Here is a 61808-nt window from a genome sequence, read left to right on the forward strand (position 1 = left end):
AAATATACAGTCTTAAAATAGTGGGGCAAATACTACACAGTAGGAGAGTTACATACATAGAAGGAATATATGTAATCAGGTGTCCCTGACTGCAGCACAATTCAGGCACATCTGAATAATCATTTCATCCAGTAGTGTAAGACAGGAAATAGAGAAGCAAGTCTTATTTCAGGAAGTACTGGAGTTGTGCATATAGCCCATTGTGGGTCGCTGCTGTGAATCCGGTCGACTTCATGATAAGCTGAGCAGCTTGCTGAGGGTGAGGGTTTACTGCCGGTGTCTGGACGCCTCCTGGACAAGCACACACGCAGGAAGTGAGCCCATCACTCACGCTCCCTCGGCCACGGTCACGGCGTGAGCCGTTTACAGCAGCTGCGCTCCACAGCTCGCCGACTGATCGATACAGACCCATCTCTGTGTTCAGCTGCATGTGTACACACTCTTTACTGTGCAAATAGTCTCGGTGGAAAGTCAATAAGAGGTGAACGCTGGCTGCACCAACCCTGTTGTTTGATGGAGCCATTTTGTTGAGAGCATTATGCATTGATCCGGAGGCTAACTAGATCTGATGGGAAAAAATAAGAATAATAATTTCAGACCATGTGTTCAGGAAAGCTGTTTTTAGAAGTGAGGCGGTCTGCTCTGCGAAAGGCAAGTGCCCGTTTCAGTAGCAGGGTAAGGCAGCCAAAACTGCATCACTGCACAAGCCAACAACCCTCTCTAAAACCCCAGGAGAGGACGAGGGATAGCGAGAGAGCTCAAAGACAACTGGCGGACGTTCGTGAACACCGCCGCGCTGTGATTGGTCACGGCATCAGTGATGTCACTTCCTGTGATGCCCTGGCACCTCGCGGCACGTGAGGCCATAGGACGATGTGTGTGGAGCGACCGCTCACTGAGCACAAAGAGAGATGACAGGATGTGTGCCAGAAGGCGCGAGTGGGCGGACCGTTGAATCGACAGCGACAGAGCGTGTCGGTCACGCCATCGCGAGGATGCATGCGTAGAAATGCATAAACCTGAGTAGTAGAGGAGGACATGCTTACGTAGATGGAACCAGTCAGAACCAGTTCCTCACAGCGGGCCGGAGATCTCGACTCGACTGCTGCCCAGTAGGGATGAGACAGTTACCGTAAAACCGTGAACCGCCGTATAAAATGTCCACGGTATTAGAACCGTGACATTCCCTGTGTTTACGGTATTACGTTTACGGTATTACACAATAATGCGCTGCTGAAACTTCACATTTCAAGTTGCTTGCAACAGTTAATTTTGTAATTGAATATAAGCTTGCTATTAATAAACTGAGCTTCATTACAATAGTGTGTATTTTCCATCATGTGTTGCACTGTAGTTCCTTCAAAGTAAAATACTTTTTTTATGTGTGTTGGGGAGGTGAAATGCCGTATATCCCGTGAAATACCCTAAACTGTACCGTGTAACTAGATACCGTATCGTACCGTAATGCAAAAATCCATACCATCTCATCCCTACCCAGTGCCGGGGTTACCCAGAGGTCAGCTGAGGCGAGGAACTCCCAGTGGACTGGAGGCAGAACAGACCATAATCGAGGCTAAGGAGCACTGTTTCTACGGTAGCCGGACGTGTTTGCCCTTCTTTGTCCCACAATGCAATTCTCTCCTCCTAAGTCCGCTGGGCTCTCTGTACCGAGCTGTGCATCCTGTCGTGTGGTAAACCCAATCATTCCCCAACTACTGGTAGAAGTATATCTTCAAATTCAAATTTGCATGACGCGTAGAACATTGTCAGATAGTATCGTGAGGTAGAATAGAGAGGCTTAGCTAGTATTCGACCAATCGGTGGACGATGTGACAGGAATGCGGCGAGGAGAGCGAACATCGCTGCACCTCATCAGAGCTCGATCGATATGAAGCTGAGTCAGAGAAGCCAATCAGAGGAGCGTTTAGAGCAGCGATGCGATGAGCATCTCTGAGACACACACATCCTTATTACACAGGAAGCTGCAGAGGGTACGAACGAACGAATACAGCTAGAGATTAACATGCAGTTGTTCCAAGACCTTCATTACCTCTCGTCTGTACAGTACCTCCCCCTCAAGCGAGGGAAATGTAGTCTCTCTTTCTCTCACCCTCCACAAGCTTGCCTCGGTTTAGATCAACTCTCCCATTAGCACTGAGAAGCCATCCCTGCTGCTGGTGATGTTAAGAGTGAGACTGGTACCTACCCCCCCCCCCCCCCCCCCCCAGCAGGGCAGCTTTCAGGACACAGGATGTTGGAGGCAGGAGGGTGGCGCTGGCGACTCATTACGCTGGGTCATGGGGCAGTCGAAACAACGTCACAGTCTCAAACAAGGTGACTCAGCAGTATTGAGCGCTATGAATACTGTACCCCCAGAACTTATTCCCCTCTCTCTTCCTCTCTTGCTCTTTTCCTCTCTTCCTCTTTGTGCACGTACACTTTTACACGTGCACACACACACACACACACACCCCACACTTGTTAATACTCCTTATTGCACGTTTGCACTGCAGCCTGTTTGGAAAATGGATAGAAAATAACAGCCGGATTCAGAATGGCTCTCTCTGCTCAGTGCTTTTGCTTCTGTTCTGAGTGTGTGAGTATTGGTCCTAAATTAGCAACACTTTAGATTAGAATGTGGGCTTTAGATTAGAGTGGCCTTCCCTGCAGTCTCAGTTGCAGTACTGAGTGACTAGGGGGGCTATCTGTCTTCTGAAGTACGTACAGAGGCAAAGAGGTGACGGCACAACTGGCTTTGAGTCACAGAGGCAGAAAAAAAGCAGTTTGGAAAGAGCAACGCTAGCTCAGGCTAGATGCTAAACGCACCGGAAAAACAGCTGAGGTGTGTGAGTGTTTGCTTTTGGGAATCATCACGTTTCTGTGTGTGTTCTGGGGGGGGTGGGTGGGCTTGTAGTCCTTATGCTCAGAAAGTTATACAACAACATCCAATAACCCAATCAGGTTGTCGGTGCTACAGTTTCAATCCAATATCCACTTCAAATTTAATCTACTGAGTGGGGTTCATTTGTTTAGCCGTGACTAAATAAACATTTCAAATCTGGCCACGGCACACTGTCATGCACTGTTCGTCCCTCGACAATTGCTGTGTTTTTCATTCCAAGTGAAGTGGTCATCATCAACAATAACCAAGCCAGGTAACAGCGCGTCCTGTCCCAGAGGACAGTGTTCAGGTGCAGTTCGTTTTACTGCTACAGTGGTCCGACTGAACCCAGTTAAACAAGAGTGGTTTGCAGATGAAGCAGATAGGGAGCGGGACAGAGACACGCACACGCTGTTAAACCTTTAGACACGATTCATGACCTGCCTCCGAGGACAGACGGCTCCCGGAGAGAAGAGGGCTCGTCACGACAGAGAAATGAGCCATGAATAAAGTCTGAATGTGGATCGACTCAAGCACCTCACCACCTTGTCAATAGTCAGGCTTGGGGACTTGGGAAATTAACATGAATCAGACAATTAGGTTTGGAGAAGCTTTTTCTGTGCTTGACTGCACTGACGGAAGCCTCGTTCAACAAGGCGTCTCCCCCGGTTACTGTAATGTTTGTGTTGGCAGACATTCTCCTGTGACTGGACAACAACAACAACAACAAAGGCTTTACACTTCCCCTCTCATTGGCTGCCTCACGGAGGCCACCGCTTGTGGAATTTGCACGAGATTTAACATAATTACTCTACGGCCGAGATGTCTACAATTTCTGGGGTCAGAGAGATGTCATTTACAAAAAAAACGAACGAGGGTTCTTGACAAAACACTCTTCAAGATTGTCACAGAACCTAACATGAATCCACCGATCACCGCTCTACTGACCGAGTTTTAACTTAAACGCCGTCTTGAAAAAGATCCCTTTAAATAGCTCCTCGCTGCATCACCTGTGGCCTCTGACGTCCAGGGGTGAGAGGTGACTAGTCAGCGACCCCCTGCCTACATGAAAGTGGGGCACGACGACGTCAGACCAGGGGCGCTCCCACCTGACACACCCCTGCGCTTGGAAGGGCTTCTAAATGAAATGAAAGAGCACACAGAAATACTCCTGGGGCGGAACAAAGCAGCCGAGTAGTTTGGCGTCATCCACAGGATACACACTCACTCATAGAGTGTGGAGCGAGGTACCCAGCCAATGGCTTCCATCTGGGCACAGAGGGTAGGGGGGTGGGGGGGTGGGGGGCAGGGAATGGGGTCCTTAAGAGACCCAGCCTGGAGAAGGAGGGGGGTTGTTCCACAATCTGTTCCCCACCTGTTCAGGATGGGAGGGGGGGGCATCCCTCTCTCTCTCTCTCTCTCTCTCTCTCACACACACACACACACACACACACACACACACACACACACTATCGACTAGCGGGGGCATGGTTGCTGCTGAGGAGGCGTTTTTTCTGGCCAAGGCCGCATCCTCGCCCGGCTGTACTCAAGGCTGATTGTGCCGTAACGTGACTGGAGTGATGACTGCACACGCTGGTCCTGTTCGACGAACTGAACACCTGCTTCCTGTCAGACTGCACGTGCTCAGTAGACCCCCAAGAACAGCTCTGTGTGTTGTTTACCCTGCTGGCTGTTTAGACTCGCCCATCGATAATTGGGACCAACCTAGCAGCCCAAACAGCTTGAGACCAGACTGTATGTAAATCAAGATATTTATTCATAAGACTAAGGGGGTATTTAAATGATTTCCACTCAGCAATGATGTCTAAATCTCGTGGAATGAATCACGCTGACGGAGACCCCCGGCGTGAGGTCTAATCACACACACACACACACACACACACACACACACACACACACACACATAAACAAGACCCACAAAACCTGTCATCAATTCAGAGTGACCCAGATGATTGACAGGGATACAGCCAATTAAAAGGAAGGAAGTAGGACTGGGTGGTATCCCCGATAAATCAGGCTCCACCCCCTGGGCCATCAGAGAGGATCTCTGTGATTGGACAGTTTGATAGTTTAAAGCGCGGTAAGGGTCCTAGGTCAGGTAAGGGTCATAGGTCAGGTAAGGGTCCTAGGTCAGGTAAGGGTCCCAGGTCAGGTAAGGGTCCTAGGTCAGGTAAGGGTCCTAGGTCAGGTAAGGGTCCCAGGTCAGGTAAGGGTCCTAGGTCAGGTAAGGGTCCCAGGTCAGGTAAGGGTCCTAGGTCAGGTAAGGGTCCTAGGTCAGGTAAGGGTCCTAGGTCAGGTAAGGGTCCTAGGTCAGGTAAGGGTCCTAGGTCAGGGTCGGTAAGGTAAGGGTCATAGGTCAGTTAAGGGTCCTAGGTCAGTTAAGGGTCCTAGGCCACGTAAGGGTCCTAGGTCAGGTAAGGGTCCTAGGTCAGGTAAGGGTCCTAGGTCAGGTAAGGGTCCCAGGTCAGGGTCGGGAAGGGTCGTAGGTCAGAGATGAACAGACTCTATCCCAGGTTCTGGTGAAGGGAACAGGATCGGTTTCATGTAACGTTATAAAAGCCACAGTCTGATGTTTCCAGGCACGAACACTGAATAACCAGAGGAAATACTGCATTTCAGCACTTTGAGATTGTTTCACAATGAAAAGTGCTATATAAATAAAATGTATTATATTATAATTAGTAGTAGTAGTAGTATAGCTAGCTGGTAGTTCGGATTATCTCACATAAATTGCAATGTTTTCACGTGCACATACTGTACAGGTACACACACAGTCACACACACACACACACACACACACACACAGTCACACACACACACAAACAGCATCACTGAAGACAATCATTGTCTGCTCATTGCTCATCAGTAATGTGCCCTCCTGTGAAATCGCTTAGCTTCAGTAGTGTCTCCAGACCATGTGACCGGGCTCAGGTGCAACGTGGGTTCTCCCTCGGCCACAGATTATGTCTGTCAGATTAGCCAATCTGGATATGCCCTAATACCATCACATACACAGCAGCCTCACTTGGAGATGTATCGGTATGAACATTTCACATCACGATCATAGTGGCTAAAATTATCATGATTATTAGTATTATCGCGGTATTGTTAAAATGTGCTGAAAATATTCTACTACTGATACACAAAATGAAATCATTTCACTAAATTTTATATTGAAACCCACAAATACAATTACAGTAGCAACATTATGCACTTTTTGTTTGCATGAACATTCAAATAATGGATCTTGGAGACTGTTGCTAACTTTGGTTGATGCTGGCCAGTATTTACAGTGGGTTTTCGAACACGGTTTTAATGATAATTGTATCGCGATAAATTTAAGCGACTTTTATCACGGTTTATCGTTATACCGGTTATCGTTACACCCCTAGCCTCACTGTTAGAACCATCCCTGGTGTTGAAGGAGGATATGATAAACACTGTAGAAGCATCAGCATGTATAGGGACATGTCTTTGCGTTACGGGAGCTGTCCAGTGGCTGGTGCTGAAAACATGAATTTGACTTGCGGTGGAGCACACTACAGACTGTGTCTGACCCTTACCAGAGCGATCCAGTGGGCTAGAGAGCTCCAAATACAGCCAGGGATCATTTTGCATTACTCATACATGTAACTGTATGTGCCATTTCACTTGTTATTCTCTGCCTGCTCAAATGTCAGGCAATCTCAGAGATCCACTGGGCTCTCCTGCATCCCTAACAGACCACCGACACCGTTTAACCAAGCCAGAATCAACATGCTGTGTTGGGAGAGATCGTCTTTCAATCTCAGCCGAGACTCTACTGAAATATTCATGCCCCTGTTGCTTAGAAATGACAATAACAACATTCTGCTCCTTTTCGAGGTGAAACTCAGTTCACTCGCTTTCTTACACATTCAACCATGAGAGGAGATAGGGGATGTCACTATCATTCAACTCCTTTAACAGTAAAACCTTTTTCTTTATGGTTGAGTCCCAGATCAGATTGATCAAACCCAGCATAAGTGTTTAAAAATGAAGCTATAGTGAGATCTTTAGTACATGAAAGGGGGTTCTCTAACCCAGTGGTTCTCAACCTTTTTTGAGCTCTGGATCCCTGGCATATTTTTCAAAATCCTAAAGGACCCCTCACCCCCCTAGCCTGGGTCCAGACTTGGAATCAATGTGCAGCAATGCTCCTATGATGCAGACACCTCCATCGTCCGGGCAGCTCTAGATGAGGCCAGAGAGTCCTCTGTTGAGGTGAGGGCCGAGGACACAGACGTCCTGGTTATGCTGATTCATCATGCAGCAGACAATCCCATCTTCCTTACAACAGCCAAACAAACATCTTACGATGTCGGAAAGATCCGGGAGGCCCTCCCAGAGAGGTACCAGAAGTATCTCATCTTCTTGCAGTTTCTCTGGCTGCGATACAGTGTCTGCAACTTCTGGGTTTAGCAAACAAACTTTGCTAAGCAGGCTCTGCAAGACTGATGAAGCAGAGAGGGCCATGGACGTGTTTATGGACCTCCGAGCTGAGAAGGATGATATCATCAAAGCTGGCTGTGAACTATTCAGGCTCATGTTCCATGGGAAATCCCCCAAAGACTCGGAAGACTTGAGATTTGACATCTTCAGCAAGCGAGCTGCTACTGGGAGCATCACACCTGAGAAACTCCCCCCCGACAACAGGAGCTGCAGCACAACACTCTCTCCGGGAGAGACCTCCAGACTAGAGACCGGCTGATGCTGCCAAGTCCATCGTTGGATGCCCTGGACTATGGATGGCAACTCACTGAACAAGGATATGCACCAGTCCCTTCAACAGACCCTATTGCACCAGACTACCTCCTGACGTTGGCCAGCTGTAACTGTGTGGGGGACTGTAGCACACTCAGGTGCTGCTGTTAAAAGCAAGGAGTCAAGTGTATTTCTGCTTGCAGCAACTGTCATGGCGCGGCTGTAGCTCAGTTGGTAGAGCGGGTCGTTCAATGATCAGTGATGGTCAGCGGTTCGAATCCCAGCTCCGACTGTCCACATGTCGAAGTGTCCTTGAGCAAGACACCTAACCCCAAATTGCTCCCAATGAGCAGGTTAGCACCTTGCATGGCAGCTACCGCCATTGGTGTGTGAATGTGTGTGTGAATGGGTGAATGAGAGGCCATTGTAAAGCGCTTTGAGTGCCGCTAAAGTGGAAAAGCGCTATTAAGTGCAGTCCATTGACCATTTACCATGGCAACTCTTGCCAGAACATTAACCAGCCAGATGACAAGAGGAGTGAGGAAGATACTGGGGATTTTGATAAATAAGGTTGACTAAAACACTGACAAAACATTTCCATTGAGCACAGTTCTGTTTAAAATGTTAATAAAACACCTTTTATATTACCAGGGAGTGTTTTTTCTCTCAAAACTAATGGTTGGAATCAATTCAGCATCCCCCAAAAACCATAGTTAGACATCCCACAAGCTAATATTGGCAAATGTTTATTTTCCCATTTTTTCGCCCAGGCCCTCTGAGCACCCCAACTTTGATTGGCTCCCAAGAATTTTCCACAAGGATTTGGGTTTGCACTAATTAATAGGTGTTAGAAGACACCTAGATTAACACATTGGTGAAGAAAGCTATTGGTAAGCAATTATTTTGCAGATGGTCAATACAATTAGCTAAAATTCCCTAACTACACAGCCCATTGATTCATTTTAAAACAGAATTAATTTTTTGTTTCTGTAAATATGGTGGACTTATACAATATTATTTAAACATACTTTTTTTTGTATTTTCATACATTTAACAAAAATCTCGTTCCCATGGATCCCCTGTAATTATTCCAGGGACCAGAGGGGGTCCATGGACCCCTGGTTGAGAAACACGGCTCTAATCAAGTATGTATACTTAATGATAGCATGCAGTTACAGTGTACTGTATATGGTCTACAGGTACATTTCAACCCCCTAAAAGGGCTCCCTGCATTTCCATTAGCCTAAGACACATTAAAGACATTTAATATAACTTCATGGCGTAACCAACAATGGTAAATGGTAAATGGACTGCACTTATATAGCGCTTTTCCACCTTAGCGGCACTCAAAGCGCTTTACAATGGCCTCTCATTCACCCATTCACACACACATTCACACACCAATGGCAGTAGCTGCCATGCAAGGTGCTAACCTGCTCATTGGGAGCAATTTGGGGTTAGGTGTCTTGCTCAAGGACACATCGACATGTGGACAGTCGGAGCTGGGATTCGAACCACTGACCCTTCGACCATTGAACGACCCGCTCTACCAACTGAGCTACAGCCGACCAGCAATACTGTTCTCCTTTGGGGATTGTGAGCTAGAAGAACAGCAGCTACTTGTGGTTTTCTGTGTAGAACACAACCTACTGTTGAGCTACTAACAAACAAAGCATTAACCTTTCTGCTCAGATGAAATACGAGGCAGGTGAAGAGGCCATTCACTGAAAAGACACAAATCAATGATTGCCCTGGCATTTCTAAGGCCCATTTCCTTAACAGCATTAAATCTCAGAAATGTCAGTGTGACTTACAGCATGCTGCAGCTGGCACCTAGCCAACAAGTGGGGTACAATTCTCCAGTGGCCCCTGGAGCCCAATGGGGGACGGCAACACGCCATTCAGAGAGATTCAACAGGTCCAGATCCACGATCCACAACACGCCAGAATCACACAGGAAGGGCTACAGAGACTCCCGGGGAGAGTGGGAGTGTTTTCTGGGTAAATCTTGTTTGGGTTTAGTGATCATCTTTAGCAGTGTGGCTTATTTGAGCTGCTGTAGCCTATATGAATGGGCAAAAACACTCCTATTGCATAGAGTCAATGGAAAATGTGCATGAACAGCACATTTTCACATACAGCATGTTTGGGGTTTCGAAACGTTCACTCTGGGGAGACAACCACACTGATAGGCTATTTAAACATGAATATTAATAAATGCGACTGACGGATACGGTTTTTAACCTATGGCTACATGAATCAGTGATAAGCCTATCACATCGCATCGGAACTAGCCCCTCTGACAATATCGTGTTGTTTGTCCGGATATTCTCCACGTAGCCTACCTCAAGAGTCTCTCACTGAGGATTGGAAAACAATTGGCCAACCAAACATTCTCCCAATGATAACCTCGCATGAAAAACATATCAAAAGCACAAAATTGACCAATTTATAGTCTAGGTAAACAGTGGCGACTCACAGCTACAATAAACAAGTTATTTGAATATAGCAAAAATGTAGCCTAACTAAAATGTTGATTGCTTATGTTGATTGCAGTCACAAACACACATTTCGGTTCATGCAGATGTAGCCTACATCTTTGAACGTCAAGGCAACGTGGATTCTCTGGAATATGAGGATGGATTCTCTGGAATATGAGGATGGATTCTCTGGAATATGAGGATGGATGTTCGCGTTCCCGTGTGCTTCTTCCTCACTGCAGCACCATCAAAACACTCAATCCGCCCACTTTTAAAAAGCTCTGCAACTTGATCAAAATCAGCCGCATGCTGTTCGCGCAATAAAATCACCAAACCTCACTGGTTTTATTCTGATAATAATAAGGGTACCTTTAGAGAGAAATGTCCATTGAGTAGGCCTGTGGCTTTCCTTCCGGAGGATCCTTATCGCTGGCGACCGACGCGGACAGGGATGCTGCGTGTTTTTGCATCAGCACCGAGAAGCGGAACTCCCACCTGCTCGGGGGGCGTCTGTAAACTGAACACCTGCTCTGAGATAAGGGAGCGTCGCACAGTAGAGAGCTCTTATGCGATGCTGAGGCTGACTTGCAGTTGAAAAGACTTGAAAAGACAATGAATAAATTCGTTTATCTCATAATTAAATTATCATTGACACCTGGACCCTTATTGGATGTGCGGAGGATAAAATAATTGTCTTGAGACAAACATTATCTGGATATTCTCGCAGGGTGAATTTGATAGGCAACCTTTCTATTCTGCTGTGTTCCGCTTTGAGGTAGACCCATCATTTAAGAATCGTCTCGTTTCACTAAGACAGGCGGGGGTTGAATATTGAAAGAACATTGCCACCTGCTGGAGAATAATATTCACTGCAACTGACTAGATACAGTATAAGGCATTGGGCAGGTGACATTTGGCTACTGTCTAATTATAGACAATACAAATCTCATGTAGGCCTACGAACGTTATCAATTGAAGGAGAAGAGTCGTAGGGTGAGGGATTGCGGGAACCACAGCTGAATCACTCTGACGTCCCCGGGTTCTTATGTATTTACAAAAATGACAACTGCACACATCGAGCAAGATCCTCGCATCCACACCAACAGGCGGTGCTCTAGACAATCCCCGGTAAACCGGCCGGAAAGCGGCACCACGCTCCATTGTGCTCTCGCTGTTTGTGAATGAGTCTTTCCCACAGACAGCTGGCCAGACTCGTCCATGGTGCTGAAAGAGCAGCTCTTCCACGGCAGGTAGGCTAGTGGGCTGCAGTAGCTGTTTTAACCGTTCACTTGTGCAAGGAATGCTTGGAATGAATAACAGTCTACATTCAGTTGTATTTGTCTAATTGTCGTTCTTGCAGTTCAGTGGGATAATTCACAGAACATACTATGACTATGCCTCGTATTCCGGAGGATTCAATTAAATATGCTTATGTCACACACACAATTTAGGCCAACCTACTTTGTGATTTTACGTCAGAATAATCAGTGAAGAACTGCGATCGTTCACATCTGGAGAACCCCGGTCCAGCAGGCCATGCATTTTCATAGAATCACGCTATCGGCAGACAGACAGCCACCATCTGACAAATCGGTGAGATGTTTAGGGACTAGGCGGTGAGATGTTTAGGGACTAGGCGGTGAGATGTTGAGGGACTAGGCGGTGAGATGTTGAGGGACTAGGCGGTGAGATGTTGAGGGACAAGGCGGTGAGATGTTGAGGGACTAGGCGGTGAGATGTTGAGGGACTAGGCGGTGAGATGTTGAGGGACAAGGCGGTGAGATGTTGAGGGACTAGGCGGTGAGATGTTTAGGGACTAGGCGGTGAGATGTTTAGGGACTAGGCGGTGAGATGTTGAGGGACTAGGCGGTGAGATGTTGAGGGACAAGGCGGTGAGATGTTGAGGGACTAGGCGGTGAGATGTTGAGGGACTAGGCGGTGAGATGTTTAGGGACTAGGCGGTGAGATGTTTAGGGACTAGGCGGTGAGATGTTTAGGGACTAGGCGGTGAGATGTTTAGGGACTAGGCGGTGAGATGTTGAGGGACTAGGCGGTAGTCTATCTGGGCAGTTTGCCTAATTAGGGCCCGAGCACTGGCGGTGCGAGGCCCTATTGAAATTGTAAGGATTATTATTATCCTACCTTCTACCTTCTTCTCTCCTCAAACAAAATGCCTTGTTGGCGGCCTAAACTTCGATGAAAACGCATGAAACTTTGGAGATACGTCAGTCCCGGTGAAAAATTTGATATTTCATGGGTGACGGAAATGGGCGTGGCAAAACGGCTCAAGAGCGCCCCCTGGAAAATTTAAAATGGCGAGCCCCACCTTTCAGTTTGATGTAGGCGAACGAAATTCGGTGGGAATATGTAGTTCATCGAGATACACTAAAATGTCTCTTGGAGCTATACCCAACATCCAACAGGAAGTCAGCCATTTTGCTCTTAATTTGCCATTTTTTCCTTGTTTTTACCATTTCCATGCCTTGTACTTTAACGAACTCCTCCTAGATTTAATCCGATCAACTTCATATTCGGTCAGCTTCATTTTAAGACCTTTGTGATCAAAAATTTAGTTTTAACCAAACACACTTGACGTGGCGCCTCGCCAAATTCTGACATTTCGCCATAAAACAGGACGTCCTAATAACTCCTACATAAAGAGTTTCTTGTCTTTGAAATTGAGAGTTTAACATGTTTTTTGAATGATTTGTCAAGGTGCCCACCCACATCCATTGTATGACCTAAACGGTGGTAGAGCAATTATCAGACTTTCTCAAAGGTGCTAGTTTTGTCAACGTTTTGATCTGAACCATTGTATGTGATCATAAGTAACCTTAAAACAGGGCTAAACATGCATTTTCCCTTTACTACTCCTTTAATATGTAGGCCTAACAGTTAATAGTCAGTCAATAGTCCTGTCAGTAAATAGGCCAGTCCGTGTCTGTTCTCTTCATACTACTGTGGGATCATGCATTTATTTACCGTAGGCAGACTCTTATTGATGCATATCTCTATTTTCTTTTTTACAGACATTTGTACCAGGATGTTGAAACTGCGGCTCCTCAACGCTGTGGCACCAGCGTATTTCTTCACAGCCACAACAGTGACCTTTATTCTACACTTCTGCTTGTTTATACCCACCATTTTCCAAAGTCCAGGACTCTCCCTGGGGGCGTCCCCTGTGCTTCACACCGCTGTTTTCTTATTCCTAATGCTGAACGCCTTGGGGAACTACATCATGACTATAAAACACCCAGCCGAGAGCGCCAACGACAACGTGGTTCCCGTGTGTTCGCCGGACTGTCCCGACAGAGTGGACGCCCACTACCTCCTCAATGGTCGCCACTTTTGCAAACTCTGCAAGAAAGTCATACTCAAGCGAGACCATCACTGTTTTTTCACGGGGAATTGTATCGGCAACAAGAACATGCGTTACTTCATCATGTTCTGCATCTACACGTCATGCACCTGTTTGTACTCCTTGGTTCTAGGGGTGGCCTTCCTAACAGTGGAGTACTCCATCTCTTTTGAGAACCCATTGACTTTTGTGACACTTCTACCCCTCTCGACCGGCTACTTCTTCCTGGGTGAGGTTCAAACACTCAAACAAACATGCAAATGATGTACTAATCTAAATAATTCATTTCCCAACCCTCGGCCGATGTCCTTGTCTAATCCGACGCGCGTCTCTCTCATCCAGGGGTGATCTCGGGGGTGCAGCTCTTCCTGGTGCTGATGCTGTATGTCTGGCTGGGCGTGGGCCTGGTGTGTGCCGGGTTCTGCTGTCAGCAGGTGCTGCTGGTGGCCCGGGGGCAGACCTGGTGCCAGAGGGGGCGCGGCCGGCCCGCGGAGGGTCCCCGCTCCTGGAGGGACAACCTGGGCGACGTCTTCGGCTCCCGCTGGGTCCTGGGGCTCCTTCTGCCGGTGCAGACTGTGGAGACCTGCCCAGGAGACGCAGACGCCCATAAACATGACTGAGGTTTTCCAACACACACACACAGACGCACACACACACACTCACTATTTCCTCGTGGGGGCTAATTGATAGACGGTCTGATTTGGAAAATAAGGGTAGCATTAAAAAAAGCGAAGAACAAATATTTATTTGTAATCATCATGGATCGCAAGGCATCATGGGTACCTGTCCAAATATAGCCTTGTCATGTTTTTAGCAAAATATGCTGAGCTCCCCCTACAGGAGAAAACAAGCAACACTCACACTCTTTCATTAGACGTCTTGAAATACCAAACATTCCTAGGACACGAGCCATGACATTTTAAAACCTAGTGTGTTTAATGTACAGCATTCTGCTAGTAATTCAAATAGAGGTTAAATCATATTGTTTGGTGATTTGACAAGCAAATAGTGTCAAATACTATAGTAATTCAAATAGAAGTTAAATCATATTGTTTGGTTATTTGACAAGCAAATAGTGTCAAATACTACAATACTGTTCATAGAGCAAGAGCAGAAAATTATGTTTAGTATCTCAATCGCAATTTTATGGTGATGCTTTGCTAAATAGTGGTTGTAACACCAAGTGCAGTGATAGATATTAAAACACTATAGAATCTTCCGGTTCACACATACAGTATGATACACCACAAAATGAGCTAGTTGGCCCCTGCTGCATAGTGACTGTATTGGGGTCCAACCAACTTCAGTCTGTAGAAAATGTGATATCGGTGAATATTAACATTCTGATAGTGTATTCTGGTGTTGATTCAGATGTTTTGTTCAAGCTGTACGTTTTCTTATGACAAGAAGTACACTAAAACACCAAGCGCTGCTAAGAGTATAACTCAACTGAAATGTCCTAAGACAAATAGCACAGACTGCCAAGATGATCACTAGATCAACAGGTACACTTTTAGCACAACTCAGTAGTTTGAGCTGGGCTGTGTAATTGCACATTTTGTAAATATATGTAAGTCATAGATATTTATTATGAAAAACGATAAGGTTGGACACCTGCATAGTGACATTAGGAAGAGCATTCATATTTTACAGGGGTTTCTTACCTGAAATCTGTAGAATCTCTTGCAGAAATGGTTCCTAACATTCTGAGCATTGACCTCAATGATGGAGCGGTTTACTGTAGACACCCGCCATAATGTGATCCCACACAGTAAGACTTCACACCTTCTTCCACATATACTGTATGACACATACACTGTACTTTGTCTTTACTGATAGTTTCATGTCAGTTACATTTCTGGTATTCACTTCAGAGAATTTCTCAACGTTAAAGTAAAAAAAAAAAGCTTTGTAGATCTATTTTGTCTATTCTGTTGTGTCAATAAAAGTATTCAAGAAAAGATGGTGGTATTTTGTGAATTCATGCAACCCGAATTGAACAGATAAACATTTATTAAACATTGTTATCAATGAATATCTTTATAATATATTAAAAACTTACAAAAAGGTCACTTCAGTAAATGACTGGGTCAGTAAAATACGACCTGTCTTTGTACTGTACATCTTCTAAGAGCAATCTTTAAACAAAAACATCTGTTTTGTCATCAATGGGTATCAACCAATAAGGTATCATGTCATCAATGGGTATCAACCCATAAGGTATCATGTCATCAATGGGCATCAGCCAATCATGTGGGATTTAGGGTTACACTAAGTATCATTAACCTCCTGAAGACCGAGGGCCTGGCCGCTTGTAGCTCATCACCAGCCCAATTTCATAACTTATCAAAACATATCAAAGCTGTGTCATAGTGTGTGTGATTAATACTGTACATAAAAAACTATTCAATACATTTGAGTAAGATGTTAAAGTTGCACTGAAACGGACGTTTGAGATCATCTAACTTCCCTAGTTTGACGTATTTCCGACGCAAACAAGCTATGAGGGTGGGACATATGTTTAGAGGAATTTGATTGGAACATTGACAAGTGGACGGGTTTTAAGAACTTTAGACAGATTCAATAGAAGGATAGCGTTGATTGACGGGTGGATGTCGTGAGATTATTGGCCTAAAATCTAAGGTACCTGTTGTCGTCATTGCACGTGACCTACCGTTTTCCAGGAAGTAAGAAATTATATACTTTGATATAAGATTACAACACAAGTAGAATTTTGTACATTTTTTGGCATACATCGTTGAATAGGTGAACACTATGACCAATTATGTGAACCAAAATGGGACAGAATGCTTTTTTCATTTCAGTGCGACTTTAACTATATGTAAACTAACAAACTAACTGCACATCTAAACATTTGTTTTCAGTTGTTTTGAGCCTCCATATTACTTTGACTATCCATCAATTTGATAGTGCAGGCACAAATTAAAGATATTAAAGATGGTATTACGCACATAAACGTGGATTCTAGCAAACATGAACTCCAGTTAATTTTACTTGATCTAGTAAGTAGTAATTCTTAACAACCTGTTGATTATCCAACCAGTGGATGCTGTAAGTCAAACCACAGCCCACTGCATCAAGCACAATCTAAGGGTCCTACTTTTTCCAGACCCTAAATTTGTTCCAGGAACAAATATGTCAGATTTCTGTCACACAATTCAGTTGCAAAGTCATACTACTGTATAGTGTTCAGAAATATTAGACAACCCTGTGGATATGCAGTTCTTCAAGTGGGACAGTATTGTACTTCTCAAGCACTGCTACAAAATATTTGCAAGGCACCGTCAACCTGTCAAACAGTAAAGCACATTTGAGGCTGATCATGACAATAAGCACACTGTGGCTAGAGTTGCCAAGATTGCTCAGACTTGTGATAGCCACCTCGTTCCAAGCACCCCGTTTCTGAGTGCAAGTTAAATCACAAACGTGTCAGTAAGTCTTTTACCTCATTAAAATAAAGACATAATGTCATACACATTAAAATGATTATGCTACCAACTTTCTTATCAACATATAGAATACTGTATATAAAGTAAACATATCATTCTTCACAATCCACAAGGATCTAATTTTTGCATGATAACATTTAAGCTAACACACACCGTCTGTGTAATTGATCACAGTTCAGAACACTGATTATTGGCAAAGGTGCGTCAGGTGACCGCACCTTACAATTTCTATTGGTCAAGAGCAGGCGCGCCTGTGTTCCATCTCCTCGCTGTATCTCAGGCTAGGATGCCCTGTGGCTCCGCCCCCTGGGCCGGCTCCTCCCTCTCTGTCTCCGCTGTGCCGTCCTCCTGCAGGGTGAGCTGGAGCCTGGTCCAGACCCGGGGGTCCCCGCTCTCCAGGGCCTCCGTCAGCAGGGCCGTGTGCTCCCGCAGGCGCCGCAGCTGGGCCTGGGTGCGCCGGTTCCTCCTCATCAGCTCCTTGGTGCGCAGCGTGGCGCCCAGCAGGCCCGACCTGTTCAGGATGTTGTAGGTGTTGCAGAAGCGCTGCACTCTGGCATCGTCCATGGAGAGGATGTCCCCGCTGCCGTCGCCACCCCGCTCGCCGTTTTCCTCCGGCGCCGACGCTTCCGATTGGTTGTGGTGGTAGAACGGAGCGCCGACCTCGGAGGCCGGTGTTGGGGGCCTGTCTGGAGGCTGAGGCGGACCCCGCTCGGGGCCGTTCACAGACGGTGCTTCAGTATTTGGAGGCTCTGAGTTAGAGGCCGATCTGAGGGGGGTCTGTGTTCCAGGTAGGGGACTAGAGGCGCTGGTCACCCTCTGGCCATGATGGCGTCTGGAATGGCGTCTCTCACGCCCAGGGGTGGAGCTGCCCCTCTTCACAGACACCTGCATCCCGGAGGAGCTGTGCCCGGGGTAAGGGGCGATTTTGGGGTAGGATTTGAGGATGGGCAGGTAGCTCCTTGGTTGTCTGTTATTGTCAGATGCACTCTTTGGAGAGCTGCTGTTGTTGTTGTTGTTGATCATGGGCTGGAGCAGGACTACCTGGGACTGCGGGACCATCTCCAGGGATGACGAGAAGCCCCAAGGCTTTAGTTCTGGAGCCACTGAGCTGGGCTGAAGGACACATCAACATGAATAGCACATGAACATGAACAAACACATTTGATAAAGTGGAGCCCGTACGATACAACCATCATTCAAAAGACGTAATTAAGCCTGGATAGAGCTAAGAGACGGTGCTATACCTGCTTCAGGACAACACTGTCCACGAGGATCATCGGAGAGAGTCCAGGGTAAGACCCTCCCATCAGCGCCACATGGGGGCTGCTCTGAGGGTCCAGGAACCCCTGTGTCCTCGTCCTCGTCCCCCCTGTGTCCTCGGAGTCCGTCAGGTCCACTGCACTAAGATACCCAGAGCTGGCATCTGAGGAGAAGGGTTAAAGGTTATGTTGGCCTAAACTATAGGGAGCAGAGAGATGCAGAATGGATGACTGTTTCAAAGTATTGATTGAGATTTTTTTTTTTTTTCTCCTCTCAAAAATAACTTGACAAACAAACATTTGCAAGGGTAGAAGCAGAGATTAGATCTTGAGGTGAAACACTGCAAGTGAAGCCCCTAAAGATCCAGGCTTCCTAGGGATGTCTGCACACTACCCTCATTCCAAATCAGCAAATCAGATTTTAGCTGGAACTATAGAATGATTTTGTCCGTGTGAGACACAGAGAAAAAGGAAGAAAGAAAGAAAGAAAGAAAGAAAGAAAGAAAGAAAGAAAGAAAGAAAGAAAGAAAGAAAGAAAGAAAGAAAGAAAGAAAGTAAGTCACAGAGAGGCAGAGAGACAAACCTGAGAAACCAGAGTCTCTCTCTGATTCAGGCTTGGATGCTCTCAAGTAATCCATCACGGTGCGCGTATGGAAGCTGCTCATCTTTGCTTGTTCTGAAAGAGGACGGAGTTTGATTGGAAAACATGTGAAGGCATCATTTTACAACATTTAAAGAAACAAAACAAGGCTATAGGCTTTTTCCCCTCTATGAATCTGCCCCTTGCTCCCGTCTGCCCCTGGAGGACGGCTTGGATGTGTTAAATGTAAAGAACAATTCGTGTGTCGTGTGCTACTGTGTCGCAGCTCACTCACGTGTGTGTAGGGTGTCACAGTGTGGCATGGATAATCCAGAATGTTTTAAATATAAAGCATTATATGACAGTAAACATCGACAACAACACATTTCACCCTTGCCCTGGTCCAGGGCGGTATATTATTCGGGGCTATACCTACAGCAGCCTATAACGAGGTAGCCTCGAATAGTACACCGACCCGGACCAGGGCTAATTTCACCCAGTGCATCACCGGCCCTTAAGTGACAGTGATAATGGAAGCATTTGTGAATATTTTGGATTGATTTGCTGCTTTCTAGTAGAACTTCTACACTAACCACTTATTGTGATCAGATGGGCGGGTAGGCTATGTGCATTTGGAAATTGCATCCCTGAGTAAAAGTATTTTTTGGTGCAAAAAGCAAAATGTATTGGCAAAGGGACAATTAACTCATTTCAGAGCAGTCATTAGCACTTTTCAAACAAATTATTGCCCTTAAGACACCTGCAGATATATTCAATAAACTACAACGGATAAGAAATCTACATGCAGTCAATACGCGGAATAGACTGAAGGACAAATTCACCCAACCAAGGATACAGACGGAAATGGGCAGACGGACTTTTATATATAGGATGGTGATCATGTGGAATTCATTGCACTGACCATAGTGCTGTATTTTCCTTCTTTGAACTTCTTTTGAGAACAATTTTACAATCTTTTGTTACAATAATTTTAGATGTGTGATTTCGTGTTTTTGAACTATTGTATTTTACTGTTATTATTGTATTCACTATCATGTTTCTTTCTTTTCTTATTTATTCTTGAATTCTATTTATGAATTGTAGTATTTTCTACTAATTGTAGTATTTTCTGCATTATTGTATACATTGTATGTATTGTACTGTATGTTTTAGTTGAGGACTCTTGGAAGACTAGCCGATGGCTAAAAGAGATCCTAATAAACAAACAAACAAACAAACTCTGGTCATCTCGTGTGAACGAACAGAGGGACTCGCGTCTAGCTAGTGGACCCTTGCTCATGCAATTCGACCAGATGCAAAGACACGGTGCGGTGCACGAGACCTGCGCGCGCACTCACGAGATATAAATACATGTGTGCTGGTTACTTACTTGAATAGGTGTCTCCGGAGGATGAACCAAACGTATGCAACTACCAGACTACTGCACGTTTACATTACTCACGAGAAACGACTAAACAGTGCATTAATTCAACGCTTCTCACGTGCATATGTTGCTCTTTTTTTTCATTTACGGCGTGACCAGCAGCAGAGGTTGCTAGGAAACGGTGGTGACGTCATTACCTCGGAGCGTTCCCATTGGTTTATTTATTTTTTGACATCTCTGGAAACATGTAATCTCGTGAGAATCATTCTGATCTCGCGAGCTTGTATTCAATTTCCAGGTGGCGCGTCAGGTTAGGAAACATGTACCGATGGTCTCAACGCCAAACTCATGAGGGTTCTTTCGTTTCGTTCTATTAATACATCCATGGGTTCTTCGCTCCCTGCAAATCACGAGAGCAGTGGGGGAGGGGGGGGATTTCACCTCCAGAATCTTGATCTGGGTATCGCTAGAGAAAATGATGGCACCATGCATTATGGGTTGCATGTTGACTATATCAATTTGGATTCTCTTGCAGAATACACTACAAAGTAGGCCATATCCTCAAGGGTTTAAGATCCCTTCCCTTTTTGTTGAATACAATATAATAAGTCAAATTACATCGATTAAATCCTAATTCTAGATTTTCAGAGGTGCCCAAACACTGCCACCAAGTCACTATAGGCACAGCTGACAGAGACACACTCAACAAAGATCTCTTAGCCACCACTGCCTCCCCCTGCTCAGATCTGAAAACTACATTAGAATAGTCATGAACTGAAGTTCAACCCAAGACTGGATTCCAGACCTATAAGACCGCACCCTCTTTCCATTTTGGGAGCCCTTCTTGTATATGTACTCCTGCCTGGTGAAGTATAAATGCTAAATGTTGGTCGACATTTTTTTTTTGTCAACAGATATTTGTCGTACGACACTTGTCGACTGAGTATAAATTATCCGACACAACATATTTGTTCTGCCAGCCAACTGTTTGTGACTGAGAGAATATATGGACTGCTGCAACGTTTCAGAATCTTCATATATTTATATATATAGATGAACTGGTACCATTTCGTACTCTTCATATATTTATACATAGATGGACCAGTACCATTTCAGAAACTTCAGGTATTTATTTTATAGTGTGTGTATGGTGTTGTTGTTGTTGTTGTTGTTGTTGTGTGTTGTCTCCTGGAGCCCCAGTACACTGAACTTGCACACACAATCCACAGTATAACTGAGATGCAGGCAAGCATACGGAACTGGATCTGTCAAATCTGTGAAAACAGACAACAATAAGATGTTCAGTGGATTAGCCTCACTGAAAGTGTAATTCAGACCAGAACGTTCTATCAGATTCTAAAGAGACTTTACCAGCTCTTTTTGGGCTGAAGGGGCAGGACCCAGCTGAATAATGAACCCTGAGCTCACTAAGGCAGGGTTCAGCTGAATGTTCATGTCCTTCATATCTGAAATCACAAAATGAACATTGTTTAACCTGCACAGCTACTACCGGAAGAGCATCAAAAAACAAAATGGCTGCCCAGGCTGTTTTGACCTCACCCCATTCCTGTTCATGAACAGGTCGTCCCGAGCCTTTCAGTGCCCGTTTGGAGGAGCAGGACAGCCCTGTCTGTCTCTCCTTCATCAGAGGCTTGTCCTCTGTCTTCAGTGTCAGGCCCATAGTTGGAGTTGACACAGGGGCAATACAAGGCAAAAAACCCATCTTCTCACCCTCCGTGAGGCAAAGGGGGCTCATCTTGGTCTCGAGCTGCAGTGCTCGGTCGTTGACTTCATCCTTGCTTCTTGGGGAGGCCATGACAGGTGGAGCGGGTTTAATGGCAGCCACGGTGTCGGCCGTTGTGCTGGCAGGGGCACTGACAGGAGTAAGGTTACCTCCAACCTGCTTTCTGACTAGAGGGGGGCTCAACACGAGCTTGGCCTCCATCTGCAGTGCCAGGTCGTTGACCTCCTCCTCAATTGTTGGGGAGGCCATCAGAGGCGGAGCGGGTTTATAGGCACTAACAGGAACACGGGTGTAGAAGGAGGAGGGCCCCGTCTGTCTTCCCTGCCTCAGAGGCTTGTCCTCTGCCTTCAGTGCCTGGCCGATTGTTGGAGTGGATGTAGGAGCCACCCAAGACCAAAAACCTGTCTTCCCACTCTCTCTGAGGCGAGGGGGGCTCAGCTTGGTCTCTAGCTGCAGTGCCAGGTCGTTCACCTCATCCTCCATTGTTGGAGAGGCCATCAGAGGGGGAGCGGGCTTAAAGTGGCACTGAAATTAAAAAAGCATTCTGTCCCATTTTGGTTCACATAATTGGTCGTAGTGTTCACCTATTCAACAATGTATGCCAAAAAAAAATCAAAATTCTACTTTTGTTGTAATCTTATATCAAAGTATATAATTTCTTACTTCCTGGAAAACGGTAGGTCACGTGCAATGACGACAACAGGTACCTTCGATTTTAGGCCAATAATCTCACAACATCCACCCGTCAATCAATGCTATCCTTCTATCGAATCTGTCTAAAGTTCTTAAAACCCGTCCACTTGTCAATGTTCCAAACAAATTCCTCTAAACGCATGTCCCACCCTCATAGCTTGTTTGCGTCGGAAATACGTCAAACTACGGAAGTTAGATGATCTCAAACGTCCGTTTCAATGCGACTTTAAGGACACTCACAGGAGCACGGATGTAGGAGCAGGAGTGCCCTGTCTCTCTGTCCTTCCTCAGAGGCCTGCCCTCTGCCTCCAGTGCCAGGTCAGTAGATGGAGTTGGCGCAGGGGCCACACAAGGCCAAAATCCCGTCTTCCCACTCTCCCTGAGGCGAGGGGGGCTCAGCTTGGCCTCCAGCTGCAGCGCCAGGTCGTTGACCTCATCCTCCATTGATGGGGAGGCCATCAGAGGTGGAGTTTTCTGTTTTAATGAAAAAGGACGTCGTTGAAGCTAATCCAATATTGCATATTGAATATGTTCAGTGCTTATGGTATGTAAAAAAAATCCTGAGCTTGACCCTTGAGGTTCTCCCTCTTAAACTCAGCTATTGTCTGAAATTGAGTATGGATATTGAGAAATGACAAGATCCTGAGAACCTTTACAGTGGCATGGCAATAAAAGAGCTATCTGGTCTTAATAGAGGGTGGGTCTAGGTCCAAGACAAAACCAGATAAACCTGACTGACCATACTTAGATGGTATATGAAATATAAACTTTTAGGGGGGCTACTTACCTTTTGGTAACCAGAAATGGTCCCATGTTGGCTGGACCGAGCATCAGTGTTGTGTTCTTGAGGGGAAAATTGGATGGTTAATTTAAGTTAACAGGGGGCACAATCTTTACAGGTGGCAGACAACTGGCAATGAACCAGACAATTAACAATGAACAGTCAACCAGACCACTACACTCACCCAGCATCTGTTTCCGCTGCGGTGGCGGAGGGGCAGCCGTGATGGAGGTGGTCTGAGACTCCTCGCTCAGCGGCTGGACAGCAGGATGCACAGGGGCTGGGGGGTCAGAGGTCGGACGAGGGCCCACGGTCTTGACGGAAACACACTCGACGGACGCCCGAGGGACGGCAGCCATGGCGGATCCAGAGGGCAGTGCGGGCAGGTTGATCTCAACGCCAGGCGTGGGATGCATGGCGGCAATTCGCTGCATGTACCCGTTGGCTAGATTCACCCGTGGCTGTTTCTTGGGCCGGGCCAGGGCCACGTACAGGGGCTTGGTGGCCACGATGCGTCCGTTCATCCCTGCGATGGCCTGGGTGGCCTCCTCAAGGGAGGACAGACGCACAAACCCAAAGCCCTTGCTGCGGCCGCGCTCCGTCACGACTTTGGCACTGATTACAGTACCAAAGAGAGAGAACTCCCTTCTCAGTCGCACGTCATCGATCTCTTCCGCCAAGTTCTTTACATAGAGATCGATGCCGGTGAACTTTTTGGTTGGGACGCCCAGCTCGGCCTCTCGTTCCTTGCTGGGTTTGAAAGGGCCAACAAACACCTTCTTGTCGTTGAGGAGCATGCCATTCATTCTCTTGATGGCCCTCTCAGCGTCCTCTGGAGCCTCGAATTGCACAAAGCCGAACCCCTTGGAGCCGTCCACTTTACAGGAGAGGACGGTGCCGAAGGCGGAGAAGGTGTCATACAGGGCCTGGCTGTCGATGGTCTTCTCCAAACCCTTCAGGAAGATGTTACCAACTTCATTGCCTCTCAGGGTACGGTGGGGTTGAGACCACATGATCCGGAGCTGTCGGCCCATGAAGCTGTCGTAGCTCAAGGTGTCAAGAGCACGTTTGGCGTCAGCTGGCTGCTGGAAGTTGACATACGCATACCGTAAGGAGCGCCTGGTGATCCTGTCTCTACAGACCCGGATAGAACGGATCATCCCCATGGGGCTAAATAAATCACACAGCATGGCCTCTGTCACATCGGGGTGCAGATCCCCAACGTACAGGGAGGCCATGGAGAAATTAGGAGCACTGGATTTCATTGCATACACCATCCACTTCAAAACGCCACTGACCACTGATGGAGCAAAATTTAACTATGATCTAGAATGTCGTCATAGTATCATTGTGTTCAAATATGATGTCATAGTATCATTGTGAGACAATCTTACAGAATGGTCAAACTTGAATTCTAGAATTGTCATGACTGATCCAATCAAGGAAGATAAAGTATTATTAACTCCTATTTATACAAGTAAGCTATTTAAGCAATTTCTTATGATGACCTGTGCAAAAAATAAAATAACTGAATTAATATGATTATTTAAAATTACTATAAAACATGTGAAGTGCATCAATCATATTTAAACATTGAAAACCACTAAGCATTACAAAAGTGCAGTGTCCCTGAAGTGCAAAACACATTTCGCAACACATTTTGCAAAAAAACATTTCCAAAACAACATTTAGAAAAACACTACATTTTGCAAAACACAATGACATTTGATGAAAACACAATGACATTTGGCAAAAACACAACATTTTGCCAAAACACATTTCACCAAAACACAACACCATTTCCCCAAACATTTGGCAAAAACACATTTTGTGAAATCACAACAGCATTTTGCCAAAACAACATTTCGCCCAGAAAGGATAGGAACAACACTTCTTGTTTGTACAGAACCCGTCATTTCCAGTTTCACAAGGGCTACCTTATCATAGCTGGAAGGACTTATTCACATCTGTTTGATTACAGAACTTTGTGGAAGCAGAAAAATGGCCTCGAGTTGGGGCGGCTGTAGCTCAGTTGGTAGAGCTGGTCGTTCAGTGATCGAAGGGTCAGTGGTTCGAATCCCGGCTCCGACTGTCCACATGTCGAAGTGTCCTTGAGCAAGACACCTAACCCCAAATTGCTCCCAATGAGCAGGTTAGCACCTTGCATGGCAGCTGCCTCTATTGGTGTGTGAATGGGTGAATGAGAGGCCATTGTTAAGCGCTTTTAGTGCCGCTAAGGTGGAAAAGCGCTATATAAGTGCAGTCCATTTACCATTTAAAAGATACAGTAATGAGAATGCTTCGTGAACTGAACCAACCTTGTCACCACGGACACGTTAGGGGTTTATTTGACGCAGCTCCACTCCACAGGAGTTTGAGTCAGTTAGCAGTCGTCCTCAATGTCAAACATTTCTCTTTATTTTCCTGCCAGCTAAAGTGACGTCTGGAAATACAGCTCATCTGCCAACATATAGTGGGAGTGGTTCAAAGAGACCGTGACCGGGATGGGAGGGGTCGATCACAATCCTTCTGGCCTGGTTCAGTGCCCTGGAGGCGGGTAGGTCCTGTAGCGAGGGCAGTTTACCCCTGGGCCCTGGAGGCGGGTAGGTCCTGTAGCGAGGGCAGTTTACCCCTGGGCCCTGGAGGCGGGTAGGTCCTGTAGCGAGGGCAGTTTACCCCTGGGCCCTGGAGGCGGGTAGGTCCTGTAGCGAGGGCAGTTTACAGCCCATCACCCTCTCAGCAGAGCAGATCATGCGCTGCAGTTTGGCCTCGTCTTTATCTGTTGCGGCGGAGAACCAGATGGATACGGAGGAGGTGAGGATGGACTCGATGATGGAGGTGTAAAAGAGTACCATCATTGGCTTCGGCATGTTGAATTTCTTCAGCTGTCTCAGGAAGTACACACAAGATGGCACAAGAAGTATCCACGAATGAGGGCAACAGGTCTAAGTTAAGCAGGATGAAGTAGGCTACTATGGTGCAGCAAAGTCAACATGTAATGTCTCAGGCACCTTTTAAAGCAGTTCTTCATGAACTTATCACTGAGGAAGAGTATGCAGCCCACCTCGAGGTACATGTGGAGAGGAAGCAGGTGATCACATACCTGCATTTAACAATGCATTCATATCAGATAGACAGTAGACAGATTCATTTCCACAGAAATACATTTATTATGGATTTTTTGGTCAAATTTTGGTCAATTCAGTGGTCAAGTTGTCAATCAAAATGAGTTAAATACGTTTCAGCGCTCAGTTGTCACGTGATCTAGGCCTATATTGGCTTCTCTAAATTATCTTTGCCAGCAGGTGTCAGTAGAGTACAAAGTATTTAATGAGACCTCGCGTAATGAATGTATTTGCGATACAATGTGCCTAGGAGTCTTATTTCACCATCACTAATTGCAGCTGCCGCCATTGGTGTGTGAATGAGAGGCCACTGTAAAGCGCTTTGGATAAGTATAAGAATAAGTATAAGTGGAGTAAATTTACCATTTACTATCTGCTGAATGAAACGGAATGAGCTCGCGAGATCAGGATGGTCTCGCGAGGCTATGGAGCATGCAGCTCAACCAGAGTTCAGCTCAACTAACCACAAAACCGTGGTGTGATATTAGGCTATAAATCAATCCTCAAATCAAGGAAATGTCCATAGCTCCGGGGATGAAAGTGTGATTAATACTATTATATTTAGTCTATATTATCTTACCCTTTTCTTTTAACTACAGCCGTTGTGCGGGGTTCTACCTAAAAACTATGACTTATTTTAAACCCAGCACCCGTGTGCGTAGGCTTTTATATATATATCATAATTAAAAGAGACAACCTTAACTTTCTCCCTCACCTTATGAATCCCACTGCTATTCTTGGCATGACACCTCCTACACGCCCAGGCCTTGAAGCTCTGCCGTTGGCTACTACTAATCTAGTTTGACAGCTAACATTCCTCAACTAACATAATTGACTAACAAATGCTTTCGGGATTTTCTCCATGAACATGTCCAATTCTGTGCTCAACCTCAAGGTAGGTAAGCAAACTGGCTTTAACTGGGTTAACATGATCTCCTGCTACAATAGGTGGAGGGACACGTCAATCAGGTCAGTCGACAACCCATTGGCTGCTTTATGTCACGTGTGCGAATCTGAAGATGGCGTCCCCAAATGGAGGTAAATTCTAATTCCTCTCCCTGTAGCGGAGTGTAAAGAATGGCATTTTAATGTGATCGTAGCATACCTCCAAATAGTTATGTTTCTTTATCCAAATGTATGCGAACATATGACTTAATAAAAGCGAAGATGTTGTATTGTTAGGTAGTTTAGAGCCACGTTTTCCACCCGCTTGTTCCACTAACGTTAGGCACAGTGTTATTGTTACGGCCAGTTACGGTACCGTAGCTTACGTTACCTAGCTAGTAGTATCAGCAACAAAACACCATCAAAACATTTGATATGCTGCAGGGCTGTCCTTCAGACTGCAACGTTAGATTAGTTTACCAATAGATTACCAATAGATATGGTGGGTGTAGAGTGTATGGTGCATTGTGTGTGTGTGTGTGTGTGTGTGTGTGTGTGTGTGTGTGTGTGTGTGTGTGTGTGTGTGTGTGTGTGTGTGTGTGTGTGTGTGTGTGTGTGTGTGTGTGTGAGAGAGAGAGAGAGAGAGAGAGAGAGAGAGAGAGAGAGAAATCCATCTCCCCCACCGTTCCTGGGCCCCAGTCACCTCACCCACCACACACACACACACACACGTCCCTTGATAGTGATTAATTAAAAGCCTGTTTCCTTTTGCTAGGTGATGACTTTGAGTCCTCTCTGCTGAGTTTTGAAAAGCTGGACAGAACGTCACCTGAACTGTGGCCGGAGCAACGTAAGTTTCAACTCCACAAAAACCTAGTCTCACACACATGTAGGCTACAGTACTGTCTTTGTCTTACTATTCAGTTCCTGGTAGTTTTGCCTGATTAAGTATGCTGTCTTTCACACAGTGCCAGGCGTTGCAGAATTTGCTGCATCCTGTAAAAATGTGAGCTCCTTCATACACATCACGACACATCAGAATTAGTGAGCTGCCTGAGTGTACAAGGAGGGATGTGTTGTAAATCTCGTTGTGCTTTGCGTTCCAGCCGATCACTAATTCTCCCCCCAAGTGGATGGCTGAACTGGAAAGTGAGGACATTGAGATGTTAAAAGGTAAAGACTTAGAGATTTACATTGAAACATAGTTCAACCTCACCAGTCTTGTCTATCTGTGAGGATGGAGCGGTTGTGACTGTAATGTAAAATGTAATGTAATGTGATTGCTCCTGTGATTCTCCCACAGAGCTGGGGAGCCTGACCACAGCCAACCTGATGGAGAAGGTCAAGGGACTGCAGAATCTGGCGTATCAGCTGGGCCTGGAGGAATGTAAGTATCTTGTAACATACTCCATCACCTGGCCCACGCACGCCACTCCACAGATCAACAGCTCACAGCTAGGAGGATATTTATGCTGCATTCCTCTTGGCTCCGAAGTCGGAATTGGGAATAGCGTCACACCCAGGTTGACCGCGTTCCAGTTAGTCTACAACAAGTTTAAAAAACAAACAAACAAACAACTTAATCCCAGTAGGCTGATCGTTTTGTTTGCAATACCAGTACTTCCCAAGTTGGCCATTGTTAGCATTGCAATACCAGTTGATGACAACGCACGACGCACAAATCAAGTTCATGTCCACAGACAGTAGTTGGACAGTACTGTATGCATGACTGATTTAATGAGACAATAAGATACAGGTGATAATAAACAGGGTTACTAGATTCAAGATGTATTATTTGTCACACGTAATGTACGGTGTACAGTCATAGTGAAATGTTGCTGCCGACTCCAAGATTATGCTCAGTACAGATACACTCTAATACTCAATTTACAAATGACAAATTTACAAGTTACAAATTTCACAATTGGTACCATTTCTATACTACAGCTTTCACTTATTGTTGATGCGCAGAGCCGCCATCTTGATTTTGAGTTTGGGCAGGTCGTGGTGGGTGAGGTTCTCCCGACTTCCCCACGGGGCGTTCCAGTTGACTTTTCCGCCATGGAACTGGGAAAGAGTTCCTGAGGCGAGTGGAACGCGTCATTAAGATGGAGGGATAATATACAAAACCACACCCAACATTCCCTCCCGTTCACAAGCTCCTGTTGCTTGGTGAGCTGACGTGCTGAATTTGAAAGTGGCCGTGGCTAAAAAGAGTAACCTCCCTCCTTCTCTCTGGCTGAGGAGAAGGGAAGGGGGAAGGCTGATCATTGGGTAGCAGTGTGACTGGGTACCCTTTTTTGTGTGTCTTGGATCCTCTCATTGGATGGTATCCCACAACTCGCCACTAGATGGTGCCAGTAATCTATTAAATGTCTCATCTGGTGACCTTACTGTAGTGTTGCTCACAGTCACTTTCACATTTCAAAGTCCTCTGGTTTTAACATGGTGAACTATATAAGATATAATGGTTCTGTTTCTTACATTAACATTAACAATATGTGGTTGAACTCTACGAGCCTTTTAGTTTCATGGATAGTTGATTTCTGTTGATTTCCGTGTGGAGGCAGGTCTCGCAAACATGCTCTGGATGCAAAATCTGGTTTGACACATTTTCTGCCTCCCTTGTCCTAATCCTTAGAGTGTGGATTAGAGAGATGTCGCTAAGTGCTTATATTTTCCCATAAGAGGAAGATGGGTACTTAGCTTGCTATTGACCAAGTATATCCAGCACAAAGTAGACTCAGGGATTGGTCTAGCTGTAACATGGATGTGCAGCTCTGTTAAAGAAAGGCTCCTCAAATACTTTGTTAGCGTCCCAATATGTTTTGTAGAATTCAACTGGAATATAGTTGAACTTAATTTGACTAAATACTTTTAATATTTCTGGTAATTCAAATCGCTCAGTTTGTGGGATGGGTAGCCCCTGTTAAAGAAGAGACAGCCTGTTAGGCTAGATGAGGAGCTAGTTCTTAAATCCGCAGGGGAAGGTGTTTAGCAGATATTTCTGTGTGTAAAGTAGTCACCTGTGATGGGTAACACCAGGGGAAAAGGTGGCCTCAGCCCCTTCAGACCTGAGAGTGATGGGACCGTGTTGGTTCTGCGGAGGGGGTTAGTGGCCCGCCCCGCTCCACCCCCAGCCCCATCGCACATTTGTAAAATTCCCTAAAGACAGGATGATTAAAGTAGGCTCGGCCTGGAGCGGATTACGCCAAACATGATTTGTCGAAGCTTTGTCCTGCTCAGAAAAATGATAAATAGGCCTACATTTCTGGTCAAGTGAAACTTGTTTTAGTCGTTTGAGCAAGATGCCATTTGAGTGCTTGGCAAGAAGCGTCACTTGTATGTCACTTTAACTGCATATTCTGTGGAGGAATCAAGCAAGCGCTGGTGACATCGCACCAGTAGGAATTATGAAAGGCCAGATTAGTGTAATTGACTTGACTTGAATTGACCGGGGTGATGTTAGATCTGCTTATTTCATGCTCGTATTTACAGAAAAGGACTCGTAAATAGAAACGGAACAGGCTGATCTGGTTGGACAACCTCATGACCCCTCACCCTGCCATAACAGACTGGGCACAGACGTCATGAATCAAACCCGCGGACTTTCACTATTCGCAAAGGTTTTTGCTAACTTTCATTGCCCAAACACAGATGAATCGTTTTATGTTCTTGTTGTTGTTTTTTGGGGAAAGATGTCTTATCTGTCCCCCTGTGTCCTTGAAACAGTCCAAAGCCGTCTGGTGTAAAGACACTAACTGGCATAAAGAGAAGGATGTGGGATGGCTTTGCAACCATGTCACACACCTCAGGTGACGTGACACAGTCCTAGTTATTATGGCTGTGGGAGCGGCAAGGTAATGGCCGCCCCGGTTAATGCGCTCCGGTTTAATTTTCTCCTTTTCCCGCCTGTCAGGGGGGAGGCCTTGTAAATCTCAGCTACTTTTTCATCATGTTTGTGCGCTCTTCAACGCCCCATAAACGAGCCGTCGGAGAGGGAAGGAGGGAGAGAGAGAGAGAGAGGAAGGAAGGAAGGAAGGAAGGGAGAGAGAGAAAGAGGGAGAGAGAGAAAGGAAGGGAGAGGGGGAGAGAGAGAGAAATGGAGGGAGGGAGAGAAAGGGAGGGAGAGTGAGAGAAGGGAAGGGAGAGGGGGAAGGGGGAGAAAGAGAGAGAAAGGAAGGGAGAGAGAAAGAGTGAGAGAGAAAGGTAGGGAGAGAGAGTGAGAAAGGAAGGGAGAGAGTGAAAGGGAGAGAGAGGGAGGGAGGGAGAGAAAGGGAGTGAGAGAAGGGAAGGGAGAGAGAGAAAGGAAGGGAGGGAGTGAGAAAGGGAGGGAGAGAGGGGGGGAGGGGGAGAAAGAGAGAGAAAGAGTGAGAGCGAAAGGGAGGGAGAGAGAAAGTGTGAGAGAGAAAGGGAGGGAGAGAGAGTGAGAGAAAGGAAGGGAGAGAAAGGAAGGAAGGAAGGGAGGGAGAGAGGGAGGGAGGGGGAGAGAGAAAAAGGGAGGGAGCGAGAGAGAAAGGGAGAGAGAGTGAGAGGGGGGGGGGTGCGGCAGACAGGACAGGATTTACTGCCCCTCCCCCTTCACCATGTGGGCTATTAAAGTGGGAGCTGCTTAATGGGCAGAGCACAATCAGGCAGTGAAAACTCACCCCGACCATCTCGAACCCCCCCCCAGACCAGACAGATCTGGCTGGAGGACACTGCTTTCACCTCAGTCACTCGGCAGGAGTCCGAACACCAACACGGAAGTCTCGTAGTTGGCTTAGCAGCGAGCCGTGTTTAGACATGCTAATGAATGAGGAGCCTGGTGACTAGGTGTTGGAGTATGAAGATAATATAATGAAGAGGAGATGAGATTAAAACCCGTTACTTGGCCCGTAGTGTAGCAGCTGGCGTGCCCAGTTTTGTGCGTGAGAGTGTGCAGTTGTGCGGGTGTGTAAGGGAGTCCCCCCCCCCCCCCATGGCTGTGCAACGCTGGCCCAGGTCTGTCCCTGGGGGGGGGGGGGGTGGCGCGTGCCTCCTCCCCAGACCCCAGCTGCTGCCCCGCCCCGTGATGAATGCCCCTGTCGTGGGCTGCTGGGCGTGGGGCCTCGGGCCCCGGGCCCCCGGGGAGCACTGAGGACTCTGATCACTGCTGTTATTGGAGGTAATTGAAAGCAGAGTGCTCCCCTGGGACACAGCCAGGCCGAGGGGCTCGCTGCTGCTGCTCTAACACACTTGTGGCCTCTACTAGTGGGTTCTACTAGTGGGTTCTACTAGTGGGTTCTACTAGTGGGCTCTACTAGTGGGTTCTACTAACGGGCTCTACTAGTGGGCTCTACTAGTGGGTTCTACTAGTGGGTTCTACTAGTGGGCTCTACTAGTGGGCTCTACTAGTGGGTTCTACTAACGGGCTCTACTAGTGGGCTCTACTAGAGGGTTCTACTAATGGGTTCTACTAGTGGGCTCTACTAGTGGGTTCTACTAACGGGCTCTACTAGTGGGCTCTACTAGAGGGTTCTACTAATGGGTTCTACTAGTGGGCTCTACTAGTGGGTTCTACTAGTGGACTCTACTAGTGGGTTCTACTAGTGGGTTCTACTAATGGGCTCTACTAGTTGGTTCTACTAGTGGGTTCTACTAATGGGCTCTACTAGTTGGTTCTACTAGTGGGTTCTACTAGTGGGCTCTACTAGTGGGTTCTACTAGTGGGCTCTACTAGTGGGTTCTACTAGTGGGCTCTACTAGTGGGCTCTACTAGTGGGTTCTACTAGTGGGTTCTTCTAGTGGGCTCTACTCATGGGTTCTACTAGTTGGTTCTACTAGTGGGTTCTACTAGTCGGCTCTATTAGTGGGTTCTACTAGTGGGTTCTACTAGTAGGTTCTACTAGTAGGTTCTACTAGTGGACTCTACTAGTGGGTTCTACTAGTGGGCTCTACTAGTGGGCTCTACTAGTGGGTTCTACTAATGGGTTCTACTAACGGGCTCTACTAGTGGGTTCTACTAATGGGCTCTACTAATAGGCTCTACTAGTGGGTTCTACTAGTGGGTTCTACTAGTGGGTTGTTCTAGTGGGCTCTACTCATGGGTTCTACTAGTGGGCTCTACTAGTGGGTTCTTCTAGTGGGTTCTACTGATGGTCTCTACTAGTGGGTTCTACTAATGGTCTCTACTAGTGGGTTCTGCTAGTGGACTCTACTAGTGGGTTCTAGTAGTGGGCTTTATTAGTGTGGGTTCTACTAGTGGGCTTTACTAGTGCGTTCTACTAGTGGGCTCTACGAGTGGGTTCTACGAGTGGGTTCTACGAGTGGGTTCTACTAGTGGGTTCTACTAGTGGCCTCTATTAGTGGGCTCTACTAGTGGGTTCTACTAGTGGGTTCTACTAGTGGGTTCTACTAGTGGGTTCTACTAGTGGGCTATACTAGTGGGCTCTATTAGTGGTTTCTACTAGTGGGCTCTACTAGTGGGTTCTACTAGTGGGTTCTACTAGTGGGCTCTACTAGTGGGTTCTACTAGTGGGTTCTACTAGTGGGCTCTACTAGTGGGTTCTATTAGTGGGTTCTACTAGTGGGTTCTACTAGTGGGCTCTACTAGTGGGTTCTACTAGTGGGTTCTACTAATGGGTTCTACTAGTGGGTTCTACTAGTGGGTTCAATCTGGATGACAGATCAGTGGTATTGTCTCAGATGACAGAGGGAGATATTGTCTCTGATGACGGAGGAAGATGTCGCAGAGATGATGAAACCGCGTGGCGCTCGCTCCCAGACCTGGCTTGATGGACCCGGTGCGTGATGGGAGATAAAGCAGCGCTGCTCCTTGTTGTCTGTGTAGCGCCTGGCGTGGCGTGCCGCCTTCCCTCCTGGCGCCTGTGTTGATACACTTACAGGTAACTCCCTCCCTGGCACCGCCGTGCCAGCCCAGCGTCGACCCCCGCTGACCCTCCCCCTGGTTGACCCCCCACCCCCACGGCTAGACATGCCCACCGGCGTGGAGGTGAGGCTGAAGGTCGGCCGGTGACGGTTCCTTGATGGCCCGCCGTCAACACCCCCCCCCCCCCCCCCCCCCCCCCCCCCTCCTCGCGGGATCAATCTGGGTCCTATTAAAGGAGCAGCGGCGCTGAGTGTGATTGCGTTCACAGGCGCTAATGCGCCTCCATCAATCCATCATGGCGGGCCGAGCCGGCACCGGCGGCGTCGGGCGGTTATGAAGTGGCGCCGCGCACGCGACAGCCGCAGAGTGCGGGGGGGCGGAGGGGGGGGATCCATCCTCCTTCTCCGCCTCTTCTTCTTCTCTCCCCCTCCCTCTGTCCTCTGCCCCCCCCCCCCCGCCCCCCCCAGGCGCCTTTGTAGGTCCACTGTGGTGAAGGACGATGGAAGTCGCAGGGATTTTGGCGTGGAGGTGTGTGGGGGGGGGGGGTGTCCTCCCTCCCTCCTAGCGTGTGTGAAACCGGCCTGTAAGCGACCCTGCGACTCCGGTCATCTCGTGGGGGGTGTTTGATTCCCCTTCCAGTCTGGGAATCGTACGGTCACTGTTACTACCTTTTCAGGCAGAAACGACCTGGGGATTTCTCTTGAAACACCCCTCATCGGGTCGTCACTGGCAACGTGTCCTCTGTGTGTCTCTAGTTTACACCAAGCAGTGGCACAGGCAGGAGCCACACACACACACACACACACACACACCCCAGCCCTGGCCGCCTCCCTGAGCAGATCGGAGATGACAGCTCATTTCCATAAAGGCATTAGGAATTCATTGGATTTTCTTTCCCAGCTAATCACGGCGCCGGTGTAAAACCTTTTAGGCTTTTTTAATGAATGAATTTTGACTGATTGCCTATTAATAAGGACACCTCTTGAACAGGCGCACGCAGGCTGTGGCTGGGATTGGGCTGCTGCAGATGTGTTTGTTTGGGTGTTCCGTGCGTGTGTGTGGTCGCATGTGTGCGTGCGTGTGTGTGTGTGTGTTCGCATGTGTGCGTGCGTGTTCGTATGTGTGTGTGCGTGTGTGTTCGTATTTGTGTGTGCGTGTGTGTTCGCATGTGCGCGAGCGTGTGTTCGTATGCGTGTGTGTGTGTTCGCGTGCGTGTGTGTGTCAGTGCACACGGCCAGACAGGGGTACATTTGAGAGAAGAAAGCGGGTGGGGCAGGGGGGCGGGGGGGGGGGGGCAGGGTTTTCTCGGTTGGGACATAAAGAGGAACCAGTAGCTCCCCTGGGAAATCACAGCCCGTGTCTGCATCTTAAATATCCCAGTGAAGTATCAATAAGTGGGTAATTGAATTTTGAACACAAACATGAGCGTCAGGTGTATGTGTTGCAAGGCGGGGGGGGGGGGGGGGGGTGTCGGCTAGGAGGGGACGAAGGGGGGTTGGGGGGGGGGGGGAGAGTGCTTGTGTACGTTCGTCCGTGTGTGTGTGTGTTTGTCTGTGTGTGTGTGTGTGTGTGTTTGTCTGTGTGTGTGTGTGTGTGTGTGTGTGTGTGTCATCTCCGCCGTGGCTCGGGTCCCTGGGGAGGAGGGCAGGGAGAATGGATGTTAAATCCATTAAATAAAGCTTAGAGGTGGTAATAGCCGGGTGGCACCGGGAGACGGGCAACAGGGGTCAGATTAGTCCGCTTGACTCTTAATGAAAGTGAATGTGGGGGCAGTCTGGGCCGTGGGGGGGGCAGGGGGGGGGGGCAGGGGGGCAGTTAACCCCCAGGTGGTCATCTGCCTCTGGGGCTAACCGGGCTCCGGCTGCCCCGGTGTGGGGGGTGGGGGGGGGGTCCTTGAGCATTGTGATGATCATTTACCACTTCATACAGAGGGGAGTGTGTGTGTTGTGTGTGTTGTGTGTGTGTGTGTGTGTGTGTGTGTGTGTGTTGTGTGTGTGTGTGTGTGTGTGTGTGTGTGTACAGGCTCAAGAGGGAGATGTGACACCGACACACCGATCAATCGCTCTCCTAACCACAGGGAGGGGCTGATTTAAAAAATAAAACATTGTTCCCTATCTGGAGTGCTGGAGGAACGCTCAGTGTTTCGGGGGGCTCTGTGTTTGTGGAACGGTGACATCGTCTCGGCGCTCGTATTATACAGCGACACCGAGCAGATCTATAGACACTCGACCCACAGGAGCCATCTGGGTCTGTGTGCAGATGTAGGTTAATCCTCAGCGGAGTGAGTTAGCGGTCTGAGCCGGGGGCGACAGAACCGGGCCCAGCCTGGCCGGAACCCGGGAGAACCACGGAGCGCCGTCTGGGTCGGGTCCTATAGGCTGGGGGTTAAAGGTCACTGGCCAGATACAAACACAGCCCTTTGTCTCCGGCTCCCCCTCTTTCCATGTCTCCTAGCTGTAATCTGACCGCGATTAATAATGACTACCATGATTTAAGCCGGCCATGATTATTTGTTGTTTTTCTAGGTCTTTCTAGGGCCGTGCTGGAAAGTATTAATCAAGGAATGGAAAACGACAAAGGAAGGAAATGGACCGTAGCTTTAGTTTGGGAGGATTTTCTATCGTCGGTCATGCACAGGGTTTACACCTGTCTGGGCGGGGCTTAGGAAGCAGCCTATCAGCACGGCCCTCGCAATCCATAGGCTGTCATCTAGTATGGATGGCGGCTTGGAACAAGCTGCTGATTAACTTAGTACAGAATTAGTAATTGACCTTTCCTAATCAACTAAACAAATCTCTAACTCCCTCTAATCAGTATTGATCTCCGCTGGCCTGTGACAAAACGTGTGTGTGTGTGTGTGTGTGCGTGTGCGTGTGCGTGTGTGTGTGTGTGTTCTCAGTGAGTGAACATTCCTGTGTGGAGTTGAGAATGTTCCATCCCATATGCTGTTCTCTACTGCCCAGTCTTTCCTCTTTGTGTGGGTGCATGTTTTTGCCTTTGCTTGTCTGTGTAGGTTTTTTGCTTGTCTGTGTGTAGGTTTTTTGCTTGTCTGTGTGTAGGTTTTTTGTAGTGACTGATGGTGTCTTCCTACGCCGTTCTCCTAACACGCTTAATCAGACTGAGACAGACGATGCAGATGATTTGAGTTCCTATGTGACGGCTACGGTGAACTAATGAATGATTTGAGTTCCTATGTGACGGACTACAGGGAACTAATGAATGATTTGAGTTCCTATGTGACGGACTACAGGGAACTAATGAATGAGGGGCTCAGAAGAGGTCTCTGAGAGAACTGCCCTGACTGAGTACCGCTATAGGCTGGATACACACACCAGGGAGGGGGAGAGAGAGAGACCAGGGAGGGGGAGAGTGAGAGAGAGAGAGAGAGAGAGAGAGAGACACCAGGGAGGTGGAGAGAGAGAGAGACCAGGGAGGGGGAGAGAGAGAGACACACACCGGGGAGGTGGAGAGAGAGAGACCAGGGAGGTGGAGAGAGAGAGAGACAGACACCAGGGAGGTGGAGAGAGAGAGAGACACACGGGAGGTGGAGAGAGAGAGAGAGAGACACCAGGGAGGTGAAGAGAAAGAGAGAGAGAGAGAGGGGAGAGAGAGGCAGACCAGGAGGATGGAGGGAGAGAGAAAGACCAGGAGGGTGGAGAGAAAGACGGAGAGGGAGAGAGAAAGAGAGAGAGACCAGGGAGGATGGAAAAAGAAAAAGAGAAACAGACCAGGGAGGTGGAGAGAGAAAGAGACAGACCAGGAGGATGGAGAGAGGGAGCGAGAGAGACAGACCAGGAAGATGGAGAGAGAGAAAGAGAGAGAGACCAAGACGAAAGAGAGAGAGAGACAGACCAGGAGGATAGAGAAGGAGAGAGGGAGCAGGGGGATAGAGACGCTGGGAGACCAGCGGATAGAGAGAGAGAGGGATGAGGGACGACCCACTGGGAGTCTCCCATTAGCGAGCCTCTCCAGGAGCCAGTGGTCCATATAACGAACTCATCCAGTAAGACCCGCACCAGAGATGAGACCGGGGGATGAAGAGGCGTGGCCTGAGCACCTTCTTCCTGCTCCATCCCCTCCCTCCCCTCAGCGTCAAGTGGGGATGAGACGGTTACCATAGAACCGTGAACCGCGCTATAAAATGTCCACGGTATTAGAACCGTGACATTCCCTGTGTTTACGGTATTACGTTTACGGTATTACACAATAATGCGCTGCTGAAACTTCACATTTCACGTTGCTTGCAACAGTTAATTTTGTAATCTAATATAAGCTCGATGGCGATGTCTGCGCACCTGTGGTTTTTGGGGTCATCCTAATTCGTTTGATCTCATCTGATTTTTAATAGCCTCATCCCTCTTTCGGTCTCCGTCCGTCGGTCCCGGGGCCCTGATGACTGTGTTTGCCGTTATTTAAAGAGACAGCGCCGCGCCAAATTAATCCATCCCAATCCAATTAGCATCAGGTTTAACCTGATGATGGACACCGCGGAGGTGACGCAGCCCTGGCGCCCCAGACGTGGCGTTAACATTCTGCGTGGGGTCATCTCAATTCACAATGCCCCCCCCCCCCCCCCCCCCCTTCCTGCTTTTTCATTGTCCAGCGAAACCCGTTCACCACGCGTCACGGTCACAACAGTCGGGCGGGACGCAGCTTCTCATTAGCTCTGGTGTTGGGCTGAGCACAGAAGGTCTCTCCGGTCTCTCTCGCTGCCGTGTCTCCGTGACGTCTCCCTGAACACGGGGCGGACGGACCAGCTGAACACAGTTGGGACGTTAGGCCTCAAGTAGATTTCACCAGCTCAGTGGTTGTAGGTAGTGCCCGTCCTGAGATTGGGGGGTTGGGGGTTCGATCCCCGGCCGAGTCATACCGAAGACTATAAAACATGGTGCCCGATGCCTCCCTGCTTGGCACTCAGCAAGCAACAAGGGTTGCTAGCGTCATGTCCAGGGGGTGGACTCGGACATCAAGCTGCCTCACGCTAAGGAACCAGGAGACAGGCTCCTGCCCTATGGCTCACTAGACTCCAGAACCATTGGTTCTCAAGGCTACTTACTTACTGTACTCACTCAAGCTGGTGGTGTGAGCTGATGATCGTCTGTATACGCTCTTGGCTCCAGACGCTCACCCTTTCCACCTAACTCACAACTGCCGTTTGTCTGCACTGTGATCACTAGATTATGCTCTTGGTCACTTGTTTTAGAAGGAAGATGCATTTGTGAGTTCTAGCAAGTAGTAGTACATTAGCTTTTCCTACGTTAAATGCAATTATTGTTAGTCGCTTTGGATAAAAGCGTCTGCTAAATGACTGTAATGTAAAATGTAATGATCTGTATCGATTGTTTAAATTCACTCCGGTCACCCCTGCCCCGTCCTCTGAACCTCCACAGGTGCTGAGAGGCCCTGGTCTTTTTTTCTTTTTTTTGTATCGCAAGCGAAGAGAAATTAAGCAACTGGAGGAGTCTTCTCCAGGGTTGGTAGCGATGCTGGAGGAACATCCCTGGAGCCTCCATTATGGACTGAAAGCCTCCTGATAGGATTCACACCAGATAAGGCCTGAGTTATAAAATGCCTTCGGTGGGGGCTTGTCTGTTGTTGAGGGGGCCTGGCCCTCATCCAACACAGGCCTTGTATACATTATTATTACTAATTATGACCTCCCATTGTAAGTTCATAGGCATTAATATGGAGTCGGTCCCCACTTTGCAGCTATGACAGCTTCCACTCTTCTGGGAAGGCTTTCTACAAGATTTTGGAGCGTGTCTGTGGGAATAGTTGCCCAGAAGAGCATTTGTGAGGTCAGACACTGATGTTGGGCGAGAGAGCCCAGCTCGCAATCTCCGTTCTAGTTCATCCCAAAGGTGTTTGATGGGGTTGAGGTCAGGGCTCTGTGCGGGCCAGTCAAGTTCTTCCACACCAACCTCACCCAACCATCCCTTTATGGACCTTGATTTGATTTGATTTGATTTGATTCACTTTATTTATCCCGAAGGAAATTAAAATTTGTGCACTGGGGCACAGTCATGCTGGAACAGAAAAGGGCCTTCCCCAAACTTTTTCTGGGGTGTGGCTAAGCCCCTTAGTATAGTTCCAGTGAAGGGAAATGTTAATGCTTCGGTTTACCAAGACATTTTGGACAATTCTATGCTTCCAACTTTGTGGGGACAGTTTGGGGGAAGGCCCCTGCAAAGGGGGGACCAACTCCATATTAATGCCTATGAATTTAGAAAATGATGTCATAAAAGCTCCTGTAGGTGTAATGTGTAGGTGTCCCAATACCTTTGTCCATATGTGTAGATTCTCACCAAGCACCCTGGCGTTAGGTCACTGTTCAGTGTAGGCTTGTGTTCCAGTTCGTCTCTGCTTCTCCAGACATTTTGTAATAGTCCTAATTCATACACTTCCTTTCATTTCAAGGAAATTGATATATGAATCATAAAGTAGAATGTAGACAAAAATTAATGGATTCATAGGCTCACAGTAGGGATCTGCAGAATATCTATGAAAACCACTCTCTCTCTCTCTCTCTCTCTCTCTCTCTCGCTCTCTTTCTTTCTCTCTCTCTCTCTCTCTCGCTCTCTTTCTTTCTCTCTCTCTCTCTCTCTCTCTCTCTCTCTCTCTCTGTCTCGCTCTTTCTTTCTCTCTTTCTAACACACACAGAGGCAGACATGCATGAATACCCTGCATCTGGCTGCCTTGAAACAATGCCTTGCAATCAGAAGCGGTGTCTTTTTGGTCGCACAAGTTTGCGTCTTATGTTGTTTTCCATGTCCGGAATGAACAGATGTTCGTATAAATTACCTCCCCATTCGACAACTCACAAATTAAATACATGCTTTGCATTACCAAGTGGCCCCACTCTGAAGTAAGGAACCGAGGTAGCGTGTCTCAGTCTAAACCCCAGGTCAAGTGGACTTCAAACTTTAACAAAGAGGTTTTCCAGAATGTTTTGAAACAGTTGATATTCAAGGAGAGTAATGTTTGTGTCTTCTTTCTCGCCAGCGAGGGAAATGACCAGAGGGAAGTTTCTGAACATCCTGGAGAGACCTAAGAAGTGAGGAGCTCTTCATTCGTCTGCAAACCACAATGGCACCTACTGGCCAGGGAGCAGGAGAAGAGTCTTGACCCCACGCCTTTATGAACACACCAAGCTGCCACCACCACCACTACGAAGCTCCGAGACCTTGTTTTTTTGGATAGTGATACCAGCCAAGGATAGTGATACCAGCCAAGGATAGTGATACCAGCCGATAGCGCGGCTCAGTCGCTGCTGGTGTTTCTTTGGAGGATCAAAAATCTGCAAATGCTTTTGACCCATGATTTCTACATCTGTTGTCATCAAAGACAGTTCCATTTACTTTTTTTTTATGATTTGAAAAGGCGGGGTGTTAAGATCTCCCGTTAGCCTGTAGGACTGTTTGGAGTGTATATTATCTATTTATTCTATTCTTATTTCTATTTTTAACATTATTTACATTTTTTGCAATTTGTGAAATATGTGTAATAAAGTCTTCACATGAAAAGAAGAGAAAATAAGTTATAATTAGTAACAGTGAATCCTATTCGAATCTGTTCTATTCAGAACAAGAGGCCTAAAAATAAACTTTTATTTCTGAAATGAACGTTTTTCTAGCGTAAGCAAACTTTTAATTAGGGCAATAATTTCAAGCCTGTGCCACTCCATAGTGAACTACAGCACTTCTGTAGCCTAGGTCTGGACACGTAAGGAACTCTGACATGAAAGCACCCCCCCCCCATGCAGCACATAGGAACTTTTTCATCTAATGAGCATTGGAGGTAGAGGCCCTACACAAAACATTGCGTAAAAATAATATTACTCATTGTCATCCCCGTTAACGAGAGTTGACATAATTACTAGGACCATTTCTTCTCTAATTAGCACACTTCCAGCGACGTCGGAGCTAGTGGCCGGGTAAAAAAAGGAACCAGACAGGCATGCTGAATGTGAAACGAAAGGGAGTCCGTCCTGCGTAATTAGGTAAGACAACGCCTCGGCCTGTTCCCTGCTGGAGATGTCACAGGGGCCGCGCTGCGCTGGCCCTCCGCAAGTTACACATCTCCACGGGCTGCTCATAACCCCCTAATTGTCTTTCCGATTCACACGGACAGAGGCCGCCCAAAGTGGCTGCACCCCCTGCCTCTCACACAGACCCTGCTTCACCCCTTGGAAAATATGGATTATTTATATAATTCCCCCCATTCCCAGACTGTGTTTTTTTCTGTTTGTACTAGACTGTCCTGTCCTGGGATTGAGGGACAGCCGTGGTGGGCTGGGGAGGGGTCAGCAAGAGGCCCGGCGTGTCCTGATGGGTAGGAATGTACAGCTCATATGTACAGTGTAAGCAGCCTCTCGGCCAACACTGTATGCAGAGGTAGCGTGCTGTATACCGTTGTAAACGTCGTACTGTGTTACTTAAGTCACATTAGCAGCACTGTACACGTAGATACAGGTTCTGTCGTATGCGGTTTACCTCAGGAGATTGTCTGGTGAATGTGTCGACCTTATGGCGCCTGACTAACTGGTCCGTCCACTGGTTAATAACTGGTTAATAACACTTGTTGATATTGACCGATGCGCGGGGTTCAGTCTCCTGAGCGTTGACACGGTAAGTGACCTGACGTCCCCAATACGGAGCCTGTCAGCCTGCAGCCTCCGGCCGTCCCAGACGCGCCCCCGGAGGGGCAGGTCGTTTCACGCGGAGAGGTCACCCGTATAGGGGGGAGGGCCTCCCTCCATCCAGCCTCAGTGCATCGCCTTGACCCCGCAGAGCCTCGCCGTCCTCGGCAAACGTCAATCCGATGTGCCCTCAGGCCTTTAATTAGCTGTCAATTAGTGCAAATTAATCAACTCCTCGCCTAATTAAGCAATGTCGACGGGCAGCTCCCAAACACGCCATTGAGGAGGAGGCATGAGAAAACTGGAGCTAGCAAACTCGGTCTGCGTCAGGGGGTCATCACACCCTTGGCAGCGCTTTTTGGGGGGGGGCAGAAGCTCTTCAGCAGTGTTTTAGTTTTTCCCTGACGCGGCACAAGATGTGTGCTGTCATCAGGCTGTCTCCCCACCGAGGGAGGCGCTTGATTCAGCACTATTAACGGGCTGAATCACAGAAATGTGTTTGGAACTACCTCGCCGGGTGCGCTTGTACAGGGTAAAGGAGAGAAAATCCCGCTCCCCATTCATTCTGTCTGCATTGGAAAGGGCGAATGTAGATGTGTGCGTGTGAGCGCGGGTGATCCTTCATTTTGATTGCACAGTATGAAGTACCAAGCAGCAATCTGCAGGGGCTGGCCTAATGCATAGCTATGCTACTGTTACAGCCCCGTTGGAAAGCCCATTATCCACTGACCTTGCTCGTAAGAGAAACTTCTTTACGGATTCATTATCACAAATACACGTCAAGTTTTTCCAATCAGTATGAGGGCAGAATCTATTGCTATTCATTGCAGGTGGGCGGCTTTTGTTTGCAACTTTTGGATGTTTAAATTGAGAGTGATCCGCTGCGGTATTCTGAATACCCGTTGGTTGGAAGGTCAGGATGGCCATCCTTTCTCTGGGAGGACCGTATGAACCACAGGCAATGGCGAGAGCAGATCATTACGGACAATTTGAGGATTTGGCGATCGAGTTATCCGCTCGGCCTGCCACATAACTATCTAATGAACCTATATGGAGAGCATTGGATCACCCTTGGTTTGAGTTGAGTACACATCCACTTCTAGGGTTACATAATTACATTACATGATTATTACATTGCATTATACACAACTCTCCTAACAAGATGGGGAAAGGAGGGGAGGGGGGTGGGGGGGGCAAACAATTTTTGGCAACAGCTGTTTCTTTTAATCTGCAGCTGTCAGATCTTGTGGTCTTTGATGGGCAACCCAATCTACACGAATGACTGAGCTAAATCTTCCCTTAATCTAGAGCCTTATTAGTTAGCCTGTCCTGTGCATGTAAATCAGGCAGGAGTCATTTTCATATGGAGATGGATTATTAAAAGCAATAGAGAGAAAGAGAGAGCTCCTCTACCAACAATAAGCAACAAAGCAGCGGTAGATTAGGCCAGAAATGGTGGTGGGGAGCGAACTGCCTGTAATTGACAGGTCATCTTAACTCACTGTTCCACTGGGATAGATGGCTTTATCTTGACTGGGTGATGCTTCATTACCATACCCTGATAACATTGATTTCTTCATTAATGAAATGTCAACTTAATAGCCTCTAATTAGTTTCAACTGGCCATCCAGTAATTGCAGCAGTAATATTTTTCTCTCGTAATCAGTGGCTCAATTTTATGTGTTTGCTGTAAAAATATGACTTTGCGAAGAAGATTACTCATGTCGTACTCTTTATGTGGTATGTCATAGGCTAGTCATGGACAATTAGTTGGACTCACTCAACATGCAGTATCATGACAGAAAATATGCAATATGTCACTAAATGATTTTAGGCTTACTGGAAATTATAGATAGATTTAATAAACTATTCACTGACTTCTCATCAATATTAAAATCAGATTGCAGTATAAGGAAATGCCTTTATCCTTACTGCAAAATGCGTTTTACCAACGTATTGTGGATCCATTTAAAATCCGCGCGTAGCCTACAGACCTAACTGCTTATTATTTTAGATTTTAAATCGTTGAGTGATATGAAGTTAAAAATAAACGCCAGGACCTCTTGGGATTTGGCACCGCCATATGGATTTCATTTAACAAAACCCTGATAAGCAAATGTTCATGCCACGCGCCAATTACAGCGCGTGCCAGTGGCGCACCTGATGCGCTGCTTTCATCACCATCCATGCGTCAGCAAACTGCACTTTGGTGTTTTCAAGATTGGTGTTAGCTGATTTTAAACTCATGATCATACATTATCTTGGTGTGATTATCTGTCCAGATTTCCAAACATGTGCCACAAATGATCTCAAAACATCAAATATCTGCAATTGAATGATAACTAGCCTAATAATAGACATAGGCCTATCTTTTTTTTAATGTGAGCAAAATGATTCAGGGAAAAATAAAATATTCTAAATGTAAGGGCCATCCAATTAGGCCTACAGTATTGTATGGTTGAGTGTGAGCCGTTTGATTCGCAAGGATCTTCATTTCACTGACAAAGTGGACTACAAACAGAATGGAAGACTGTTGAGGCTATAATATATCATCAAATAATATTCATTTTCTTACTTTTTATTAGTCAAGTGTCCTATCGCAGACTTAGGTGAGAAGAACATGAGAGAGGCGAGTTTGAGTACATAACTATTTATTTATTTATTTTTAGAAACTAGAAACGGGGGGAACCAGCACTTTTGATTATTTGATAACATAGGCTACTGTTAGTCGAAATAGATTTAATACGTTGTGAAATAATCAAATAAATGTTAGGCCTATCTGAAATGCAAAATAGACTCTCGTGCCTTAATCTCTATTTCTATAAATAAAATAGATTTATTGAACAGGGGATTATTAATTTAAAAAGACTATCTACTCGTGGGACAATTATGTAATACTTTAACATTGATTAAATTGCTTAAAATGTTTAGTAAAAATACTATCTCCCTGGTTTAGGACTAGGCTATATGTGACTGAATGTTCTCACTTCTTTTCCATGTCGTTATCTCGATATTAATTCTAGACACTACATAAAATACATTTTAAGTCGATGCCGTTATACAATGCCACATCTCAAGATAAATCTTGCCCAATAACATAAATAGCGTAGCTGTTGTAGATCTAACACCGGTGGCCCACATTCTTTAACATTTGTTTTTTTTCTCCTGTGAAATATCCCTCTGATTTAATCTGTCATGTATGCTGCTGTGGGATTATCAAGATCAAGATATCGTCCAGCTGTCGATTTTCAGGGCCTTTGATTTCCGTGTGATGGTTTTCCATAGCATCTGGATACCCATGCATTACGGTTATCCATGAGGGCGAGAGAAGATGGCTCGGAGATAATATAGAAGCTACCAGAAGCTGGCCTGGTGTTGAATAGGCTACGCAAAAATGGTAGCCTATTAATTCATTTTATTCTTCATAATTTATTTCATACAAAATTGCAAAGGCTGAATTATATTACCCTTTTCCAATAAGGCATGCGGTAATATTTAGGCTATGTATTTTATTAAATTCTTCAATCAGCTCTTCTTACACTAGACGGTTTTCCGAGTCTGTCCTCTTTTCTCACCATTTCTCAGTAATCTTTATCGTTGGGTCGTCCTGGTGCAGTCGCCCTGCATGCTGTGCTTCAGGTCCTCGGGTATAAATGCATATCCGCGAGCGCGTAATGCCTACATGATCCGCAGGAATTCCGAATGGCTTCCTCGCAGCTGATTGGCTGCTGGGTTCTGACTGCTGTTGGGATGGACCTGTTGGGATGGACCTGTTGGGATGGACCTGTTGGATAAAAATACCATTTTCTAGAGGGATCCCGGGTGTTACACCGTGGATCGCGCGCTGGGGCTCGACCTATGAGCAGATAAAATAGGGAACACTATCAAAGTCACCATGACAGGTAAACAAGGCACTCTATTGTCGGAAACTTTGAATATATCGAAATCGACCACTCTCGGTGCAAACGGAGGGACTAACAGCCACCAACAACCAAAGAGCAGCGCCACACGTCCGCCCAGATGCACGGGCTTCGGGATCCAGGAGATATTGGGTCTGAATAAAGAGCCTTCCGCGGCCCCGAGGACTGGCCTGGATTCTTTCCCAGCTGGGGCTCACCTGCTTGCCGCCAGGTCCATGCTTGGCCCCGTTGGTATTGGAGTTGGGATGGGATTAATTGGCCCTGGAGGAATCCCTTCATTCTACGGCCAGCCGGCATTTTTGGAGGTCCTATCGGACGCGCAGAACGTTCACCTGCAGCCCCACAGCAGAACGGTGGGATCCCTGGACGCGAGCCAGTCCGCCAGCTCAGGTGGACAAAGATTTCATCAACATTTATTGTTCATTAAATAACCTATTTGATTGTTAGGCTATTAGCCTATTTCAACCTACATTTATAAGGCTATTAGTACCTAGTTGTTGTATTTCATGTTATTATTATTGTTAATAGCCTATTATTATTATTGTTAGGCTATTAGTAGTATTGTTATTATTATTATTATTAGGCTATTAGTAGTAGCCTAGTAGTAGTAGTTGTAGTAGTAGTAGTAGTAGTAGTAGTAGGCTAGTAGCCTACTATTAGTAAGCTACTTAGGCTATATTATTATTAGCTTATTATTATAGGCTAATTATTGTCATCATTCTTGCTATTATTATTATTATTATTAGCTATTATTTAGTATCAGTAGTAGGTAGGCTATATTATCCTTATGTACATGATATTACACTATTATGTGTATTCGTATGATGTTCTTTATTATTAGCAGCCTAATATTATTTATATTATTATTATTATTATTACATCTTGGTGTAGCTTTGTACATTTACTACATTTACTCAGTACTACTTGTGAAATAAAACAAAGATTAACACCAAGTTACAATGTGATCATAAAGAATAAGATATGTGACCTAGTCGTCCAATGCAGTTTAATACTGCTATTGATAGGTGTGTGAAAATTATAATTAGACCCTAATTATCATACCATTCGTTCATCTATGCATTTATGGCAATGTGAGATATTTTACACCAGCTTGACTCACGGGTCAAACACATTGCATTAATGGATAACATAATAAACCCCATTTCATGAAGCTTATTGTAAGATTGTTGTCATATTCACAGACTCTGAGGATTTGTCATCGAGTGAACGAAACCTTTCAAAGTCTTCAATAAGTCAGAGCAAGAAACGAAAGAAGAGACGTCACCGGTAAGCATTGCAAGATAAATTATCAATTATCAACAAATGATCAATCCAATATTGTATGACGATTCTGTGTGAGTAAACTAGTGAATGTATCGTTTCGAAAACTTGATAAGACAATACATTTGGAAGTGTTTTCAGTAATGTATTTAAATATGTATTTTGAGTCTATTTGGTATTTAGCTATAACTAGCCTACTAATGTTGGTGTAGCCTATTGCACAATTAGCCTTACATATACATATATAGCCTACACATACATATGCATAGACATAGACATATTTTTGCCATCAGAACCAGTGCATTTAAATATTTTAGCTATTAGAACCAGTGCATTTAAATATGATGTCAGTGCATTTAATAAGCACACAATTGGAAATGCATTTGCCCTCTTGTCACCGTGGGCATGTGTCAGTCTATCCCACATCCTGAATAGAGGGACCATTCAAAGAAAAGGGACATGGGTTGGAAATTCTTAGCTTTACTTTCACGTCCGAGTCTGACACCTGTTTATTTTCGCAGCACAATATTCACCTCGTATCAGCTGGAGGAGCTGGAGAAGGCCTTTAACGAGGCCCACTACCCGGATGTGTACGCGCGAGAGATGCTGGCCATGAAAACGGAGCTGCCTGAAGACAGGATACAGGCATGGCTTTCTGTTCCACTGGGTTTAGAGACATATATGCGTACCTATGCCATTTCGTTTGGGTTTACTTTTTAACATAACCTACCTTCGTTTGATTAGATAGATACTTTATTGACATTTGGTGATTCATTATATTTTTTTCATGATATGAGTTTTGAGCCAATGATGATGACCATTGTGGATAAATTAGTCTTATAACATGACAAAGGCAGGTCTAGACACAAAAGCGTGTTTATACACTATTGGGCTTTCCAGATGCTAACGTAGGCTACGTGGCTTTTTAGAAAGGCCTGGCTTTACTAACGCTCATAGCTTTTCCTTGTGAACATAGCCTACTAATCAGCAGTAGACCTATTATTCGCGCTGTCTTCATGGAGTCATATAGGCTACAGTAGTTATAGGAACTAACATTCATGAGTGCACAAGTTTATTATTGCTATTATTAGTATTAATATTATTTGTTTATTTATTTAGCCTATATCAGTAGGCTAGGCTATGGATGCCTCGGCCTGTCAAGTTAATGCTTTGCCCACCTGGAATTACAATTTACAGCCACACTAAAGGAATCATGTAAAGTGGTGTGATAAGGGCTTAGAAAATGCTCGCACTTGCTGAAATAGTTAGCCTCTTAATGTTGTAGCCCACGTAAATCGATCAATGCTGCCTCTACCCCTGTCTGAACAAAGACAGCACTGCAGCTTCCTCGCCAGAGCAGATAATCTCGCAGTTGGATGTGAAACAATTTGTTCTGGGAGAAGAAGCACTAACGACCTAATCAAGCAATCAAGGCGGAGGGAGATTGCGGTGTGACCCGGACCATCCATCTGCCCGGGCGCCTTTTCATTTCCTTCTCATTACGGCTCTCCGTCGCGAATAAATAATAAGGAAATAAATAAATAACCCCAGGCACTATTCCAATCCTAAATAAAATTAACACCCAATTTTCTCATCGAGTGTAATTAGTTAAATCAGACGAGCTCGCCTCGTTCCGGTGGGAGGCTGGCTGGAGACGCGGGGAGTTCAAATGAAATAACTACATTGAATTTATTAGCACGGGTCAATAGCAACGCTCCCCCGAGTCCGGCTCGTTTAATTTCCCGTGATATTTGCCGCCTGTCCACCATCGATTGGGGCTGAAATTAACTTATTTTTCAATCAGTCTCCGTGTGCCCCAGGGGTCGCTGCTCCTCGCCGCTTCCACACTGGCTTCCTTTGAGTGCCAGAGAAGCAATTTCTCATAAAAAAGTATCTTGTATGAAATAAGGGCTATCACCAGAATTGCCAGAAAAAGGTTTGAACGGTTTTGATCATTTTCAATTTAATGTCTGTCCCCCCCCATCGGACCCCGTGCGCTCGTGCCTCCTCTCTTATTTTTGCAATCTACGCGCCGCCATCAGGGACGGCCAAGGAGGCTGCTTAACAGCTCTGTGTGTGTTGTGCTATGAAATCAATTTGGCATCTCACTGACTTGACTGATCGCCAGGGAGCCCAAGCAGTAGTCATGAAGGACCGGTCTTGGCAGGGGGCAAGTGAAGTATCTTGACCTGATGTGTCAGGACTGACTATCCATCCACAGGCTTCCAGAGCCAGTGGGGATCCTGACACTGGGCTCTGGAGTCTGATCATTCACAGGGGCAGGGATCACTCACACCCGTTGGCCAGTATGGGAAATCAATGATCTGATTCAGATCGCATCAGTGTTTAACTTGGATAATGCCTAATCTCTCACACACGGCCCCTTAAACTCAGTTGGTAGAGCGGATTGTTCAGTGATCGAAGGGTCAGCGGTTCGAATCCCAGCTCCCACTATCCACATGTCGAAGTGTCTTTGAGGAAGACACCTAACCCCAAATTGCTCCCAATGAGCAGGTTAGCACCTTGCATGGCAGCTACCGCTATTGGTGTGTGAATGTGTGTGTGAATGGGTGAATGAGAGGCCATTGTAAAGCGCTTTGAGTGCCGCTAAGATGGAAAAGCGCTCTATAAGTGCAGTCCATTTACCATTTACCAATCTCTCACACACGGCCCCTTAAACACTAGGCTACAGACATCCGAGTACCTATCCGATCAAGCTCAACAGCAACGCAAATACGTGAGCAAAATAGAAAAAGTAAAGCCCAAACAGTCTTGTTATACGGTTAGAAACCGAGGTTGGGTTCTTTTGCGTGGCGCTGACCGCGGTCCTCTCGGGTCTCACAGGTGTGGTTCCAGAACCGCCGGGCCAAGTGGAGAAAGCGTGAGAAGTGCTGGGGTCGCAGCAGCGTCATGGCGGAGTACGGGCTCTACGGAGCCATGGTGCGCCACTCCATCCCCCTCCCCGAGTCCATCCTCAAGTCCGCCAAGGACGGCATCATGGACTCCTGCGCCCCGTGGCTGCTGGGTAAGCGAGGCCACGTGACTTTACAGGCTCCTCCCCTCTGTTTTCATTTCACGCTCTCGTCCCCCCACCTCTGCCCCGCCCCTCTCCTCACACCACACACATAGAGTAGCCCACCTGCTTCTGCGAATAGGCCGCTCTGTGTGAGTGAAGGTGTTGCTCTTCTCTTACGATACAGCTGAATAGATTTTAAAAACAACATCCTGAATGAAGTGTGCACTTGACCATGCATCCATACCGTTTGACCGCTGTTCCTGCTGTCGCTAAATCAGATCTGTTTCTTTGTTTACTATTTTCAGTTCAAGATGGCTTTCCAATCAGCAGACGCTTTTCTAAATCAGAATGCCCACAATTCTTTGCAGGGATGCACAAAAAATCCATGGAGGCGGTAGTCCAGCCGACAGGGAAGACAGACGCCCCCCCACAGCCGAGCGCTCAGAGGGCAGAAGCGAGCGAGGCGGAGGAGGAGAGAACGGAGGACAAGACGCCCATTTCTAAAGAGGAAATGAGAGAGAACAGCATCGCGGCACTCAGGGCCAAAGCTCAAGAGCACAGTGCCAAAGTGCTGGGGACAGTCTCACAGGAAAGACCAGAGGGTAAACAGGAGAAACCGGCCGCAGAGGAGATACCCAGAGATCATTTGGGCGCTGGAGAAGAGGCGGAGAGCCCATAGGGACCCTCGCCTTCTAAGGACTGCACATTTATCCCCAAGGCATTGTAGTGCCCTGAATGTTTTCAACATCTACTGTATGGACCTTCCAAGATATCAGTGTTTGATCCGGTTGTCTCCTATTGACTGTGAGGAAAAACACCAATGCACTTTTTCGTCTTTCTTACTTCCTGTCATACATACATTGTTGCTTTATGAAATTGAAACTTGTCACTGAATTGCCATTGCTTTGATTTGGAAGTTTAGATCTACGGTATAGATGTATGTATATAATAAGAAGACTACAATGATGTACTGTACTCGGTCATATGATGGTTTAATTATTTTTGCTCAATAGACCACTCATTTGATATGCAAATGAGGACTTCTGGGACTTCAGTGTATTGTGGCGTCACAGTGGTAGCTAGTACAGATTCAGATGACTTGGACTATCTGTTTTTTGCCCAGTTTTACTGGCTAAAGCTGCCCAACACTGAACTGCAAATCTCTCTCTCTCTCTCTCTCTCTCTCTCTCTATCTCTCTCTCTCTCTCTCTCTCTCTCTCGTATCACAACTCTCCACATGTCCCTTAACTCAACCCAACATGACTTCCATCCCTCACTAACATCCCTCTACCCCCCACCCCACCCCCTTATCCATCTCCCCCTATTACCCATTAAGCAAGCAACCAAACATGAACACATACAGCACCCAATCACCCTCCAAACCCCTGCAGTCCTGGAGGGAGACCCTGTAGCCGGTTAACACCCTCCCCCCCCCACCCCTCTCTCAATGTCCCAAAACCACAGCGTCACAATGTATTTCAATGACGACTTCCATTGTCTTTGCTGACTATGTTTATTGTAGAGTCGTTAGGAAGATTCTTCTGTTTTTAAATGTTTTAGGGTGGTGACATGAGAATGAAACCACTGACCAGTCTCTTTAAGAGGAGCCTAGTAAAAGTTGTCGTGTTGTTGTATATAACGGAAATAATGAGAACTAATTAAAGCACTGTTTGAAATATACTTTCATGTAGTCTTAATACGTTTGTGTATTTGTTTCATAATCTGTATAATATGCAATACAAAGTATTAAAAACTGATTTTTTAATGTGGTCTTTTGCTTGCGTTATTTCATACAGTTTATTCTCTTGTATTTGTCTTACAGTAGGCCGATAGTTTCTAGCCCTCATAAATCAGTAGCTTCCGAACGAGGCTGATATCTGTGTTGGACTCAACGGTGTTACACCTCACCGGTTGCCGTTGATTTCCGGCTGCATGATGCTCGGCTGGTCGCGACCATCAGGAGGTGTGGCTCCTCCATCAGGAGGTGGGTCTCTTCCATCAGGAGGTGTGGCTCCCCCATCAGGAGGTGTGGGGCTCCCCCATCAGGAGGTGGGGCTCCCCCATCATATTGCTTTATAAATGTTCTTAGCCGTCAGACAAACATACTCCAGGAGCTTGCTCGATCGCCTTGTTGAGAGGGGTCAGGGAAGAATTTTTACAGCTCACTTATCTGGCCCCCGGGTGATACTGGTTTTGCTTCCCTCTGGAATATGTAGAGGTGGGTCGTATACCCACCTCCCTTGTTCTCTGTAAAGGGCATTGTGTTGCCTCTGGGTATGAAATGCGCTATACAAATAAAGCTTTGATTGATTGATTGATCAGGAGGTGGGGCCTCCGCCATCAGGAGGTGGGGCTCCCCCATCAGGAGGCGTGGCTCCGGCTGCAGGTCTTGTCTGTCCGCTGGGCCCCAAGTGCAACGTTATGTTCGCGCTAATCTGTTACAGTTGAAAGGCTTCAATCTCTCAGATTAAACCGTGAGCCGAGTGCATTGGGAACATATGGGAGCATCGCTGAAAGAACCTTAGATATTCATACCGTACACGGTCTGTTCTGATACACACTGTAGAAAGCTACAGTAATACTGTATTATCCTGTCTGTTTTCATATTTAGAGCACTTAGCGCTGGTGATAGCAACATGCAGACCACACACTATGTGTGGGGCCCTGTTGGCTGCCACCATGGCCCCCTCACCTTAAACCCTAGGGCCGGTCCTGCACTTACAGTAGATCCTCTTATCAGCTTTTTCATGCACATATTGTAAGTGATCGTACTTTCAGCGCTCGCATCAGGTCACTTGAATACAGATCTCTGATAGTAGGTTTTGTTTCTGTATGAAACATTATTCCTGATAAGCAATGACCTGCAAGCCCCTGCTGGACTAGTACCCCCCCCCCCCCCCAACACCAGCACTGGACTAGTACCCCCCCCCTAACACCAGCACTGGACTAGTACCCCACCCCCCTCAACACCAGCACTGGTCTAGTACCCCACCCCCCAACACCAGCACTGGACTAGTACCCCACCCCCCTCAACACCAGCACTGGTCTAGTACCCCACCCCTAACACCAGCACTGGACTAGTACCCCCCCCAACACCAGCACTGGTCTAGTACCCCACCCCTAACAGCACTGGACTAGTACCCCCCCCCCCCCCCAACACCAGCACTGGACTAGTACCCCCCCCCCCCAACACCAGCACTGGACTAGTACCCCCCCCTAACACCAACACTGGACTAGTACCCCGCCCCCCAACACCAGCACTGGACTAGTACCCCCCCCCTAACACCAGCACTGGACTAGTACCCCCCCCCCCCAACACCAGCACTGGTCTAGTACCCCCCCCCCCAACACCAGCACTGGACTAGTACCCCGCCCCCCAACACCAGCACTGGACTAGTACCCCCCCCCCTAACACCAGCACTGGACTAGTACCCCCCCCCTAACACCAGCACTGGACTAGTACCCCCCCCCTAACACCAGCACTGGACTAGTACCCCCCCCCCCTAACACCAGCACTGGTCTAGTACCACACCCCTAACACCAGCACTGGACTAGTACCCCACCCCCCCAACACCAGCACTGGACTAGTACCCCCCCCCCCCTAACACCAGCACTGGTCTAGTACCCCACCCCTAACAGCACTGGACTAGTACCCCCCCCCCCCCAACACCAGCACTGGTCTAGTACCCCCCCCCCCCCAACACCACACTGGACTAGTACCCCCCCCCCCCAACACCAGCACTGGTCTAGTACCCCCCCCCCAACACCAGCACTGGACTAGTACCCCCCCCCTAACACCAGCACTGGACTAGTACCCCACCCCCTCCCCAAGCACTGGACTAGTACCCCACCCCCACCCCCCCAACACCAGCACTGGTCTAGTACCCCACCCCTAACAGCACTGGACTAGTACCCCCCCCCCCAACACCAGCACTGGTCTAGTACCCCACCCCTAACACCAGCACTGGACTAGTACCCCCCCCCCCCCAACACCAGCACTGGACTAGTACCCCACCCCCTCCCCAAGCACTGGACTAGTACCCCACCCCCACCCCCCCAACACCAGCACTGGTCTAGTACCCCACCCCTAACAGCACTGGACTAGTACCCCCCCCCCCAACACCAGCACTGGTCTAGTACCCCACCCCTAACACCAGCACTGGACTAGTACCCCCCCCCCCCCAACACCAGCACTAGAATAGTACCCCACCCCCCTCAACACCAGCACTGGTCTAGTACCCCACCCCTAACAGCACTGGACTAGTACCCCCCCCCCCCCAACACCAGCACTGGTCTAGTACCCCACCCCTAACAGCACTGGACTAGTACCCCCCCCCCCAACACCAGCACTGGACTAGTACCCCACCCCTAACACCAGCACTGGTCTAGTACCCCACCCCTAACACCAGCACTGGACTAGTACCCCACCCCTAACAGCACTGGACTAGTACCCCCCCCCCCAACACCAGCACTGGACTAGTACCCCCCCCTGCCCCCCCCAGCACTGGACTAGTACCCCACCCCCCAACACCAGCACTGTACTTGTACCCCACCCCCCTACACCAGCACTGGACTAGTACCCCACCCCCCCAACACCAGCACTGGACTAGTACCCCACCCCTAACACCAGCACTGGACTAGTACCCCACCCCCAACACCAGCACTGGACTAGTACCCCACCTCTCAACACCAGCACTGGACTAGTACTCCACCCCCCCCAACACCAGCACTGGACTAGTACCCCACCCCCCTCAACACCAGCACTGGTCTAGTACCCCACCCCTAACACCAGCACTGGACTAGTACCCCCCCCAACACCAGCACTGGTCTAGTACCCCACCCCTAACAGCACTGGACTAGTACCCCCCCCCCCCCCCCCCCCCAACACCAGCACTGGACTAGTACCCCCCCCCTGCCCCCACCAGCACTGGACTAGTACCCCACCCCCCCCAACACCAACACTGGACTAGTACCCCGCCCCCCAACACCAGCACTGGTCTAGTACCCCACCCCTAACACCAGCACTGGACTAGTACCCCCCCCCCCCCCAACACCAGCACTGGTCTAGTACCCCACCCCTAACACCAGCACTGGACTAGTACCCCCCCCCTGCCCCCACCAGCACTGGACTAGTACCCCCCCCCCAACACCACACTGGACTAGTACCCCGCCCCTCAACACCAGCACTGGACTAGTACCCCACCCCCCAACACCAGCACTGGACTAGTACCCCACCTCTCAACACCAGCACTGGACTAGTACCCCCCCCCCCCCCCCTAACACCAGCACTGGACTAGTACCCCACCCCTCAACACCAGCACTGGACTAGTACCCCACCCTCCCCCTCACCTGCCAGTGTCCGTCACCTCTTGACTCCACTTTTACAATAACTTTGCTAATGTACAATTGTCTGTATGATATGACAGGCTATATTTTGAGGTATAGCTTTAGACTTAGGTCTAGGTTCTTTCTAGGTTCAGGTTAATATTATATTATTCAACTAGTATATTCATATTCATAGATTAATTCACATTTTCAAAAGTATGTTATACCATTCAGTCAGGAACAGGAATTGATAAGCAATTGTGCAGATGAGCAGGACCAAGAATTCCCCCTGCACTAGTACGGCAAATAAAAAGTCTTGAACTTGAACTTCAGCAATGCTTTACCATTGAGATGATTAGGCCCAGAGCATTTCAAATGGGAAATAAAGAATAGCTCTCAGTATGCATCTCCATGTTTTCACACCGGTGACTTCCTCACAAATTGGAATCTTTCTGTCATAGGATAGGGAATCCACGGCCACCATGTTGAGAGACAAGTATTCATAATTAAAAATGAGCAGGGAATGGCATGGGGAGTAGCAGGGTAATATAAATGTTCAAACATTACTGTACCACGGGGAGAACCACTGATTGGTACATTTCATATGTGTGAATGTTGAGCCACTTGACCACTGTAGTGCAAATATTAGTTACTAATAGCTAGATTACTGAACACTAATCTGATGTTGAGTGTCACGTTCTCTCCATTCTGGATCATCATAGGTCTCTGATCTTAGTCAGCAGTGTTTATGGCCTGTTAGCTTACGTCATCAGATTGACACTCTTACGGTAAATCTAGTTTGATTCAGTTGATTTAGCATCAGTGTAATTAATTCATTGGCATGTGTTGTGAAAATGGACGGCTTGTTTTAGTGGTGTTTGCCACGTCTGCCTGTAGTAGGGCTTCAGTAGAAATTCAATATTCCAAATTTACATTAAGAACATGTATTCTCATGTAACTTGACATTTTGGCAGTATTTCCTTCGCCACTGGATTAAAAACTATTTGAAACCTTGAGAGGACTTGGTGGGTAAAACTTGTTAGGGCCCGAGCACTGGCGGTGCGAGGCCCTATTGAAACTCGAAGGATTATTATTATTCTCCCTTCTTGTTCTTCTTCTTCTTCTCCCCAAACAAATGCCTTTTTGGCGGCCTAAACATCGATGAAAACGGATGAAACTTTGCAGATACGTCAGTCCCGGTGAAAAATTTAATAATTCATGGGTGACGGAAATGGGTGTGGCAAAACAGCTCAAGAGCGCCCCCTGGAAAATTTTAAATGGCGAGCCCCACCTTTCAGTTTGATGTAGGCGAACGAAATTCGGAGGGCATATGTATTTCATCGAGACACACTAAAATGTCTCTTGGAGCTATACCCAACATGCAACAGGAAGTCCGCCATCTTGATTTTAATGTGCCATTTTGTCCTTGTTTTTACCATTTCCATGCCTCGTACTTCGACGAACTCCTCTTACAGATTTCATCCGATCAACTTCATATCAGGTCAGCTTCATCTTAAGACCTTTGTGATCAAAAGTTATCAAAAAAATTGAGTTTTCACCAAACACCCTTGCCGTGGCGCCCCGCCAAAGTTTGACATTTCGCCATAAAACACGAAGTCCTCATAACTCCTCCATACATTATCCAATTTGTCCGATATATCTCACGCTTCATGACGGTTCTGTCCTGAACACATCTATGTGTCAGTATTGCATCATACTTATAGCGCCACCTATTGGTGAAACAGGAAGTCCTCATAACTCCTCCATACATTGTCCAATTCGTCCGATATATCTCACGCTTCATGAAGGTTCTGTCCTGAACACATCTATGTGTCAGTATTGCGTCATAATTATAGCGCCACCTATTGGTAAAACAGGAAGTCCTCATAACTCCTCCATACATTATCCGATTTGTCCGATATATCTCACGCTTCATGACGGTTCTGTCCTGAACACATCTATGTGTCAGTATTGCGTCATACTTATAGCGCCACCTATTGGTGAAACAGGAAGTCCTCATAACTCCTCCATACATTATCCGATTTGTCTGATTTATCTCACGCTTCATGACGGTTCTGTCCTGAACACATCTATGTGTCAGTATTGCGTCATACTTATAGCGCCACCTATTGGTGAAACAGGAAGTCCTCATAACTCCTGCATACATTATCCGATTTGCACCAAATTGCTGACGCTTCATGAAGGTCACCTTCTGAACACATCTTTGCGTCGGTATTGAGTTACACTTACAGCGCCACCTACTGGTGAAACAGGAAGTACTCATAACTCCTACATACATTATCCGATTTACTCCAAATTGCTAATGCTTGATGAAGGTCGCATCTTGAACACATCTGTAGGTCAGTATTGCGTCATACCTACAGCGCCACCTACTGCTTACAGGAAGTCCTCATAACTCCTACATACTTGTCCGATTTACACAACATTTCTCACGCTTCATCAAGGTACTGTCCTGAACACATCTATGCGTCGGTATTGAGTCACGCTTAGAGCGCCACCTACTGGTGACAGGACGTTTCTGTCAGAACTGGACACCGAAATAGCACACCCTTTAACGGCGCCACACCCCGACCCGCGTGGGGTGCGAGGGCCCGCTCACTGCTGCTGGCAGCACTAGTTATTCTTGTGTTTTAATCGTCCACCATTTTTTTCAAAAGTTTCTGTGGATTTATATTTGGAACCCAACAGTTTTTAAAAGGTGCAAAAAGCAAAACTATATAATTCTACAGTATGTTCGGGATCCTCTGAATCCTGTAATATTGGCAGTAAGCCCCCAAATATCTTGTGCTAAATAGGAGACCTCAAGCCCCCTAGACACACAAATACAATTAAGAGAGACCAGACATAGGCTATGCAGTGAGGATTATTCATCTCTGTGCAAAGATATTTTATCCTCCTGAAGTGGAATGGATGTTTATGATGGACTCCATTTTGTTGAAGATCAAGCTGTTGACATCAGAGATGAGGAGGTCATTCTCAATATCCCTTCTGATGGACAGATTGCTGGTTTAAGACATCATCTAAATTATAGCCCTCCAAACTGAGATCCTAGGTTTATGAAAACCCTGCTAAAGCAACGTCAACATTCAATTTCTTTCATTGTGATTCTAAGATTACTGTATTATCATGGTAATGTCCAGAGAGAAAGATTAAGAATGCAATATCACACCAACATAATTTCTTATCGATGCTCTGTGATGGTGCAAATTTAAATTTAGAGCTAGTCTGACCTCTGCTGGACGTTTTGGGGAACGACTACCAAACGTTCCCTTCAACAATGTTGGTACTGAATGGTTTCTTATGGAAAGCACTAGTCTATGTGCTACATTAATTTGTATGAATGGTGTTGATATAAAAAAAATGACATTGACATTGACTGTATTCGATATCTGATGTATATGCTACCTGCTATTGGTTTCCAGTGTATTCTATGTAATCTGTGTACATGCACCGTTGAGGATAGCAATGTAGCTTGCATTTTAGCCACATTAATATTCATGTCTTTCAAGGCTGTGAAATATGTTGGAGAAATAAGTTACAAAATGGGATTCTACTTAAAAAAATAAAATATATGTTGGGTGATTATTTGTTGGCTTTGACCACAAGGTGGTGATCTTGAGCTTTAGATGGCATTCAAATAGGGAAAGGGCACCATACTCTACTGTTACATTTGAGATGTAAAACTGTCTTTTGTTGAGCACAAAATTATAAAGTGACAGCTCATGCAGCCTTGTTATATGCTGTCCTCAGGTGTGTCCTCGTCTCAAGTGTGTCCTCGTCTCAGATGTGTCCTCAGGTGTGTCCTCGTCTCAGGTGTGTCCTCAGGTGTCCTCAGGTGTGTCCTTGTCTCAGGTGTGTCCTCAGGTGTGTCCTCGTCTCAGGTGTGTCCTCAGGTATGTCCTCGTCTCAGGTGTGTCCTCGTCTCAGGTGTGTCCTCAGGTGTGTCCTCAGATGTGTCCTCAGGTGTGTCCTCGTCTCAGGTGTGTCCTCAGGTGTGTCCTCAGGTGTGTCCTCGTCTCAGGTGTGTCCTCGTCTCAGGTGTGTCCTCAGGTGTGTCCTCGTCTCAGGTGTGTCCTCAGGTGTGTCCTCAGGTGTGTCCTCGTCTCAGGTGTGTCCTCAGGTGTGTCCTTGTCTCAGGTGTGTCCTCGTCTCAGGTGTGTCCTCAGGTGTGTCCTCGGGGCAGGAGTTCGCAGCGGACGTTGTCAGAATACACAATGATAATGAGAGACACCTGGTTTTACTGCCAGAAGGACAGCGTTTAGGCTCATATTGGCTGTGATGATGAAAACACGCCTATAGTTGATTACAGGGGCGCAGAAATGACAGGTTTCTTATTATGTCGAAATGTCTTGATCAATATTTACTATTATATGAGAGTTATTAATTGAGCTGTCTGTTGGGGGGTGGCAGAGAAATGGGCCAGACAGCTTGATCATCTCCACCAGGCTGGTCTCATCTACAGAACAGGGTTCATTCAACCAAACCTGCCTTCTATCATGCCTGACTACTCTCAGTGAGACGCCTTCACATACACTGCATTTGATTAATATCCACATTGACATAATTTTCCATTCAATGCATCCAATACCCTGAGTTTGTTGCCTACACAAATTGATGCATTTGTGACATGATAACGCACCATTACCTGTGAAAACATTAGTCTATTAGTGCTTTTGGATGGAAGTCTATAGGAATGATGGGACTGCTGCCCTTGGGCGATCCTTTTTTTTGGTCACAATACTGTTGCAGTATGGAAATATGTCTTACAGTAAGAGTTGTCAGCATATTCTAGAAAGATATGATGTGTGAGCAAGATACCAACACCCTCCTTTCCCTGGGAGCTGGGTATTTTCAGCAGGCCATCTGCGTTCGTTTGCCACTTCCTGTCATCTGCTGAGACTCAAACTCTATTGGGCCTAATTTACTCCAATGACAACGCCTTATCTTACCAGTCTTTATCACCTAAAACATCCATTCTACTTCAGTAAAAAGTATGCACCAGTCATTGTGTCTTAATGAAAAGAAATACAGCGATAGGAATGAGGAACCATCACACTCCCCCGTCTCTCATCTCTGGGCACTAGAGTCCCCAGCTGGTACACGACAGCAGTTTGGAGGGACGCGCAAAACGCACAAATGTGCGCTCACTGCTGATTGTGGGAAGAGATAGCATCGAGAGGAGAGAGACGTTGTTTCCTTGTTGCCTGGGGGAAATGAGTCGAGCCGAATATGCGTCCGTGAGCCGAGGCTGTTATCTACCCAGTGAGTGTCCAGCCTAACGGCGTCGCCATGGAGAGGAGAGGAGCATCTTGCCGTGTGAGCGCAGATAAGCAGCGCGTAAAAATACGCGTGAAAATTATGTCCGCGCAAGGTG

General features: G+C 46.9%; 3 protein-coding genes across 3 annotated transcripts; all 3 read left to right on the forward strand.

Annotated features, from left to right (window-relative positions):
• Positions 1-13147: 13147 nt before the first annotated feature.
• On the forward strand, positions 13148-14082 carry zdhhc22 (zDHHC palmitoyltransferase 22; the record flags this gene model as incomplete). The annotated part of the gene is made up of 2 exons (XM_084437643.1): positions 13148-13691; positions 13805-14082. 2 exons carry the CDS (start codon positions 13148-13150, stop codon positions 14080-14082), a joined length of 822 nt encoding a protein of 273 aa, XP_084293769.1.
• Positions 14083-27459: 13377 nt separating this feature from the next.
• On the forward strand, positions 27460-41651 carry lin52 (lin-52 DREAM MuvB core complex component). Its single transcript, XM_084438579.1, has 6 exons — positions 27460-27536; positions 28159-28233; positions 28352-28389; positions 28490-28556; positions 28687-28770; positions 41236-41651. Exons 1-6 carry the CDS (start codon positions 27518-27520, stop codon positions 41289-41291), a joined length of 339 nt encoding a protein of 112 aa, XP_084294705.1. The 5' UTR covers positions 27460-27517; the 3' UTR covers positions 41292-41651.
• Positions 41652-46766: 5115 nt separating this feature from the next.
• LOC311309176 (visual system homeobox 2-like) lies at positions 46767-60713 on the forward strand (the record flags this gene model as incomplete). Its single annotated transcript, XM_084438355.1, has 9 exons — positions 46767-47181; positions 47994-48078; positions 48594-48717; positions 50917-51097; positions 51457-51690; positions 60219-60269; positions 60316-60327; positions 60415-60472; positions 60572-60713. 9 exons carry the CDS (start codon positions 46767-46769, stop codon positions 60711-60713), a joined length of 1302 nt encoding a protein of 433 aa, XP_084294481.1.
• Positions 60714-61808: the final 1095 nt, after the last annotated feature.

The sequence above is a fragment of the Borostomias antarcticus genome (assembly GCF_949987555.1).
Source record: "Borostomias antarcticus genome assembly, chromosome: 5".
Taxonomy (NCBI): Eukaryota; Metazoa; Chordata; class Actinopteri; order Stomiiformes; family Stomiidae; genus Borostomias; species Borostomias antarcticus.

Excerpts from the sequence above, each read along its gene's own strand:
- lin52 (XM_084438579.1), top strand. Across the intron at positions 28,234-28,351 it reads TGAACTGTGGCCGGAGCAAC|TGCCAGGCGTTGCAGAATTT; the intron begins GTAAGTTTCAAC and ends TCTTTCACACAG. Across the intron at positions 28,771-41,235 it reads TCAGCTGGGCCTGGAGGAAT|CGAGGGAAATGACCAGAGGG; the intron begins GTAAGTATCTTG and ends CTTTCTCGCCAG.